The sequence below is a fragment of the Odontesthes bonariensis genome, chromosome 22 (genome assembly GCF_027942865.1).
Source record: "Odontesthes bonariensis isolate fOdoBon6 chromosome 22, fOdoBon6.hap1, whole genome shotgun sequence".
NCBI lineage: Eukaryota > Metazoa > Chordata > Actinopteri > Atheriniformes > Atherinopsidae > Odontesthes > Odontesthes bonariensis.
This window is the reverse complement of record NC_134527.1, coordinates 23,387,329-23,455,009: the sequence shown is the minus strand read 5'-3', so window position 1 is coordinate 23,455,009 and position 67,681 is coordinate 23,387,329. Positions and strand designations below refer to the sequence as shown.

General features: G+C 40.5%; 4 protein-coding genes across 4 annotated transcripts; 1 reads left to right on the top strand and 3 right to left on the bottom strand.

Moving 5' to 3' along the window:
• Positions 1–450: 450 nt before the first annotated feature.
• LOC142373360 (uncharacterized) lies at positions 451–12,760 on the bottom strand (the record flags this gene model as incomplete). The annotated part of the gene is made up of 6 exons (XM_075456565.1): positions 451–573; positions 1,844–2,100; positions 11,377–11,411; positions 11,994–12,167; positions 12,327–12,500; positions 12,618–12,760. Coding segments are annotated over 6 exons (906 nt in total), but the record flags the coding sequence as incomplete, so codon positions are not given.
• An 11,728-nt stretch (positions 12,761–24,488) lies between these two features.
• Positions 24,489–36,766, bottom strand: LOC142372623 (NACHT, LRR and PYD domains-containing protein 3-like). Its single transcript, XM_075455578.1, has 11 exons — positions 36,692–36,766; positions 35,136–35,187; positions 34,682–34,963; positions 31,704–33,426; positions 31,439–31,612; positions 30,704–30,877; positions 27,213–27,392; positions 26,890–27,063; positions 26,557–26,730; positions 25,237–25,283; positions 24,489–25,107 (listed from the first exon to the last, which is right to left on the bottom strand). Exons 2-11 carry the CDS (start codon positions 35,158–35,160, stop codon positions 24,545–24,547), a joined length of 3,516 nt encoding a protein of 1,171 aa, XP_075311693.1. The 5' UTR covers positions 35,161–35,187; positions 36,692–36,766; the 3' UTR covers positions 24,489–24,544.
• Positions 36,767–41,348: 4,582 nt separating this feature from the next.
• Positions 41,349–58,255, top strand: LOC142373359 (uncharacterized). Its single transcript, XM_075456564.1, has 3 exons — positions 41,349–41,464; positions 47,188–47,448; positions 57,398–58,255. The coding sequence occupies exons 1-3, from the start codon at positions 41,384–41,386 to the stop codon at positions 57,824–57,826; spliced, it is 771 nt and encodes a 256-aa protein (XP_075312679.1). The 5' UTR covers positions 41,349–41,383; the 3' UTR covers positions 57,827–58,255.
• Positions 58,256–61,643: 3,388 nt separating this feature from the next.
• LOC142373358 (neoverrucotoxin subunit beta-like) lies at positions 61,644–63,070 on the bottom strand. Its single transcript, XM_075456563.1, has 3 exons — positions 62,975–63,070; positions 62,357–62,403; positions 61,644–62,230 (listed from the first exon to the last, which is right to left on the bottom strand). Exons 1-3 carry the CDS (start codon positions 63,025–63,027, stop codon positions 61,644–61,646), a joined length of 687 nt encoding a protein of 228 aa, XP_075312678.1. The 5' UTR covers positions 63,028–63,070.
• Positions 63,071–67,681: the final 4,611 nt, after the last annotated feature.

The window sequence follows — 67,681 nt, the reverse complement described above, 5'->3', positions numbered from 1 at the left end:
CACATCACCCCTCTGCACAAAGGGGGTGATAAGACTGACCCTGATAACTATCGACCAATTTCTAAGCTATCATGTCTCTCAAAAATATTAGAGAAGCTGGTGAATGATCAGCTAAAAGAATTTTTAAATGCTTTTAATATCCTAAGCCCTCTCCAATCAGGCTTTAGGCCTAAGCATAGTACAGTCTCTGCTGTTACTAAAGTAATGGATGATATTGTCACTTCTCTTGACAAGAAAAAACATTGTGCTGCCATGTTCGTAGACTTGTCAAAAGCATTTGACACCGTGGACCATTCTCTGCTCCTGCAAATTTTGCCTGGTATTGGTTTTAGTGCAAGTGCTTGTAGATGGTTTCAGAGCTACCTATCCCACAGACATCATACTGTGAAATTGAGTAATACACAATCTGACCCCCTTTTAATAACTAAGGGGGTCCCGCAAGGCTCAGTTTTAGGCCCGGTACTCTTCACCATCTACATAAATAGCATAGTCCCTCTTCTCTCCAAATGCTCTGTGCATCTTTATGCAGATGATACAATTCTGTATTGTGTTGCAGATTCTGTTCACCTGGCCCTGGAACAATTACAGCAGTCTTTTAATATCCTGCAAAATGCCTTAATTGGTCTTAAGCTTCTGCTCAATGCAAGTAAGACTAAGTGCATGGTTTTTACTCGATCTAAGGATTGTAACAGAAATGATCTGAATATCTCCACTCTACATGGGTCTGTTATTGAAAGAGTTTCACATTATAAGTACCTAGGGATCTGGCTGGATGACAAATTCACATTTAAGAAGCACATTGACTGTCTTGTGACTAAGCTTAGACAAAAGCTATGTTATCTACACAGAAACAAATCTTGCTTTCCAGTTTTCTGTAGAAAAAAGATAATCGAAGCTACAATTTTGTCTTGCATTGATTATGGGGATGTGATCTATAGGCATGCACCACTCTCTAATCTTAAGGCACTCGATACTGTTTATCATTCAGCTCTTCGGTTCATTACTGGAGATCCCTACATTACTCATCATTGTTTGTTGTATGACAAAGTTGGGTGGGCTCCACTTTCTCAAAGAAGGGACATGCATTTATTTATGTTTATTTATAAGGCCCTTACTGACAAGCTTCCACTCTATATATCCTCTCTTTTAGTTAGGTATGCAAATCCATACCAAACCCGTAACAGCAATTTGCTGGAGGTACCGTATGCCCGCACTGAGCTGGGCAAAACTGCTTTTAGTATCTGTGGACCTTCAGCATGGAACACTATGCAACAAAGGGTGGGTCTTGATACTTTTATGTCTCAAGACCATTTTAAAGAAATGCTCAGAGGTTTTTTATCACATTCATGTACTTGTTTTAATTCATAGTTTGTTTATTTAATACTTTTTACATGATATATGTTGTGTATATGTTGCTTTATATATGTCTTATATATGTTTATTTTATATTTTTATATTGTTATATTTTATATGTTTGTTTTTTTACTCGACATCATTGTAAATGAGGGTCAGGCCCTCAATGATTTTTCGAGTTTAAATAAATAAATCAAATCAAATCAAATCATACAGCGTCATGTCAAAAGAGGCGAACTATCCCTTTAAGGAGAAGAGGAATTGGAGCTGTGGTTATGGTTTCTGAAAGATATCACCTACTTTCATGTTTTAAAGAATATTTGAGCACAAATAAATATAGTATGACTGAATAAAGGTATATGGGTCTGAATTCTGTCTCCAAATTTCTGTCTAGATTAAGATTAATTAAAAACTAAATATTTGAATAAAAATCCTGCTCTTCTCCATAAATGTCCAAACTGTCTTCAGCAACTGACTCTGCTAAGTTTACATAATCATTTTCATCTTCACTGGTGTCCTCTTCATCTTCATTTTCCTCAGTGTTGTCATCTACACAAACAGAGACCTTCATGGCCTTACTATAACCATCATCATCACACTCCCCATTCTCATAATCATTAGAATAAGAATCCTCCTCCACTCCTCCTGCTGGGTTCATCTGTCTTGTGTTGTCCATTTGTTCAATGTTCACATAGTCCCTCTCTTCCTCGTCCTCCTCATCCCCTTCATAAGAGTTTGTGACAGCCACTGAAACAACAATTGACCAAAATATTTGCCATAAATATCTGAACCTCAAAGTTAAAACGTACACAATTCCTTCCATATTATAAAAAGCCTGAAACATTTATCTGTAAATGTGTGTACTGGTGAGCACAGACTTTGAGTTTGGACCACGGTCTCAGGCAGTTTAAATTGTCGTCTTCTCCTGAGGACCAGATAAACCACCAAGAAGACGGCCACCAGTAGCAATAGGATTCCACTGCTTACAGAAGTGATGAGTACCATCAAAGGCACTAGAAGACAAAAGGGTTACAACCATATTTTAGTAAATTTGCACCATGCTGGGAGTCACCTCCTGTTTGCATTGTTACAGTGGATATACAAGCTGAAATCATTAGACAACAAATTAATTTATCATCCAATTAAAACATATTAAAACCAACCCTAGTCTTTCCATCATTTTTATGGAAAAAAAACCCAAACACTTTTATCTTGACAATCATTAATGCCACCAGCTAAACTGTTCTCACAATTTTTCCCTAATGTAGAAGAGCAGAGCTCATGTATTGTTAATGTTATTAACTTTTGTATCAACTGCATCAACAAACACTATATACTACATCAAGTTGCGTAACAGTTATCATAGTTTATTTTTTTGTTTAATAAGCATTCAGAACCACAAGCTGTGCCAAAATGTTGCCATACTATGGGCAAAATCGTTGATGGTAACCGATGCTGATGTTCATATTGTTAAAATTAATTAAGAAGTGCAGCTGCTTTTTTAGCATGAACTGTGCAAGCTAGCTTTAGCACGCCTACAAGCAGGTCATTTAGCATGCTAATCTGGAATAAAGCTGCTCATCCAGATTCTGTCCCACACTCTAAGCTTAACCCAATAGAGTTTAAGAATAGGGAAGGTTTAGGTTTTATTCACTTGGATATTCCTCATCCTCTTCAAACAGTGGTGTCTTTAACTAAGCAGGCGAGGTTGGTTTAAATCCAAGAGCTTTGTCCTCAGATAGGGGAAATGTAGCACTGCAATTTTTTCTTAAAGAGCAGTTGTCCTCAGGTCTTGATCCTAAGTCCACTACATCAATACAATTTCACATTATTTGCAGAAGTTATATTATTGTGTGTTTGGATGCTTGTCATGCACCTGAGGCAACCTGTAACTGTAATAACAAAATCCTGCAACAAGAAACAAATATTTAAATACAGCACCCAAAAGGTACTGACATTAAACACACTATGACACCTGAACAATGCTTTGCAAAGGAATATTTCAGCTAATATATATTTGTTTAACTGAAGCTTCTGGGCTACAAGCCTGAAGAAACCAAAATCTGAAATGGTTTAGTGTGTAAAGATAATCAAGGAAATAAATATGACTTTATCAAAAAATCTATAGTTTTAAACATTGTATGGGAGCCAAACCTGATATCTGTGGACAGAAATATGAACTTTCACCCCTCTGATATACCATCTACAGATGTCTTTCTTCCTGACTTCTGTTGTTGGTAAGGATCCCTCCCAGCCATATTGGAGGTATTAAGTCATTACAGAGTTAAGGCCCTGAATTAAGTTGTAACTACAAGTTAGTTAGAGCTTGAAATAAACTCAAATGTGGTCGAATCTTAATAAAGCGTTGCTGCAAAGAGCCTGTAAGAATTTTGCGCATGCAGCAGCTACTCCACTCTCACAACCACAGTTGGCACTGCAGACAGCATAATGTTTCTCAGCATTAAAAACACTGATTCTTGTGCAGCATCTATGCAGTTCTTTATTAGGGTTTGCATTGTCCCTGGCCATCGTAAAAAAGGCTTTTACTTTTGTAACATTTGCCAAAAAGGTTATGGTTTTCTCCCTTTTTCAGCACTGATGGCATAGTTTTGCTTCATTGTAGACGGTTTTATTGCAATGCATATATTTATCTTGCAAAAACAAAAATAACATGCCTGCATAAAGTTTATTGGGTGTTTTGTGGGGACCCTTTGTAGATTGAGCCCTGTTATAATTAGATGGCATTGTCATGGGAAAGCAAAGAAAGTGGACCCAAATGCAGACTAAGTGAGAGATGACCGAAGCTGGCAGATGATCCAAAAATATATTTAATCCAAAAAAAACATCGACAGCACGGAGAACACAAGTGGCAACTGCAAGGAAATTAAATGATTTCCCAACAGACAATAACTGAAACCAAGTGGTAGATTATACAGAAGGAGTAATGAGGGGATCTAAGACGAGTTCTAATCAGTGATAAAAACTATGTGCAACACAGGAAAGGAAGTAAAAATCAACATACTAAACACAGGAAACTCTGCAAAGTAAAACAGGAAGTTATCTAGTTTGGTGGCAACTGAAGACCAAAGGAATGCCAGATCACAGAAAAACCCAAAACACATGAAAACACCAAACATAAATACATGGATCCTGACAGGCATTCCTTCATGAATTTTCACACATTAGTGACATTTTCTGATAGTTTCTCTCAGCAATGAAGACAAAAAGAGGGTAACTCAACATAACAATGGTAAGAATAATCATTTGTAGGTGTGCAACGGATCAAAAATCTCACGGTTCGGATCGTTCTTCGGATCAGAGTCACGGATCGGATCATTTTTCGGATCAGCAAAAAAAAAAAAAAAAAAAATAGACAAGACAAATAAACATGTTTTGTCTTTTTGTTTATTAACACTTTTAAATTATTAAATTGAAATATATAAAATCAACTTAAAGTGCACAATTAACATCTTCTTTTCAACATAATCAAAGAAAAACAACTTAAAGTGCAACATAAAAACACACCGATAGCGTTTGTGATCGTGCTAGAGCCTTAAAGGCTCTAGCATGGTTGCCGCGTCCGCTCGCACGAGCGGTGTTGATGACGTCACGAGTTCGTGCCCGCCATAGGACCCTATATAGTGGCGCAAGTCGTTGCGCGCCAGTAGTTGCAATTTTCTCCGTCACAGAGGTGGCGCTGCTACGTGAAGGTTACCTCTACTCTACAACCACGAAAGTGGAGAAGAAAACAATGCCGCTGTCAAGAGCAAGAATACTGTAATTAATGATACTGCTGCAGTTTTCGAATCATTTTAATTTTTTAATTCAGTTAAAAGAGGTGAAGGTTTGAAGCCCCCGGCATCAACAGAGTCTCTGCCCTCTTCTTTGCCTTCACGTATCTGTCCCGTAGCTTCTTCCACACATTCTTACAGAACTCTCCCTCTTTCCCCAAAGTTCTGCCAATCTCTGTGCACCAGTTTTGGGAGTTTACGTGCTCCCTGTGCTGTTTCACTGCAGTTTCGTACAGCTGTCTGTACAAACGCACCTCCTCACTGAGCCTGGTCTCACAACAGTCCATCCGGTTCGTTGTGCTCGGCGCCGCCAAGTAACAAAAATCGACTGGTGCACGACAACGCGCTGCGCCGTCTTTTCAAGGGAAGCGCCAGGCCTGATACGTCATTTTGATGTCACGGTGCGACACCGCCGTGACAGACGCGGCAACCATGCTACTGCCTTTAGCCCGGTCGGATTGTGAAGGAAGGGGCTGCTTAAATGCCGCGGTGATGAGCCGCTTTCGGTTTCACTCCTGTCAGTGAAACACCGGGTTGATGTCGCTGCAAATGCGTGGCCATGCTCGATGTGTTTCCACTGTTGTGTGGCTTTCTTGTGCCACAGTGCCTACACACCGTCACGGTTTTATCCACCAACCTCTTTCCTTCTTCATTAAATTTGACAGGGAAGCCAAAATGCTCCCAAACAGGGGATTTAAATGACATGGGAAGTGAAGCTCTTCTGTTCCTCCGCTCGCCATGACCACGCTGTGTTGCAGGCTAGGGGTTTTCTTTATGTTAGCTATCGCTATGTCAGCTACGTGTTATGTCTGTGTGGTAACCTAGGCGACAGGTTTGTGTGGAAGCGCGAGTATATGGAAACAGACAGAGGCAGCAGTTATCGTTACAGTAGTCACCGAAGTCTAGCCTACTTTTATTTTCCATGCACACTGTTCTACATGTTGTACGCTGAGGACAATAAATCACAAACGAGCCATAGGACTGTTTGCTTATTGAAGAGGGAACTGTTGCAGACTTTTACCCAGAGCGTGGAAAGTCCCTGGAACTAGCAGGAATGGTAACGGCTGTGTGAGGACTGAGTGTTTGTTGTTGTGTATCGTCCACCTGGCCCTTATTCTGAGTTTCTGTCTGAATTCTCAGAGTTTTTATCCCAGTTAGTGCTGAGTACAGATAAAGTCATTGTAGTGGGTGACTTTAATATTCATGTAGATGTTGAAAATGACAGCCTGAATATGAACTTTAATTCTATATTGGACTCTATTGGATTTTCTCAGAGTGTTCACAGACCGACTCACTGCCTTAATCACACCCTTGATCTTGTGCTGACTTATGGCATTGAGAGTGAACAGTTAACAGTGTTCCCTCAGAACCCTGTCTTATCTGACCATTTTCTGATAACCTTTGAGTTTACATTACTTGACTATACAGTTTCTGAGAAGAAATTTACGTATAGAAGGTGTTTATCAGAGGATGCTGTAACCAGATTTAAAGAATTAATTCCATCATCCTTTTCTTCACTGCCATGTGCAGATATGACAGAGGACGACTACCTAAACTTTACTCCAGCAGCACTTGACTCTCTTGTTGACAGCACTATAGTTTCAATGCGTACAGCACTGGACAATGTTGCCCCTCTGAAAAGGAAGGTGATCAGTCAGAAGAGGTTGGCTCCTTGGTATAATTCACAGCTGCGTGCTTTAAAGCAGACTGCAAGAAAGCTGGAGAGACAGTGGCGTTCCTCTAATTTAGAAGAGTCTCAGTTAGTCTGGAAAGATAGTTTAACAATGTATAAGAAAGCCCTTCGTAAAGCTAGAACTGCTTATTATTCATCATTGATAGAAGAGAATAAGAATAATCCCAGGTTTCTTTTCAGCACTGTAGCCAGTCTGACTAAGAGTCCGAGCTCTGCTGAGCCAGTTATTCCTTTAACTCTGAGCAGTGATGATTTCATGAGCTTCTTTATTAATAAAATTGTTTCTATCAGAGAGAAGATTGATGGAGTCCTTCCCACTATTATCAGTGATGTATCATCAAGTACAGCAGCTTTAGAAGTATCTTTAGAACCTGATTTGTATTTAGACGGCTTCTGTCCAGTTGATCTCACTGAGCTAACAACAGCAATAGTCTCTTCTAAACCATCAACTTGTGTTTTAGACCCAATCCCAACCAGACTGTTCAAGGAGGTTTTCCCATTAATTGACACTTCCATATTGGATTTGATCAATCTGTCTTTGTTGACAGGATATGTACCTCAGACTTTTAAGGTTGCTGTAATTAAACCTTTACTTAAAAAACCTACTCTTGATTCAGAAGTGTTGGCTCATTATAGACCTATATCCAATCTTCCTTTTATGTCTAAAGTTCTTGAAAAAATAGTTGCAGCTCAGCTTTGTGATCACTTACACAGAAATAATCTGTTTGAAGAGTTTCAGTCAGGATTCAGAGTGCATCATAGCACAGAAACTGCACTGCTGAAAGTTACCAATGATCTCCTCTTAGCCTCTGATAGCGGACTTGTGTCTGTGCTTGTCCTGTTGGATCTCAGTGCTGCATTTGATACGGTCGATCACAGTATCTTATTACACAGACTTGAACATGTTATTGGGATTAAAGGAACTGCATTAGGCTGGTTTAAGTCATATTTATCTGATAGATTTCAGTTTGTTCTTGTAAATGAAGAATCTTCCTCACACACCAGAGTAAGTCATGGAGTTCCCCAGGGTTCTGTGCTTGGACCGATTCTTTTCACTTTATACATGCTTCCATTAGGTAACATTATTAGACAGCATGGCATAAATTTCCATTGCTATGCTGATGATACTCAGCTGTACTTATCTATAAAACCAGATGAACCCAATAGGTTGGTCAGACTACAAGCATGTCTTAAAGACATAAAGACCTGGATGACTCAGAACTGTCTGCTTCTAAATTCAGACAAAACTGAAGTCGTTATCTTTGGACCTGAGCGTTTCAGGGAGAAATTGTCTAGCTATATAGTTACTCTAGATGGTATTTCCTTGGCTTCTAGTTCTACAGTGAGGAACCTTGGAGATATTTTTGACCAGAACTTATCATTTGACTCGCATATAAAACAGGTTTCTAGGACTGCCTTCTTTCACCTTCGTAATATTATTAAAATCAGGAACATCTTGTCTCAGAGTAATGCAGAAAAACTAATTCATGCATTTGTTACTTCAAGATTGGACTACTGTAATTCTTTATTATTGGGCTGTCCCACATATTCTCTGAAAAGCCTTCAGTTGATCCAAAATGCTGCAGCCAGAGTTTTGATGAGAACTAACAGGAGAGATCATATTTCTCCAGTTTTAGCTTCTCTTCATTGGCTCCCTGTTAAATTCAGAATAGAATTTAAGATTCTTCTCCTTACATATAAAGCTCTTAATGACCGAGCTCCATCATATCTTAAAGATCTCATTGTAAGATATTTTCCTAACAGAGCACTTCGTTCCCAAACTGCAGGTTTACTTGAGGTTCCCAGAGTTTCTAAAAGTAGAATGGGAGGCAGAGCCTTCAGTTATCAGGCCCCTCTCTTGTGGAATAAGCTGCCAGTAAATGTCCGGGAAGCAGACACCCTTTCCACTTTTAAGACCAGGCTTAAAACTTTCCTTTTTTATAAAGCTTATAGTTAGGTCTGTTGAATCTGATAGTGTATCTGCTAGTGTGTCTTGTTCTGCCTCCACCTCTGGCACCCTCTATACTTTCATTACCCCCTACCCGAACCAGGGTTTGAATCCCATTCCCGCTTATCTTACCTCTTTTATTTCTCCCCCTACCCGAACCAGGGTTTCAATCCCATTCCCGCTTATCTTACCTCTTTTATTTCTCCCCCTACCCGAACCAGGGTTTGCATCCCCACCCTGCTGTGACTGGTGTGCAGTTGGTGAGAGGCTGAGGTAGCTTGTGGCTGTAAAAAGATGGTTGTTGTGGTGTGAGGAGCAGATCTATATAGGGAGTATAGGGAATTACTCACTGAGTCTGGTCCTTTATTTTATTATTTATTTTTTCGTTAGCACAAGTTTCTTGTGTTTACCTTGAATAGGGATGGCTCAGGTAATCCTGAAACATCCCATAGTTAAGCTGCTATAGGCCTAGACTGCTGGGGGGCCTCATCTGTCACACCTTTCCTCACTTTACTCTCTTTATGTATATGTGATATTATTGTGGTCATTAACTCGTGTTTCCCTGTTCCAACAGATATCCTTTGAATGGTGCTACAGTGCCGCCGCCGTTTTTATTACACAGCTTAGTTACAATCAGCATACGTAAAACAATCTTGTGAGCAAGATGCAACAAATGTTTCACTGGGACATCTAGTTCCTCACGTGTTGAGTTGTTGCACATTCTCCTGTATGGGAAGACCAGAGCACCCTGTTTCTCACAGTTCCCTTGAATTACTTTGTGTCACACTAAGCAAAGTTCACACACTACATGTCTGTCTGTAAAATGTTGTTTACTAAAAATGAAAATCTATATACAGTTTTCCAACATCCACATTACCACAGATATTTCACCAACCTTTCACAATTTTCATTCTCATTTTGATGCAAATGCATTTTTCGTTAGAAAAACTAAGATTTTTAAAAATGAGAAAAGTAAGTAATATAGATACTGTATACATATATATATAGATAAATCTCTACTTTCAGTTTATCTGTATGTACATGACAAAGTGAGGTTTAGGGCATCTCAGCCTACATCACACATGCCAACTGTTGCTGTAAATTTACACTGAGCAACAACTCTCCTCCATTGTCGGTCTACACAAACAAATCACATTTGTGTTTCGGTTTTGACATTGCATGAACTACTGTTTTGCGTCTAAAGTTTCCAACAAAGGAGAATCAGCTCGCCAGGCATGCTATTTTGATGTATCACTTATGTAGATGTTCTCATCACCTATTAGCCTGACATGCTAATTTCAAGTATTCAAATATCAAGCGACTTTTGATATTTGAATGCATGCAGGGAAGCCAGAGCAACATGGGAGCGCCTATTACTGATGAAAAGTGTTGGCATGCATCTCTGCTATGGTAGCTCTCCTTAAAGCCCCACAAAAGTTCAGTCAGAATTTTCGTCCCCATCAGCTGGACACAGGGCCACTGTGGACTCAGGCACTGATATCGTTACACTCCTACACCAAAGCCTAAAGCCAGAGTAGAGTGGTTCAGTGAATCTGGAGTAACTGGTGCAGAGATGAGTCAGTCTGCCATCGCAGACACTGTAGAAGGACAGTATGCCAGCAGGCCAGTCCAGATACACTGCTACTCTACCTGGGCTTTGGGAAGTCAAACCAAAATGTGTTTTTATGTTGTTATGACAAGCAAACTGCTCATTATAATGGAAACTCCAGGAATTGTCTGATTCCTATATGTTACTGCAATTTCTATCTGCCCATCAAACTCAATTTCCCAGTAGCAACGACCAGTGAGTCCATTTCTACAGAGTACCTGTTTGACAGAATGAAATCTCTCTTGGTTATACTGATATGGATGTCTCTTATCTGTGCCTGTCGCTTTTTTGTTGTCCTCAGACACATGAAGTGGTCTGTGTGCTGTGTTTGGGTCCAGAGTGAGTTCACATGCATCTGTTGGAGAGAACAAAACACACAAAAATAAAAATAATACCAAAACAAAATACAGTGGTACAATGGTGCATTAACTATTTGTCATGGTGTCATTTTTTTTTGTTGAGTTAAAAACAACAACAACAACAAATATACTTACACTTTAAAGGCCGGCGCACACCTTTACGATGTCATCGTTGCATCGTTTGTCGCGTGATCGGCATAACAATTCGGACCGTATTTGACACGCTCGCACGTCCACCGCACACACTTGCGAACCTATGAGTTTTTTGACCGAATGTTATCACATGACCGAAATAGGAAGCCACAAATCACGTGACTTTCAAACTGGAGGCAGCCATGTTTGTGTCGTAGTCGTCCAACGTGATTAAGTGCGCTATTCCCATTGGCTGTTTAAATAATCCTGCGCGATGACATCGGAACAGAGACCGCACACACATACGATTGTATTTGGCACAAGGAAAATCCGTACGGAAATATCAAACATGTTTGATTTGATCCGATGAAACGACAAACGACAAAATCGTTTGTCGGCTGCTACCGCACACCTTTACGATTCCCATGCGAAGTCATCGGGCCGACAAAATCGTACACGAATCGTAAAGGTGTGCGCCGGCCTTAACAGACCACATTTTAACCTCTCCACTCCACAATGGTCCACTCTGAAATAATAAAGAACATCAGGCAAGGGTATTATTTACTTTGGACCTGAGTTGCAGATAAACAATACATATAATACAATAAATCTTTAGAAAGTACAGGCCTGAACTGCTAAGAGGGATCTGTGGTGTAAGTGCACAGCCTACTGACCAGTTGTTTTTTCTTGGATAAAAGAGAAGATATTAGTGCCTGAATAGTGAAGGGGTTTCTTCTCTCTCCTCTAAACGCTTTAGCTTTCTCTAATTAGAACTGATATGAGACTTAAGAGGATTGTTCTGTTTATCTCACAGAGAGGCTCATATGAAGCAATGTTCATTGTTTAAGGATGAATATAAAATCATTCAATAAAAATATTTTCTTGCTGTATTTTTGCTCTTTTAACATCATCATCATCATCATCATCATCATCACACTGTCCTCACTAAAATGCTTTTTAATATATCTTTGAATGTTCATTATCTTTGGTGGTATTGACATGTACCTATCAACATGCCAATACCACTTCTTTTACATGAATGTGCACATAGATATAGTCAGAGAACCTGTGTTGATCTTGATATCTTATTTTACTCTGTGGCCCGTACTTTAGAGTTTCCAGCCTGTACTGGGGTTCATCCAGTAGAGTAGAGAGTAACATCACTCCAGTGTCTCCTGGATGGTTGTAGCTCAGGTCCAGCTCTTTGAGATGGGAGGGGTTGGAGCTCAGAGCCACAGCCAGAGAAGAACAGCCATCTTCTGTGACCAGGCAGCCTGACAGACTGTTGATATCAATGCACATTCATTTAGACGGTTAGTTAATTACTGTTGTGTTAAGTCTCTAGAACAGAGAAAAGAAATTATAAAACAGTACAAGCAGTCATGAGCTCACACACAGCGTAGGAACCTAAAGCTGAACTTGAAGTGGCATCCATTCTGACCTGAGAGTTTCCAGAAAACATTGTGGACTTTCAAGTCCAACAGAGAGTTGCTTCACTCCTGAGTCCCACAGGTCATTGTCACTTAAGTCCAATTCTTTCAGACGAGATGTCTTGGAGCTGAGCACTGAGGCCAGAGGTTTACAGCTTCTCTGTGACAGCTTACAGTTACTCAACCTGGAGAAAAGCAAGTGAAATTGATTGAGAGCCTGTACAATAGTCATGTACTATAAGTCGCTTATACTTTATTAGATTCTTAACAAAATGATTTTTTTCATTTTAAAGGTAAGTCACCCAAGTGTGTTCAGGTTACAGTGTGGACTCTCAAGTCCAGCAGAAAGAAGCATGACTCCAGAATCCTGCAGGTTGTTGTTAATCAGGTTCAGCTCTTTCAGTCTGGAGGGGGAGGTCTGAGAGGCCAGAACTGATGCCAGAATTTGACAGCAGTGTTGTTTTCGTCAACGATGACGATGACGAAATCATTTCGTTGACGCCACTTTTTTTCATGATGATAACGAGACGGTGACGAGATAAACATAGCTCTCTGATGACGAAAACATGACGAGACGTGTGTGAGTTTTCACGAGAATGGACGAAAATGTTAGTGGGTGATCTGTCAGATGTTTAAAATGCATGACATTTCTGCTTATTGTGTGTGTCAATTAAAACCTAAAAAGTATCTGCTGCGGCACCTTAAGGCTCGCCATAGGGATATTTTTTCGAATGTAAGTTACAAATGCTGTTAACATAATCGATAAATTTCATAGTAAGCTAATACATTAGTACGTTTTCCACATACTCCTGGCGCAAATGGGCTGCTAACTTCAGGCTAAAGTTAGCTTTTGTTACGCTAACGTCAATTCATTATGTGTGTGTTACTTTAGCAGCATGTTTCGCCATGTTTACATTCAGTGACGGTGTGGTTATCTCTTTGTGTGTACAGCACGTAACTTGATATGTTAAACAGGTCGAGTTACTGTTATACGTAGAGTCTGCTAGCTTTAGCCTAAAAGCCACAAGTGACGTTGTCCAGCCCTAACCAGGACCTGTGCGTTTAGTGCGCTTACAGTAAAGTTGGGACACACGCACAGTACACAGTCTGTATACAGAATGAAAAATCAGAAAGCTTTAGTACAGGGTCAGTTAATAAGCTATGTATTTTTGTTCTGCTTGTTTGATAGTTAAGACCATACTATTTTCTTAACACGGTAGACTATACTTATTTTTTCCTTTTTTTTTTTTTTACTAAAACTAGACTAAAACCCTTTTGAGTTTTCGTCGACTAAAACTGGACTAAAACTATCACATATAGAAGTGACTAAAATGTGACTAAAACTAATAAGCATTTTAGTCCAAAAGACTAAGACTAAGACTAAATCTAAGATGGTTGTCAAAAACAACACTGTTTGACAGCTCTTTTCTACGGTGGCCGAGAAGGGCAAAACAAAATTACAAACTCTGAAACACTTTTACATTTTGGAAAACAAAATAACATTTCCCAAAACAAATTAACATTTCAGAAAACAAATTAACATTTCAGAAAACAAAATTACAAACTCTGAAACACTTTTACATTTTGGAAAACAAAATAACATTTCCCAAAACAAATTAACATTTCAGAAAACAAAATTACAAACTCTGAAACACTTTTACATTTTGGAAAACAAAATAACATTTCCCAAAACAAATTAACATTTCAGAAAACACTTTTACAAAGTCGACAATATTACGGAAAGGGAGGTTCCAAACCTCCAAGCTCCAAGGTTGACCCGGAAGTGATCCAAGATGAACAGCGATATAGCAGCGTTTTGAACATAGAACACTAGACTGAGCAACGAACGTAACGCAGGGCCGCCATATTGGAGTGGTGATTCGCTCCATTCAGTATAACCGGGTTGATAGGAGCAATGAACAGTCAGCGCATTTAATTAATAATATATCGCTGAATAACACTCGTGTTTATGCGTTTTAAATGTCATCCGTGAAGCACTGATAAAAAAAAACATGGTTTGGCGGGATTTATTGTTCATACTTGGCATAACGTAACACAATATAGGCCTACATAATAGTTCATGGTTCACCTTTGAAAAACAAACAATGAGATAACGAGTCATTTTTTCATTTTATTTTTATTTTTAGTTCTTAAGTGAATCATACACGGACCTTCAACATTACATTTCAATATTGTTTTTTTTCACACTTCTTTTTTTCCCCACAATTATATATATATATGTGTATGTACATATATATATATATGTAGGGAAGATATCCACTGGCCATTAATATACAAAAAAGAGCACTACAATTTTGGATGCACCTCAAAACAAGTCCCTCAGACACACTGCACTTTATTGCAGCAAAAACAATGTGTATAATATAAATTAATCATTACATGTTCATTATATTTTATGCTTTGGCAATACATTTACTTTTTCATGCCAATAAAGCTCATTCAATTGAATTGAATTGAGAGAGAGGGAGAGACAGAGAGGACTAAAAGCCCTGAAAGAGAACTGCTTTGCATGAAATCTTGGCTGCATATTATGGAATGATCCGTTGCTGCGAACCCATCTCTCCTCAGCGCCACTTCCCACTTTTTTCTCAACTCTGTATCCTGTGGAAACCTTAAAAAGTGTCAGATGTAACTTTGGTCATTCCTTGTTGTTCATCATGTTCACATTCATGTTCTGGTTTTCATTTGTAATGTGCTACGTCTCCACCACCCATATCAACAGTGATACGACTCAGTAACCTTAGCATACGTTCGCCTAAAATGAAGTTCATAAAATGCTGTACAGTTTTTTATTGTTTATCTTTATTTTAAACTTTGTTGTTAAAGTATGTCATGTTTTCATTTCCTTAATTTCAAGCCATTTATATAATAGGATGCTATGGTTGATGCCGAGCTGTCAGCTCTCAGCTGTCATCTGTCAGCTGTTAGCTGATCGGTCATTCATTTACGATGTGGTCGCATAGTGTTAATACGCCAATATTACTCTGCCGTTGCCCTCCGCTATTACTTTGTTGTTCAAGTAGCCTATGTCATGTTTTCATTTTCATTAATTTCTTTATCATATAATCAAGCCATTCATATTCATTTTGTGAGCTAATCTAGCTAGCCACGGCCTCAGGAGCATCTATTTATACTACAACACTCTGGTAAAACAAATAGATTCAATAGTACGGTAATGTTAAATCTTACTTGTGAAAAGTAATCCCACGACTTCTGTTTTCCTTGGTTCGCTCGTTTGAGCAGTTGTATGCTGAACACCAGCCAGGCATCTTGACAAGTCTCTAGTTGCAAATTCAATGACAAACGTTATCGTGAGCTTGACGTTCACCACTCCAAGATGGCGGCCGTTTTTCTCGCGTTTCTCGCTGCTCGGGCACACGCGTTGCATTCTGGGATATGGTCGCCATATTGGAGGCACAATCTCGTAAACAAACCCTGAGGCAAGACAGAGATCAAGGACCAAACAGTGATAGAAAAGTGAGAGAAAAGCATGTTAAAATCGAAGAAAGGATGTGGGATATACCGGGATACATTACAGAAGGAAGCCAGAGATCGGTACCTCCAGAAGATTGGCGTTATAAACGGACTGGACCCTTATGAAATACCGAGCAAGGAATGGAGTGTCGACGAAGATTTACTGCCTAAGTTCACCCTTTTGGACATAATTGCGTATATAGTATGTGGTGTCAGTGCTTATACTTAGCAACAGTTTCAATTATAATGACACTTTACACTTTTGTCATGTTACTCTACTTGTAAATAAATAATGAAACACACACTTGGCTGTATCTCAAAGCATATTTATTTCAGACGACTTCAACTTTGCACAACACTCCTGCTCATGGTGGTCAGAGTACAACATACAGACACAATCTTGTCAAAGAATGTTTTGTCTTCACCTTCGCATGGCAAAACTATGTTGATAGGTACTTTTGCTGACAAAAAGGTGTATTGTTTCTGACAGTTCCAATCGCCCTTTCCATGTGAATTTGGAGATGGGCAATTTTCCACATTAAATTAAGATTAAGATCAGATTTATTGTCATGTATACATGCATACACACGAAATTTGTCCTCCGCTTTTAACCCATTGAGACATCCCTTGCTTCCAACTGACAGTGTCCTCTTGCGAAGGCGGGGATCTTTACCTCAGCACACAAAAGTCTGTAACTTACCAGAATGAAAATGCAGAGAACACACTCTCATCGACACCGAGATTGAGTGGAAAGTTATGCTTGGTCGTCTTACAGCAGCGATCCATGCTAGTTGACGACGCTTTGTTATCTCGGACACTTGGTCTCCGTGGGTGCGCCTCCAAGCAGGAAACCGGTAAAAAAAGATAAACCATTTACGATTCCCCCCCATTCCTGTCACGGCTTACGCTATTGCACCCCATGACACAGCAACGTGCGACCATAGTGGCAAAGACAATAAGTAAAATAGATAAACCAACGAAGAAAGTTCCGAGACCAGGCGGGAGTACGTCTGCGCGCAGTGGAAAACAATGTAAACAAAACAGTTCTGAGCCTCCAGTATGGTCGCCGCTCACGTAGTGACGTCACGTGCCCGAGCCCTATATCGCTGTTCATCTTGGATCACTATGAATTCAAATCGAAGGCTTCCGTTATAACTTCCGGGTCAACCTCGGAACTTGGAGGTTAGGAACCTCCCTTTCCGTAATATTGTCGACTTTGTAAAAGTGTTTCGCGAAATGTAAATTTGTTTTCTGAAATGTTAATTTGTTTTCTGAAATGTTAATTTGTTTTGGGAAATGTTATTTTGTTTTCCAAAATGTAAAAGTGTTTCAGAGTTTGTAATTTTGTTTTGCCCTTCTCGGCCACCGTACTTTTCTTCCAGGTTACAAAAACTTAGCCTGAGGACAAATGGTTCATAAAACAAAAAGTTTCAAATTAGCATTTAAACTGTAAATTAATTTACTTCGTCCACATTTAGATTGATTGTTTTAATTTTTCACCTTTTGTTACATTTTCAAAATGATTCCAGACGCATTGATTATTATCAGAGAGATAATGAACACCTTTCTGATCAAACTAATTTTGACCTTTGACATCTAAGAGGGTGTTATGAGGGGAGGGGTTAGGGGGGTTTACAGCTAAGGTCAAGAGGTTGTGAGAAATATATATGTTAAATGTATAAATAAAAGAATGGTTAGTAGGAAAGGTTAAGTTTTAGAAAAGAAGCTCGTATGAGTCGGAGACAGGGTTTCCAGAAAATCCTCCTTTGTTTCAACAGCTTCAAAGACTCTCTCTGTTAGGATTTGATGTTTTTGGGTGAGTGAGCGTTCTGGCTGCAGAGAGGATCTTCACTGGAGAGTGAGCCAGTTCTGAGTGGTTGCACACCTGAGGCCAATCCATCATCAAGCTGGCTGGTGCTTAAAAGAAGAAGGATGATCACCTCGCGTCGCCGGATGATTAACCCAGACGGTACTTCGAGCCAGAACCTGTATCGAGTTGTCTAAAAAAGATTTTTGCATTCTTGTGAATCCTGAACTTCTTGTGCACTTTCATGTGGAACCTGTTTTTTCCTCCAGAACAATCCGAGAGCCCAGTCTGTCCTCAACATTCCCGCAAAGACGCAACTAGCAAACAGCTGTCTCATACCTCCTTCCTCTGCCTGCCCACTCTCCAGCGCGACGCCTCCAGCAGACCTTATCCTCCCGGACCCCTCTCTCACCCCTCCTTGGACCACCAAGGGAACCTTCTGCAGACCCTCCACATCTATCTTCTACCCCGTCCACGTCTCCCCCCTTCAACAACCAAGTAAGCTTATCCTTCAGTCATCTGCTAAAGACCCATCTACAACCGCTAATCCGTCTGCTTCCCTTCCTCAGACTTCACCACCATTTAACATCCCTTGTCCTGTTTTCTGGATCCCTGTTGTCCCAGCAATAAAGCATTCAAATCTACTGGTTTCCGTGTTGATTCTGCATGTGGGTCCAAAAACTTAAAGGCAACATGGCACTCTCCCTGTAAGGTGACATGGATGTTGTATGATAAGACTGTCTAGTGGATCCTTTTTTTGTTCATATGTACAGCAATTCCTTTTAAAACACTTTTTTTTTTTTTTTTGTCTCTTTTCATCTCCATTAAATCAAGATAAAATTGAATGATACATTCCAACAAAAGAATCTTCATTTTTCACTTCTGCCATGAGTAAAGGGTACAAACAGGGTATGGATATATTTTATCTTGTACTGTTTTCTTTTATGGTGAAGCCCTTTTGTAAGAACTATGTTCAGCGGTGACACAAAACCCTGGCTTTGAGCCAACCAATGACTGGCTGTTGAAAGTAACCATAAGCCAATGGGGGGGAAGACGAGAAGCGGAGTAGAACGAGAGGGTGAGAAGATGGCGGCGACGGGAAGAGCACAGGTGTACAGACGTAGCCGACTTACAGTTGTCCAGAGGACGGTTTAATAACTTCAGTTCACTTCAAGTTAACGTGGGAGTTCAAGCCAGCTCGGCGTGGGTGCGCCACTCATGAAAGACAGTCAGAGCTTAAGAAGTGCGGCCGGGACGTCACGAGGACGAGTGGTCTGAGCGGCTGCACCCAGAACCAGAATTGAGGCCCCCGGCCACACCCAAGACTGCGCTACGGTGTAAGGTCCCGCGGATGTCCTGGCTGCTCATGCTCCCTCTCTCTCATCTGAGCTCATCGCTCATTTCATCAAGGGAACCGACGGTGGGCGGCGGGCCGTGAGTATTTCCCTGCCACATGAGATTCTCCAGTCGGCACAAAGTAGTTAGCCGATACGTTAGCCAACTAAAGACTCCATGGGATAATTACAACTCCTCGGACGAGTGAAAGGACTGCAGAGTTTAAACACAAAACTGAAGGACTGAAAAGCATGTTATGTGGTTGTATTGATGCAAATTCTTAAGGTTGTGAGTCTAAGACTGAACCAATTCCATCCTGAAGTTTGAGATCCAGTGTCATGTGGTATATAAAAAAAATATTGTTTTATTGGAGATTTTTGTTACTAACCCACAGTGAGTCACCGGTGAGCAGGAAGGTGTTTTATTTGTTGTGCTTAAGAGAGGTTCATGTTGTTAAAAGGGGTTTAACACTGGAATAAATGTTCTATGTTTGATGTAATAAATTTACTGTAACGTACTTGAGTCCTAGTAAGCGTTGTGGGTTTCATACGTGACACATGCATCTTGACCCCTTCTCCCATGTAGTTTGGAAGAATGATTCCATTCACCATCTTTGTGCGCCGTAGTGACTGTCTCTATCTCTGCCTGCTTTTCCTTCACAGAAACAATGCACACACCTAGACAGACCGTGCGAAGAGGGCGAGGATGGTGTCAGTGAATGTGTGCCGGATCAGCCAACCCGCACTGAGAGGAAGCCGTACCGCTGTGCCGAGTGTGGGAAGAGTTTCAAGAGACGGAGGGATTTGATAAAACATCAGCGCATCCACACTGGAGAAAAGCCTTATCTATGTGACCAGTGTGGGAGGCGTTTCAGTCAGTCAGGGCATTTGAAAAATCATCAGAAAACTCACATGACAGAATTGGTGTTATAACTTACTGTTATAAAACAAGCAATAAATAAATTCTTTGTGTACGGCCACGAAATGGTCTCCACAACATTTGTTTGCATGCAACTTAAATTGTCAAATGCTGTCTAATGTTTAGTAGCAAACACACACGGAACTATTCTTGGTTTCAGTGTTGCTTTTGGTAACATGTTAACATCAGCTTCTGTTATTACCCTGAGTAACAGTGTCTACATGCATATGCACTGTAGGCTACATATTACATTAATGTATGGCCACTAATCCTAGAACACCAATCAGATCTTCTGTGAGATTTTTGAGCTGGAATATTAAAGGCATGGGGAGTCCAATTAAGAGATCAAGGATATTTGCTCATTTGAAGAATCTTAAAGCTGACGTGGTATTTCTGCAGGAAACCCACATGTGCAACAAAGATCAGGTCAGACTTAAATGCCCCTGGGTTTCTGAGGTGTTCCACTCAAATTTTAACTCTAAAGCCAGGGGGGTTGCCATTTTAATCTAAAAAATTAAATCTGACCTCCAAAGATGGGGCAACCTCTAACTGTAATAACAAAATCCTGCAACAAGAAACAAATATTTAAACACAGCACCAAAAGGTACTGACATTAAACACACCATGACACATGAACAATGCTTTGCAAAGGAATATTTCAGCTAATATATATTTAACTGAAGCTTGGGGGCTACAAGCCTGAAGAACCCAATATCTGAAATGGTTTAGTGTGCAAAACAAATCAAGAAAATAAATATCATTGACTTTATCGAAAAATCTATAGTTTTAAACGTTGTATGAGAGCCAAACCTGATATCTGTGGACAGAAATATGAACCTTCACCCCTCTGATATACCATCTACAGATGTCTTTCTTCCTGACTTCTGTTGTTGGGAAGGATCCCTCCCAGCCATATTGGAGGTATTAAGTCATTACAGAGTTATTAAGGCCCTGAATTAAGTTGTAACTACAAGTTAGTTGGAGCTTGAAATAAACTCAAATGTGGTCATATCTTAATAAAACGTGGCTGCAAAGAGCCTGTGAGATGTTTGCGCATGCAGCAGCTACTCAACTTGCACAACCACAGTTGGCACTGCCGACAGCATAATGTTTCTCAGCATTAAAAACACTGATTCTTGTGCAGCATCTATGCAGTTCTTTATTAGGGTTTGCATTGTCCCTGGCCCCTGTAAAAAAGGCTTTTACTTTTGTAACATTTGCCAAAAAGGTTCTGTTTTTCTCCCATTTCTCCCTTTTTCAGCACTGATGGCATAGTTTTGCTTCATTGTAGACGGTTTTATTGCAATGCATATATTTATCTTGCAAAAACAAAAATAACATGCCTGCATAAAGTTTATTGGGTGTTTTGTGGGGACCCTTTGTAGATTGATTCCTGTTATAATTAGATGGCATTGTCATGGGAAAGCGAAGAAAGTGGACCCAAATGCAGACTAAGTGAGAGATGACCGAAGCTGGCAGATGATCCAAAAATGTATTTAATCCAAAAAGAAAATCGACAGCACGGAGAACACAAGTGGCAACTGCAAGGAAATTAAATGATTTCCCAACAGACAATAACTGAAACCAAGTGGTAGATTATACAGAAGGAGTAATGAGGGGATCTAAGACAGGTGAGTTCTAATCAGTGATAAAAGCTACGTGCAACTCAAGAAAGGAAGTAAAAGTCAACATACTAAACACGGGAAACTCTGCAAAGTAAAACAGGAAGTTATCTAGTTTGGTGACAACTGAAGACCAAAGGAATGCCAGATAACAGAAAAACCCAAAACACAAGAAAACACCAAACATAAATACATGGATCCTGACAGGCATTCCTTCATGAATTTTTACACATTAGTGACATTTTCTGATAGTTTCTCTCAGCAATGAAGACAAAAAGAGGGTAACTCGACATAACAATGGCAAGAATAATCATTTGAGCAGATATTAAGAGCAAAGTCCACATTACCACAGATATTTCACCAAACTTTCACAATTTTCATTCTCATTCTGATGCAAATGCATTTTTCGTTAGAAAAACTAAGATTTTTAAAAATGAGAAAAGTAAGTAAAATATAGATACTGTATACATATATATATATTAGTGGTGGGCATAGATTCATTTTTTTAATCTAGATTAATCTCACTGAAATCTTGAAATTAATCTAGATTAATCTAGATTAAAATGGCTCATTCAGGGGTCCGACAATCCACGGGGTTCGCGGAAACAGACGTGTAAACTTTAGTTCCTATCCAAACAATAGTCGTTTAATCCTGACACTGTTGCAACTGCCGTGTCGAGTGCTTCAATACAATAGTGTAGTAACCCCACGCATACCTTTCTCACTGCAATTAAGTTTTATTTCGGATTTTATTTCGAATTTAGTTTCTTTTTCACAGCTGCCTCTGCTATTCCTGCTCTTCTCAGGTGTACCCAGGGCTCTCACGCATTTCAACAAGTTCACACGCTCACACGCCACACATGCCATTTCTCACGCTGAGAAATGATCAACTTCGTCGCACAGAAATTATAATGGCCTATACTATAAACGAGTCAATGGCAGGTGCGCTCGTACAGCTCAGAAGCTGTCTTGATTTAGCAACCCATCGGAAAATCACAAAATAGAATTTCTCAGCCAATCACAAAACAGAATTTCTTGTTGCCGGGTGAGGTCTGAAATAGCTTTCAGCTGCAAGCACGCGTCCCATGAATGCACAGCGGACATAACCGTTATGCTCTGAATGCGTGCAGAAGTTGTAGACGAGCTGGAGGTGGAAGAGAACCTCAGGATCATCAGCAGGTCATATCTTCATTTATTTTAATCTTTTGTTAGTTACTATAGTTTTCCTACTCCTTGTAAAAGACCAATACCTGCCGATTAAAGTGTTCGTTGGAGTAGTAGACCTAAATATTCAGCACACACCCTTTGACATGAGCAACTTAATGAAAAATGAAAAATATGTAGGAGTGCAATTAGGCTTCCGTGGTTAATTTTTTTCATAGGTGACTGGTATGAACAGATTCCCAATAAGGCTATCTACAATTGCCAAACTGGTATTAGTTCTGCCACACTGAAATGCTGATGCAGAGAAGGTTTTTTCCATGGTGGGGCTCAATAAAACCAAGACCAGGAACACTTTGTTTCTGAATGGAAGTCTGTCATCCATCATGACTGTGAAAATGGCTGACATTGAGCCACAGTGCTTTAAATGGGAGCCCCAAATATCAGTCATCAAGCATCAAAATCTGCCACAAACACTTACAACACTCATAAAAAAATTTTGTTTGTTAAGACTTTGCATACCTAAAACAATTTATTTTAAAATATAGCAGAATTTAGTGTAAAAGTGAAGATTTGTGATTTTGGTATAAATAAAACAATTGTTCTTTAGCTAGTTTATGGCGATGGAATACTGCAAGGGACCAGCCCCCCCCCCCCAAAAAAAAAAAAAACGAAAGAAACCACCCCCCTGCGCACCCGGCCCCTGCCCCGCCTGAATCTCACTCCAAGCAAACTTGAAAACTTGAGAGCCCTGGGTGTACCTAATGTAGTTTTACATAATTTGTAACGTGATGTATATCTTGTATAACAAATTATAAATAACAAAACGTTTATTCGTGTCCCTGCCCTCACTTTCCTCATGTTTTTTTCCGCGGGGGTGCTGCACAGCCGCGGGGCCTTTGAACATTCTAAATGTGACGTCACGAGCTACCAAAGCTACCAAAGCAAATTCTCAAGCGAAGCTTCTCCAGCGAGGTCGCTCTTGGTGAACACGTAGCATTAGGGCAGACCAGCTTATTCACATGCATGGCTCCAGCAGTTTCTCTAGCTTCGCCAACTTCTCATATTCAGCACTTGTTGGGAGGGCCAGGTGGTGCTGCTGTTGAGATAGCGTTGTGTGCAGTGCGTCTCTGTTGCGCCACACGCGCAGTATCCTCCCTGCGGCCACCATATTAGGAGCGCTGTCTGTTCCAACAGAGCAGATTTTGTCAACTATCCCCCACAGATTAGCGACCTCCATAAACTGCCTAGCACAGGCTTCTGCAAAGTGGCGTTCTTCTGTTTTAATCACACCTAACAGCAGACAAAGTACATCGGCCTACACCCGAGCTAAAATATCAAGGTAAAAGTCATCACAGTTTGCTTAGGCTACCTATTTTGACCCAGTTCCCAACCCAACTTTGAGAATAGATTAACGGCGATATTTTTTATATCGCCCGATAAGACTCTCAAATTATCGCAGCACGTTAACGCCGATAACGGCCCACCACTAATATATATATATATATAAATCTCTACTTTCAGTTTATCTGTATGTACATGACAAAGTTAGGTTTAGGGCATCTCAGCCTACATCACGCATGCCAACTGTTGCTGTAACTTTACACTGAGCAACAACTCTCCTCCATTGTCGGTCTACACAAACAAATCACATTTGTGTTTCGGTTTTGACATTGCATGAACTACTGTTTCGGTTCTAAAGTTTTCACCAAAGGAGAATCAGCTTGCGAGGCATGCTAAAAATGCTCTTTTCTTGTATTTTGATGCAACACTTATGTAGACGTTGTCATCACCTATTAGCCTGACATGCTCATTTCAAGTATTCAAATATCAAGAGACAAAGTGGCATGCATCTCTGCTACGGTAACCCCCCTTAAAGCCCCACAAAAGGTCAGTCAGAATTTTCGTCCCCATCAGCTGAACACAGGGCCACTGTGGACTCAGGCACTGATATCGTTACACTCCCACCATAAAGCCTAAAGCCAGGGTAGAGTGGTTCAGTGAATCTGGAGTAACTGGTGCAGAGATGAGTCAGTCTGCCATCGCAGACACTGTAGAAGGACAGTGTGCCAGCAGGCCAGTCCAGATACACTGCTACTCTACCTGCGCGTGGGGGAGAAAAAACAAAATGTGTGTTTAGGTTGTTATGAAAAACAACATTCTGTTCATGATCGTATCTCCAGGACTTGTCATTGGTGCCAAAGTAACAGTCACCACCTCTCCTGCTGATTCCTTTATATGCTACTGCAATTTCTAACTCCCCAATAAACTCAATTTCCCAGTAGCAACGACCAGTGAGTCCATTTCTACAGAGTACTTGTGTGACGGAATCAAATCTCTCTGGGTTATACTGATAAGGTTGTTTCTCGGATTTGTATGTGACATTTTTGTTGTCCTCAGACAGATGAAGTTGTCTGTGTGCTGTGTTTGGGTCCAGAGTGAGTTCACATGCATCTGTTGGAGAGAACAAAACACACAAAAAATAAAAATTATAACAAAACAAAATACAGTGGTACAATGGTGCATTAACTAGTTTTTTTTTTTTTTTTTTGAGTTAAAAACAACAACAATAAATATACTTACACTTTAACAGACCACATTTTAACCTCTCCACTCCACCATTGTCCACTCTGAAATAATAAAGAACATCAGGCAAGGGTATAATTTACTTTGGTCCTGGGTTGCAGATAAACAATTCATATAATACAATAAATCTTTAGAAAGTACAGGCCTGAACTGCTAAGAAGGATCTGTGGTGTTGTGGTGTAAGTGCGCAGTCTACTGACCAGTTGTTTTTTCTTGGAAAAAAGAGAAGATATTAGTGCCTGGATAGTGAAGGGGTTTCTTCTCTTTCCACTAAACTTTTTAGCTTTCTCTAATTAGAACTGACATGAGACTTAAGAGGATTGTTCTGTTTATCTCACAGAGAGACTTATATAAAGCAAAGTTAATTTTTTTTTACAATGAATATAAAATCATTCAACAAAAATATTTTCTTGCTGTATTTTTGTTCTTTTGACATCATCACCACACTGTCCTCGCTAAAATGCTTTTTAATATATCTTTAAATGTTCATTATCTTTGGTGGTATTGAAATGTACCTATCAACATGCCAATACCACCTCTTTTACATGAATGTCCACAGTAGCCCCTTTCACACTGAGGAATAACCCGCGTTTAATCCGCGAATTTAGCGTGTCCGCTGTTGCGTTCACACTGCCGACCCGGGCTGCCGCGTCAACTCGACTCGCCTTTCGACCCGCGTCGGACCCTAGTCTTTTTGCCGAGCCGAGTTTGGTGTGAACGCAATTGACGCGGGTCGGACGTGGGCGTGGCGTGACGTGAGGAGTTTAAAAGACAGAATGGACAGCTGATTCAGAACAACAGCGACAGGTGAGGACAAGTTTTACTCTGTTTTAGCCTACATCAAGTTCGAGACATTTTTGAAGATGGCCAACTGGGGAGACAAGGAGGTCCGCGAGCTCCTCAGCCTCCGAGCAGAGGACGTTATTTACCGCCACATTTCGGGGACTATAGTGCTCTTGTATTCTCCGCATATGTTCTTCGGCGGCATCCCACGTTGTAACCATCCACACCCCGTAAAATAACGAGTCCTCAAGGTGTATTTAACCCTGGCTCCGACGCATGGCTTGTGCCTACGTCATTGTACACGCCCAGCATTTTATGTGTTTCGTGTGACGCTCTGCCACTAGGCAACGCCCCCTGAACTCGGCTTCAGGCGACACGGGTCACCTAATACGCCAAGCTTTCACATTGCTCGACGCGGGTCGAAGGTGCAATTTGGACCCGCTAAGGTAGCGGGTCGCAGTGTGAAAGGGGCTATAGATATAGTCAGAGAACCTGTGTTGACCTTGATATCTTATTTTACTCTGTGGCCCATACTTTAGAGTTTCCAGCCTGTACTGGGGTTCATCCAGTAGAGTAGAGAGTAACATCACTCCAGTGTCTCCTGGATGGTTGTAGCTCAGGTCCAGCTCTTTGAGATGGGAGGGGTTGGAGCTCAGAGCCACAGCCAGAGAAGAACAGCCCTCTTCTGTGACCAGGCAGCCTGACAGACTGTTGATATCAATGCACATTCATTTAGACGGTTAGTTAATTACTGTTGTGTTATGTCTCTAGAACAGAGAAAATAAATCATAAAACAGTACAAGCAGTCATGAGCTCACACACAGTGTAGGAGCCTAAAGCTGAACTTGAAGTGGCATCCATTCTGACCTGAGAGTTTCCAGAAAACATTGTGGACTTTCAAGTCCAACAGAGAGTTGCTTCACTCCTGAGTCCCACAGGTCATTGTCACTTAAATCCAACTCTTTCAGACGAGATGTCTTGGAGCTGAGCACTGAGGCCAGAGGTTTACAGCTTCTCTGTGACAGCTTACAGTTACTCAACCTGGAGAAAAGCAAGTGAAATTGATTGAGAGCCTGTACAATAGTCATGTACTATAAGTCGCTTATACTTTATTTTTAGATTCTTAACAAAAATAAATCTTTAGATAAATCTATTAATACTTGATTTTTTCAATTTTAAAGGTAAGTCACCCAAGTGTGTTCAGGTTACAGTGTAGACTCTCAAGTCCAGCAGAAAGAAGCATGACTCCAGAATCCTGCAGGTTGTTGTTGCTCAGGTTCAGCTCTTTCAGTCTGGAGGGGGAGGTCTGAGAGGCCAGAACTGAGGCCAGAAATTGACAGCTCTTTTCTTCCAGGTTACAAAAACTCAGCCTGAGGACAAAAGGTTCATAAAAGGTTCATAAAAGGTTGGATTTGTTTTACACAAATGTCAAGGATTCATACATTTCCAAATCAAGCCCTCCCCTGGGTAAATCAGATCACAACCTTGTTTTTCTCTGTTCAGCATATAAACCCCTTGTCCAGAGACTACCTGTCACAAAAAGGACTGTTAGAAAGTGGTCACATGAAGCTGAAGAAGCCTTACAGGGTTGTTTTGATGCAACCGATTGGATTTCTCTTTGTAAGCCACATGGAGAGGACATTAATGCCATGACTGAGTGTGTGACTGACTATATAAACTTCTGTGTGGACAACACCATCCCCACCAGAACAGTGAGATGCTTCCCTAATAAAAAACCCTGGATCACCAGTGAGCTAAAGGAACTATTGAACAAGAAAAAAAGAGCCTTTAGGGAACGAGACAGGGAGTTACTGAGGAGTATACAGAAGCAGCTCAAAGTCAAGATCAGAGAGAGCAAGGAGGTGTATAGAAAGAAGCTTGAGAGTAAACTGCAGAGGAACAATATCAGAGATGTGTGGTCAGGAATGAAGAAGATCACAGGCCTCAAGCAGAGGGAGGATCAGATGGATGGAAGTCTGGACAGAGCAAATGAGCTGAACACATTCTTCAACAGGTTCAGTTCAGGAACAAGCTCACCATCCTCCCCTCCTGTTCCCAGCCAAAGAGACATCCCACCCTCCTCTGACCCACAGCTTTCCTGTAACATCTCCACCTCCACCTCAGTCATGGATTCTTCTGCTTCCACTAGTTTGTCTTCAACCCAATCAGGAGATGCTGCTGTCCCCTTTGCCTCCCCCTCCCACTTTTCTGTTTCTAGAAGTCAGGTGAAGAGGCAGTTGGAGAGACTGAACCGGAACAAGGCTGCAGGTCCAGATGGTGTCAGCCCCCGAGTCCTGAAGGCCTGTGCAGAGCAGCTCTGTGGGATTCTGCAACACCTTTTCAACCTTAGCTTGACCCAAGAGAAGGTACCACTGTTGTGGAAGACATCCTGTCTGGTTCCGGTACCAAAGAAAACTCATCCTTCAGTCATCAATGACTACAGACCTGTTGCCCTGACATCCCACATCATGAAGGTCCTGGAGAGACTCCTGTTGACCCACCTGTGTAATCAAACCAGCACAAATCAGGACCCCCTGCAGTTTGCTTATCGCCATGGAGTTGGAGTTGAAGACGCTATCATACACCTGCTTCAACAAACCCACTGTCATCTGGACAAAGCAGGCAGCACTGTGAGGATCATGTTCTTTGATTTCTCCAGTGCATTTAACACAATCCAGCCTGATCTGCTTCGTCTGAAACTCCAGAAGACTCAGGTGGAGGCCTCAACAATCACCTGGATTAATGACTACCTGACAAACAGACCACAGCTGGTCAGACTGAAGAATTGTGTGTCTAACCAGGTGATCAGCAGCACAGGAGCACCACAGGGGACTGTACTCTCACCATTCCTTTTCACTCTGTACACTTCAGACCTCCAGTACAAGTCAGACTCCTGTCATCTACAGAAATATTCAGATGACTCTGCAGTTGTCGGGTGTATCAGAGATGGACAAGAAGCTGAGTACAGAGAGCTGGTGGACCGCTTTGTGGCATGGTGTGGGAACAATCATCTCATCTTGAATGTTAACAAAACAAAGGAGATGATTGTAGATTTCAGGAGAAACAGGGTCAGATCAAACCCCATTTCCATCATGGGAGAAGAAGTGGAGGTGGTTGAGGAATATAAATACCTTGGTGTTCATCTGGACAACAGACTGGACTGGAGACGCAACAGTGAAGCCATCTACAAGAAAGGACAGAGCAGACTGTACTTCTTGAGGAAGCTAAGGTCCTTCAAGGTTTGCAGCAAGATGTTGCAGATCTTCTACAAGTCTGTTGTCCTCTTGCGTCATCTGTTGGGGCAGCAGCATCAGAACCAGGGACCTAAAAAGACTCAACAACCTGATAAGGAAGGCTGGTTCTGTTCTGGGGACGACTGTGGAACCTCTGGAGACAATAATGCAAAGAAGGATTTTGCATAAAATCAAGAGAATTATGGACAACCCTGAACATCCTCTCCATGAGACTGTTATCGGAAAACAGAGTCTCTTCAGTCAAAGGCTTCTTCAGTTTGGATGCAAAACGGACCGCTACAGGAAATCTTTCCTGCCCACAGCCGTCAGCATCTATAATAACTCCTTGATTTAATTGAGTTACATCAACATTTAATTTCCCTCTGGGATAAATAAAGTAGTTTTGAATTGAATTGAAAACAAAAAGTTTCAAATTAGTATTTCAACTGTTTTAATTTTTCACCTTTTGTTACATTTTCAAGATGACTCAAGACTCATTTATTCAGTAAAGAGCAGAAATGATCTATTGGCATTTTCCCGTTAATATCAAGTCAACAGTAACAAAGTTTTTGGATAGGTACCTAAACCTAACCAAAGACAGACCGGAAAAGAAGTATAAACTTAAACCTGAACCTATACAAACAAGTAACTCTGAAGATTCCACTCAGGAATCAAATCCAGACTAAAAGTCTTACATTTGTGTTGCTTCATCACCATCCTGTCGGCATCCAAGAGTTGACTTTTGTGGATGTATATACTACTTCAGCAGAGCAAGATAATGTTTCAACGTATAACAACCTGAGAATTTTTGTTTCAGCCAGAAAGAAAAAGTTTTTACCAAGGACATATCTTTTTAGATTAGATTATTATCATTATCATTTTACATTGGCTGACAATTTGCTTTCACGCTTGGATGTCCTGTGCCTGAGGTTAGAAATATGACTTGCTAAGGCAAATGATCTTTTAACATTTATGTTGCCTACTGTCTATGTGTATTTAGATAAATAATGAATTCAAAGGTCTGATTAAAAAGGAAAATAAATCATAACATTCTCTTTCAAAGGTCTAAAAGGAACTTCAGGGTTCATCATTTGAATTAAGGTTGAACACTTTCATGCACTGTCAGTGGATCTTTGTTCTTCTTTTACCAAACTTCTGAAATACCTAAAGAGAATAACCATCCAACAAGATCAACCAAAAATCTCAATTTACACATACACCCTACAAAAAATGAAGAAAAAAAAAACAAAAAAAACAGCCAAATCAATTTAACTAGAGCAGTCTCCACAAGAAAAAAAATCAGAAGATCCCAGACAAGCCCCAGTTTATTTTGGAACACTCTTTTCAGTATGGGGGTGCAAAGACATTTAAGTGTATTCCCACACCAAAAACATCATTCCCTCCAGATGCTGTTCAGGAAACTGAAAAAGTAAGAAAGGCCACCTAACCTGAGTGTTTCCAGCTGACAGTTTGGACTCTCAAGACCGCTGCTGAAAACCAGCACTCCTGAATCCTGCAAGGTGTTCATACTCAGGTCCAAGTGTCTCACACTGGAGTTCTGGGAGCTGAGGAAGAAGGCCACATCATCACAGCAGAACCATGTCAGCCCACAGAAAATCAATCTGAAAAGAGCAAGAAAGACAAGCAAACATCAGTTTTGCCATGAATTGCTTTCTATATCACAATTTATGTGTTGGTCTTATGGGATGTAAACATGATTACCTGAGAGTTTCAAGTTTACTTTGTGGAGTCCCCAATGCCACAGAAAGCGGTTTTATGACTTCGTTACACAGCGTATTGTTGGAAAGATCCAACTCTCTAAGACTGGTAAACCCGCAGCTGAGGAGTGAGGACAGAGCTCTCACATGCGAAAGTCTCAGCTCAACTCTCTCTGGTTCACAGCCACACAGCCTGAAGAAGAAGAAAAGTTGATGCAAAAAGATAAATGGACTGTCTAATGGAACATTGCTCTGTAAATATTCCTCCTAAAACCCTTTTTTAAAATGATCTCTTTTCATCGTATTCTCCATTAAATCATTATAATTATAACACTGACAATGCTCTAAGAAGTGATAGAATTCACTTCTCAACATCTTTAGATAACTCACATTCACAAAATGAACTGAAAGGTATTTAACTGTGACAAAGTCACATTGAAGAATCATTAAATGTGGCAAACAGACCTGAGAGTTTTCAATCTACAGTCTGGATTCTTCAAGCCATCTACGAGATCCTGGATTTCTGCCTTCTCAAGACAGTTGTAACTCAAGTCCAGCTCTCTCAGATTAGAGCGTTGCGAGCTGAAAACTGATGCCAGATCTTTGCAGCTTGTCTCAGACAGCTTACAGCCACAAACACTGATAGTGGAGGGGGAGAAAGAAAAAAGAACAATAACCTAAAAGTATAATATTTACAATATGTAATACGCACAGTAAGTTGTGTACTCACACAGATAGACTGGAGGCTCGGACGAGTGGCAGCAACAGATGAAGTTTCTCCTCCGAAATAGAGAATTTCTTCATGTTAAACACATCCAGCTCATTGTTTGATGACAGTAAGACTAAGACTAGCGCTGACCACTGAGAAGGGGACAGGTCTTTTGAGGACAGACTTACTGAACTCAGGTACATTTGCATCTCGTCCACAAGAGAATGATCCTGAAGTTCATTCAAACAGTGGAATAGGTTGAAGCATCGCTCTGGAGAGGGGTTCTCCCTGATCTTTTCTTTGATGTATTGTATTGTCTCTTGACTGCACTGTAAGCTATTACCTGATAGTTTCAATAAGCTTTGAAGATGTACTTGATTAGTCTGCAATGATAAACCAAGGAGGAAGCGGATAAACAAGTCCAGCTGTCCAGTTGGGCTCTGTAAAGCCTCGTCTGTAGCAGTCTGGTACATTGGTTTTACTGAAGAGTGGTCTGGAGTGACTGCAGCTCTTTGACAGGCTGATTGTTCCTCAGAAAAGAGGTCGACACCAGAGCTGATGGATGACACGTTGACATGAACAGCTGCCAGAAATTCCTGAATGCTCAAATGAGCAAAACTGAAAAGTTTCTTCTGGTTCGGCCCAAACTCTACTTTAAAGATGTTTGAGAACACATCTGAGAACAGCGAAGCTGCTCTGATAGTTATGCCGCACTCTTTAAGATCTGTTTCACAGAATATCATGTTTCCTTTCTTTAGCTGCTCAAAAGCAAGTTTTCCTAGCGATAGAATACTCTTCTCTGTGTTCCAGAGAGTTGTCTCACCCTCCTCAATCGCCAATTTAGACTGAACCACAAGGAAGCGCAAATACATCTCAGTCAGAGTTTTGGGCAGCTCTCCTCTTTCGCTTGTTTTCAACATGTCCTCCAGAACTGTAGCAGTGAGCCGACAGACAACTGGAACGTGGCACATTGTGTGGAGGCTCCGTGATGCGCTAATATGAGAGATCATTTTTCTGGCCAGCTTTTTGTTGTGGAGTCTCCTCGTGAAGAACTCCTCCTTCTGTGGATCAGTGAAGCCTCTCACTTCTGTCACCATGTCAATGTACCCTGGAGGGATTCGATGGGCTGCCTCTGATGTTGTGGTTATCCAGATGCGAGAAGCAGGAAACAGTTTCCCCATGATGAGGTTTGTGAGCAAAACATCCACTGACGCTGAATCAGTTGCATCAGTCAAGATCTCATTGTTGTGGAAGTCTAAAGGGAGTCGGCACTCGTTAAGACCATCAAGGATAAACATAATCTGGAGTTTATCTAAGGTGCAGTTTTCAGCTTCTTTGATATCAGCAAAGAAGTGATGAAGAAGTTCCACCCAGCTGAATTCTCTGCCCTTCAGAAGATTCAGTTCTCGGAAAGTGAATGGAAACAGAAATACTACATTGTTTGCAACTTTGTCTTCAGACCAATCCAGAGCTAATTTTTGTGTCATTACTGTTTTCCCAATACCAGACACACCGCTTGTCATTGTTATTCTCAATACAGGTTCACTGAATATGGTTTTGAAGAGTTCTTCTGTACTTTTGTGAGATGCAGCACATTGAGGTGACTTTTCCACTATTATATCAGGTTCAATGTAGGACTCATTCATCAGAACTTGCTTCATGGACTTAGTGGGTCCCTCAAACAAATTTTGAAACCTTTTTTTCAGGCTGGATTTCAGTTTATCCTGGCAGATAGCAAGAGTTTCTGAAAGGATAAACAAAAGATCACAATAAGAAGAGTATGCCACTGGATTAAAACAAACAAACATTTCATGTACAAATTAAGGTATCGTGGTATGTATGTATGCACTCATCTATGTATGTATGTAAGCATGTTGTATGTTTTATGGATGTAATTTTGTACTCATCTATGTATGTATGTATGTATGTATATACATATTTATGTACAGGATGTACTTATACATGTACGTATGTACTCATATACTAGTGACAGTACTCATAAGCATTAGTAATTTTATGTATGTAAGTACTAATTTGTGTATGTATGTATTCATCCTAGTATGTATGTATGTACAGTATGTACTCATCTATGTGTGCATGAGTGTGCATGCGTGTGTGTGTGTGTGTGTGTGTGTGTGTGTGCGTTCTACTTTATACTCAAAACATATATTGCTGGGAACTGAAGGACATGTAGTGTTAACTTCATAATAACGTCAACTAAGTCATTTGGAGAAGATATTCTCATATTTTGGTGAAGGAAATGTTTTTCCAGAACAAACTTATTTTTTCCCAATTTACTGCCGACTCAGTAGAGCAGTTATCTTACAACTCACTCTGAATCACCTAATTTCTGACAATATTAGACACTTTATAGTTAGAAGTCATGTAGATGCAACTGGGATTTACCCAAGTAAAAGAGTGAACCACGGACCTTTTCCCAATAGCACGGCAATGGATAGATAAGAGAAGGCGACACTTCACCTGCAAGGACGTCATACTGCTCTCCATTGCAGTTAACCTACATTCAGGTTCTTTTGTCCACCTCCTTGTTTAGGACTTGTGAACTATAGACATTATCTCGGCAATTAGAATAAACTTAATGTTTGTACTGGCAATGGCATCAATTTGTTGAATTTGAAAACAATTCTTAAAGCTCTTTGCAGCACTTTGAGATGTGTTTATTTTCTTTCTTTGAACAATCTAAAACTACTACCTGCCTTAATTTGTTTATTCACCCCTGAAATCTGATATATTTCCCCTCATATGTCCCCCAGATTTCCAGAGGCATTTTCCAGAATTGCCAGATTGCCAGTTTGAGACGGGGTAGGACCTACAAATATTGTTTTACATGGTAGATGGATGGCTTAATGCATAGGACAGTAAGAGCAGCCAATCACATAGCAGCTGGTATATTTTTGCCTTGACAAGTATAGTTCATACATTAACTGTAGCAAATTCAGTACTTCCATTATTTTTCTATATGTATTTCCATAGCTTACCTTTTGATGCTGGGTTCATATTCAACAAACGCTGCACCAAATCATTCTTATTCATCAACTTCAAAACATTAATGGTCACTTCCACTGCATTTTTGCTGTACGTTTCTATGAGTTCTGACACTGTGTTCATCCTGTCTGCATTCTCCAGTTTGCATCTTGGGATCGCTGGAAACTCTTTCAAGTACACATTCTGCTGCAGGAGCCACTGGAACTTCTGAAACTCCTCCTCTGCTAAATCTTCCAATATTCCCAACAAGTCCAAACACTCTGCCATCTTTTCTTCTGCATGAGAAAATAAAGTTATACAGTTAAAGTTACCAACAAAATACCATACTATTTTCATGCAAAACACTTAAGGACACTCATAACATATAGACATGTATCATATTTGATACATGTACACAGCCTTTACACTTTTTTTTCCATACAAGGGAGCTCACAAATTGGCTCAAACCTGATTGAGAGTTTAAAGCTGTCATCCACTGTCAGCTTGTGTTGAAATCATTCTAGAAAATAAAAGAAAAAAGAGCAGAGAAAAGAAATTGATAAAATGGATGCCAAAAATTTTTTTTATGTTCGACATGAAATATGAATGTTCATGGAATATGTGACTTCTAGTGGTCATGCAAGACACTGCATGGGAAGGGTGAAAATGGCCTTCATGGCAGCATGAGTGCATTGTAAAAATGATGTTATTCAGCCCTAAGTATGATTATATTGTAACACTATCAAAGTAGTTTTGAATTCCAGCCCTAAGATCACAGGTCACCAGTCCATCACAGGACCAACAGTGAGATGCTCAAAATCAATGGAACAGTCAAATTAAAATCAAAAATTAACTTAATTTATGTCTTTGGACTGTGCGAGGAAGCTGAAGTACCCGGAGAGAAACAAAGTATGCAAACCATACCACCTGATGACCCCAATGACATGTTGGTCAGCACTTTTCACTGATCTATATAGGGATTATAGGGAATTATTCACTTATTCAGTGGAGTCTGATCCATTTTTTTTCTTGTGTTTACCTTGAATTACATGCAAACTCCACATAAAAAGGCCCCAGCTGAACTTTGAACCAGTAACCTTGCTGTGAGGAAGACGTGCAAATGGCACCAACTTGCAGTCCTCCCTCCATCCTGCCATTCTCAATTCATCCACCAGATGCGCTCAGATTCTAATTCAACTGTCACACACTTACTTGCCATTGATTTCCGTTGCAACAGAATGAATGCAGTTAATACAGTTTTTTTTTACAGTTGTTTAGATATTGATGCAAACCTCCTAAAGTTTAAACTGAGACATGGTGTTATGGCTCCCAGTGTCTAAGATCAGTGTAACAGGAACGTTCCCTGTTCGAGCAGGTGAAAGAGAGAAAGTGGAGACAGACGTTTTCCGTTTCTCTCCCAGATTGGCTCTAACCAAAGGTTGCTCCCAGTACAACCCGAGGTAAACAAAAGCACATTAACCCACAATTTGTAAAAATAAACCATGAATCAGTTTTCATCACATAAAAGTGGTAATCCTACTTTATCTGTTATTTTATCTCTAATTAGATGTGATGAAGCAGAGACCCTGAAGAAAAACAGTTTATCTGTCCAATATGCCGGATTAGGATTAAAGTCAATGTTTATTAAACAGAAATGTTTAGTTAGAATTCAGAATGGCTTATGAGTGTTGAGGAGGAACTTTGGAATGTTGACACAATACAGAAAGATGTAGCCTTCTGACATTTTATTAAAAATTTTTTTTTATGAAACTCTGAGTGATCACTGGCCCATGTCTCCTTTCTTTTCTGTTTCAGTTCCAGCTCTATAATTCTTTTAAAATTGCATTATTTGATTATATTTGTGACTCATTTGTCGCCTTCTTAAATGACATACTCTGTGAGACACAAACAAATCTTGCCCTACATTTTAGCTGGTTGAAGGAGCCACCTTATATATTAGTTATTTCAGTTTGCTGAATAAGAAGCTGCTCAGTTACACAGTGTTAAACAACATATAAACATACCTTCAAATGTCCCCAGGAACAATAAAATGCCACTGTACTTCTTCCCGTTGAGGTCCAAGAGCAGCAAATGGCAGCAGAGCAAGTTGGTTAACATTCAATATATATGTTTGTCATGACCACACCCAGGAATATTTTTGAGCGTTGGCAGTGCATACCTTTAAAACCTGAAATAAATACTTCACTGTAAATCTATCTGTAGACTTGAGTGGTGCCTCTTTGGAGTTTGTATCAGTTAGTAATTACTAACTAGTACGTAATTACTAACTAGTAATTACGAACTTAGAAATTACAGTATTCAAAGCAAGTTCCCTTAAAAAAGTTCCCTTTTTTAAGGGAACTTGCTTTGAATACTGGTATGAACTATGGCATCAGATAAAAATGAAATGTATAGTTGGTTCCGTAAAATTTCCTCCTCTGTTTAAGTGACTACAGTTTGTTCATATAGCACCAATCATAAAAAAGTAATCTCAAGTCACTTTATACATTAAGTAAAGAAGTTCATTTAACAGAACCCAACTGTCTTCATAAAAGGCTGATTCATGAAAATAAAAGAAGTAACCTAGATAAGGAAACTAACAGATTGCATCTAATCATTGATACGGTTAGACTAAAAGAAGAACTTGCCTTCAACTGGAAGGGACTTTCAGCGTAACCAGACATTTCATCTTTTCCTCTTCCTCCACCAGTTAGAGCTGTGAAAGAACAGTTCAGTGAGACAAACACAAACACACACAAAGTTAATGGAATATATATATATATATATATATAGTAAGTTCCTTCAACCAGCTAAAATGCAGGGCAAGATTAATTATATCTATAACTACCTATAATAAACTCTCTCAAACTCTTATGCCTTTATGACATGAACGCATTGCATTCTTCAGAACAAAACATTTCCCCATTACCCCCATTTGTCCAACATCCCTATATATATATATAAAGTCATGTAAAACAGAAAGTAAGAACTGAAAACAACATAGAGCTGAATCAGAGACTCAACGGGCCTCGGGTAAATGTTAAAACCCTGGCACCTCTGCTTCCGCCATGTTCTTTGTGCAAGATGCATTCACAAAAGCAATGTCCATGAAGTGGAACAAGAAAGTCTACTTCTGTGTTTTGTGCAAGACCTTCAAGTATCTTATCAGGCCATGTGATAGGTCAACTCCCCCCATGTACCTAAAAGGGCAGTTGGTTAACTTAAGCTATTAATTGATGAACAGCAAAATGTTTATAAATCAGACATCTATGTGTGAGAGAGAAATTCTGATCTTCTGGTCCGAAGTAAAGTGCTGTCTAACCTTGTCACTCAGATATGAATTAATGTCAGACCGTCGGATATTATTTTGGTGCTGCTCACTGCCAGTCACGTAACCTAGCCTAGCAATGTTGCCTGTGCAAATGGTGTGCATCATGGCAAGCTACCACGCTGTCGCCTCCAGGTTGTTTCTTTATTCTTTATTTTGTTTGTGTGACTGTCGTGCGTCGGCCTTACGAAGTGTGTGTACTGTTTTTCACAGTCTGTGGTGCGATGGGGTGGACGGTCCCATAATGTATTTTTTCACTCCTCACTTGACGCTGATTTGAAACACTTGTAGTGGATCAGATTAAATTAAACTCTGTCCTCGCACAAAGTACATTGCAAAGAAAACGTAAAGCAGTCTACCTTTAGTGCACATGAGACCTTATATTAGAATCACTGTAATTTAGAATTAAAACATATTAGATCTGAGCACGCATTTACTGTGTCACTGTCTTAGAACGTTTTTGTAGAGTAGAAACATCAGCATCTCTCTCACTTGTTGGTTTGTTTGTGTGTGTGTGTGTGTGTGTCTGTCTATCTCAGGGTCCATTTGAAAGCTCTCATTGGTCTGCATGCTGCATGTAAGTTACCAATTCCTTTTGCATTTTAATGTTTGTTTTATTGATATTCATATTCTTAATATATAATTGTGTATTTACTTTACTTTTTTCTATTTATTTTATTTTGTACAAAGTAATTATTGACTCATTATAAAGATAAATGTTGAACTTCTATTGTTATGTGTATCATCCCTTTTTATTTTGTATTCTAAATTAAATGGATGAAAAAAAATCCTATTCTTTCCAAGTCCTGGCATAATTTCCCATACCTAACATTTTATTTTGAATTGAGAGTCATTCTCTATGTTGATTAGCAAATCCTTGATGTTACTTGTAGGTTGTAGTGAGATAAACAACAGTCTCAATCTGGTGGCCTTTTTGTGTATTGCAATTTCAGAAGTTCAGCCTTTGTATCCAGTCATTGGTACAGTCATCCAGTCATTTCTTGCTTTATATAATGCATTGTATTTTTCATATTACCAACTTTGGCGAAATATTTGCGTCAGACAGCCTATCAGCGTTGAGATTCTGGACGACAGTGACGTGGAGACAGATGGACAGGCGCTCCGCAGCTGAAATGGAGTCGTGTCTGGGTCAGTGACATCACCGCCTTCTCCAGGATTTGCATCTGGATGACAGCCGCTTCCAGCTGTATTTCAGGCTCACCAGGACCCAGTTTGATGACCTGCTCGGGAGGATCGGTGCCGTGATCTCTCGGCAGGCGCTCAACTACAGGCGCTCCGCAGCTGAAATGGAGCTCAATACACAATCACAATCCTGGGGCTCAATAAAACCAAGACCAGGAACACGTTGGCTCTGAATGGAACTCTGTCACCCATCATGACTGTGAAAATGGCTGACATTATGCCACAGTGTTTTAAATGGGAGCCCCCAATATCAGTCATCAAGCATCAAAATCTGCCACAAACACTTACAGCACTCATAAACAAACACACACAGAAGCCCCTTTCACACTGCGACCCGCTACCTTAGCGGGTTCAAATTGCACCTTCGACCCGCGTCGAGCAATGTGAACGCTTGGCGTGTTGGTGACCCGTGTCGCCTGAAGCCGAGTTCAGGGGGCGTTGCCTCGTGGCAGAGCGTCACACGAAACACATAAAATGCTGGGCGTGTACAATGACGTAGGCACAAGCCATGCGTCGGAGGTAGGGTTAAATACACCTTGAGGACTCGTTTTTGCAATTGTATATGCAGTTCATGGAGATGTTATTTTACGGGGTGTGAATGGTTACAACGTGGGATGCCGCCGAAGAACATATGCGGAGAATACAAGAGCACTATAGTCCCCGAAATGTGGCGGTAAATAACGTCCTCTGGTCGGGGGCTGAGGAGCTCGCGGACCTCCTTGTCTCCCCAGTTGGCCATCTTCAAAAATGTCTCGAACTTGATGTAGGCTAAAACAGAGTAAAACTTGTCCTCACCTGTCGCTGTTGTTCTGAATCAGCTGTCCATTCTGTCTTTTAAACTCCTCACGTCACGCCACGCCCACGTCCGACCCGCGTCGATTGCGTTCACACCAAACTCGGCTCGGCAAAAAGACTAGGGTCCGACGCGGGTCGAAAGGCGAGTCGAGTTGACGTGGCAGCCCGGGTCGGCAGTGTGAACGCAACAGCGGACACGCTAAATTCGTGGATTAAATGCGGGTTATTCGGCAGTGTGAAAGGGGCTAGAGGGACAGAATAACCACCACTGCTCAAGGGGCCCATTTAGGGTTATGTTTGTTTTTCTTAATTTAATTTGTCTGTTTTTTTGTTTGTCAAGACTTTGCATAACTAAAACAATTTATTTTAAAATATAGCAGAATTTAGTGTAAAAGTGAAGATTTGTGATTTTGGTATAAATAAAACAATTTCTTTGTTCTTTAAGTAGCTAGTTTATGGCGATGGGTTACTGCAAGGGACCACCCCCCAAAAAACGAAAGAAACCCCCCCGGCCGCTTACACATACCCGGGTATTTTGAAAAACGCATATTTTCTAACCTTCGTTTGCAAAAAAAAAACTAGGTGCACACAGCCCCGTTTTTAAAAAAAACCACGTCTACATTGATCCGGAGAAATACGCTATCAGGAGCTGTTAAATTACGCCAAGCCTGACATTGGCAGTGTTAGAACAATGAGAATTCCACACAAGCCAATCAGAAGCCTAATAGAGAACCGCTGACAGGAAGAACTTCCGGATCCTTTTCAAGAAGAAAATATTGCGCCAGGCTCATGTGTGTGGACTGATAGCGAGACTGAGCTACTTTTACACGTTGCGCTGGACAATAAAACTGCTAAAGCCGTGAAAAATGTCTTTGTTGTTCAATACATTGTATGACTGTAATTTTCAAAATCACACAAGCGAGTATAGCTCTCAACAACAGAAATGCTGCTAGTACCTCCATGCTTGCTAGATAAACAATGGACGGAGAGAAAGGCGTTCTCACGCTAGCATTCTGCCAACATGGCGGATAGCCTGGGCGGGGCTCTGTACTATGACGACAACTCCGCATTCCATTCTGAAAACTCCGTTTTCGTCTCTTTCAACCAGTTTACACACAAACGCTAAACGGAGTTTTTAAAAAATCTCCACCTTTGCCGGAGTTTTTTTTTAGCTTCGTTTTCGGAGGAAAAAACTCCGTTTGTGTATAAACGAAAGGCACAAACGAAGGGAAAGGTCTTCGTTTTTCAAAATACCCGGGCGGACATGTTTGTAGTTCTCTTGCACCGGAAATGCTGCTGGGTGTATTGCATTTCCGGTGCGAGAGAACTACAAACATGTCCGCTATCGACGAACATCCAGTCTTCAACACAACTCAATGGGATTTACAAAATGTCAAATAAAACACGACAGAAGCAACTTTTCGCTACGAAATTTGATATGGATTACCAGTGCACACCAGTAACCACTCCGGTGAGTTGATTATTTTGAAAACGGACGTTTATTGTGCTTTTACGGACCTTTTAAGACATGCACATGACTAGCCGTTCTGAAGCAGGTTGAGAAGAATCAAAATTAGGCAAATACCGGAGACAGTAGTAAACATCAAAAAAGCGGTGAGGGGGGTTCTAAAACATTGCAGACGACTCAGAAAAGAGGCTTAATGTTGAAAATACAGGAATTACCCTTTAATACAGGGGGTGCATTAAACCAGGGGCTCATTTCCTGTTTCCAAAACCCATCACTGATTGCTTGAGAAAGCTGTTCTACTTTGATATTTGGTGAAGAAAAAAAAACATGCTCAATAAAATGTACTTGTGTTAAACGGTTTATTCAGTTAAACATGAAAATTAGCACGGTAAGCCTACAAGGTTTACATCAGTAGCTTTTTGTTAATCAGTCCAAGCGCTACTTTTCCTTCTTCCACCAGTCACTTAGGCAGACCAGCTTATTCACATGCATGGCTCCAGCAGTTTCTCTAGCTTCGCCAACTTCTCATATTCAGCACTTGTTGGGAGGGCCAGATGGTGCTGCTGTTGAGATAGCGTTGTGTGCAGTGCGTCTCTGTTGCGCCTCACGCGATTGATCATCTCAAGGGTGGAATTCCACCGTGTTGGAACATCTTGCACGAGCGGCTCCTGAACTTGCCCAAGGGAGGTTTGCTGGACTTTCAGCTCGTCTGCGTTGGCCGGACTGTGTTTGAAATGTCCCACCATTTTACGACACTTGGCAAGTGCAGCATCAAAACCCCCTTCTCGCAGTGACATTACAATCGCTCTCTGTACAACATGTGCAACACACGGCAGATGCTCGAAGGGCAGTATCCTCCCTGCGGCCACCATATTAGGAGCGCTGTCTCTTCCAACAGAGCAGATTTTGTCAACTATCCCCCACAGATTAGCGACCGCCATAAACTGCCTAGCACAGGCTTCTGCAAAGTGGCGTTCTTCTGTTTTCATCACACCTAACGGCAGACAAAGTACATCGGCCAACACCCAAGCAAAAATATCAAGGTAAAAGTCATCACAGTTTGCTTACCTATTTTGACCCAGTTCCCAACCCAACTTTGAGAATAGATTAACAGCGATATTTTTTATATCGCCCGATAAGACTCTCAAATTATCGCAGCACGTTAACGCCGATAACGGCCCACCACTACTGTAAAGCCAAACTGCAGGTATGCATCATCGTACCTTCAAAGCTTATTTGCAGCTGGTGGTGTGTCAGTTGCCTTTTCACGTGGGACGCAGCTAGTTTTGCACAGTGAAAAAGACAGAGGGGTAGTTAGCAGTGCACGCTGGAGTTTAAAAAAAGTGCTGGCTAGGGTTGAGAGATGGGGATAGGGATACTAGAAAATAATGTTGGGGGTGTTAGTCTTGAAAAAGAATGTTTGGGTTTGGAAGTTCACAGAATATGACAACTGATAACAAACAATAGAACTGGTACAAGTGAGAGACTAGAGTGAGTGGATCTATGACGCGAGTGCGGACATTTATATAGCACTCCCAGGGGGTCGCGCCCCAGTGGTTGAGAACCACTGTTCTAGTATACTGTTCAACAGAACATCAACAACTATGTCTACACTAGTCCCGTTATCAAAAAGCTCAGGTTTATTTACACTGTTTCTTGGTGGTCTGTCAAGATCAGTAAATCAACCCCATACACAGCCCCAGATACACAACAGCGGAGAAGTAAAAGAAATCATGAAGCTATCCTCAGTCTGTGAGGGTGGAGTCAGTTTGGAAAAGACATGTATAATTGTATAATTTTTTATTGATTTATTTACTATACCCAGTAAAACAGTCAGGAGACCATTTTCTGTAGGCTGCACTTAATATAGAGGAATTACAATGATATATTTAAAGAAAAAAAAAAAAAAAGAAAAAGATAATTCGCACATAATTCACAACATTGAGGACTGCTGCTATTTCAAACAACGTCATCCATGACATTTCCTGTCTCACCTGCTTTTTGCTGAACCAACTGACTATCTGGTCTTGTCTGTAAGGTTTGGGGTCCCAGTGGTGTAGTCTACGTTGAACGCAGGTATACGGCGTATACCCACCACTTTTTTTGGTGGATTTCCGTATACCCACCTAAAATGCTCAGTATACCCACCTAAAATTCGTTTTTCAATATTTAGAATAGCACAGCCACGTTTCATCAACTACCACTTCTCATGGAAGCCTTGTTATAATTTAACAATACAACGACAATACTTCAGAATAGCATTCATTCGGAAATTGTGGCAGTCAGTCAATCTCCCAGGGATTCACTATCAGTTGTTTGACAATAACGTCCCATAGAAATTCTTCTTCTTTGTATTAGTTGAATGCGGTGATTCTCTAATGCACAACAGCGCCCCCTATAGGAGTGGAAGGTGGAAAACTAAAATGGATGTGTGTGTATATATATATTTTTTTATGTATATTACATATATAAACGAATGTAATACACATATATATATATTACAATTGATTAATTCTGACAGCCCTTGTCTATATATATATATAAAACAACCTGTCTCAAGATGTGATGGTGTTCCGCTGCTTTAAAACAATCACTCTGTTAGGCCTCGCTCTATGAGGGATGAGTACAAAGATTAAGTGCCACAGGGAGTCCCATTGCCACTGAGATACACAGCACACAGTCCACACAATCAAAGTGAGTTTATGCTGTCCCTCATGCATGCAAGGGGCAGGTAAGTGCAAAGCTGCGACCCCACAAACATGTTTGTCCCTTAACACGTTAAGACAGAATTATAAATGTGCTGTTACCAGAATGGCAATGACCAAGTCGTAGTGCATTATTAAAAGCCCTGTGTTATGTCATAGTATTGTAGTACTATGGTACTTAACTTTTCAATGACTATTACAGCGCGCCACTGGAGGTACGGCGTGCATTAAGGGGCTACTATTGGTTCCGAGGGGTCCCGAGTCCCGACCCCTAGTTTGGTACCACGGGCCTATGATTGGCCAACTATACAGTATACCCACCTCAAAAAGGTAGACTACACCACTGTCCGCAACGCCTCAGATTGGAAATGTGTAGACAGAGTGGTGAGTTTTCAGTGCAATCTGTTGGTTTTCTTAGCTAGGGAAATTGTTTTTGAATTGGCTCTATATGAACGAATTGGATTATTTTATGAATTATGATTATTATTAATTCATTGAATTCCAATTGGCTTGAATTGGACTTACTATCTAAGTGCCTTGAGATGACATTTGTTGTATTTGGCGCTATATAAATAAAAATGAATTGAATTGAATTGAAATTGAGGACAGCGGAGAGAACCATCAGGACAGCATCCCCTCCATCCATGACACTGCTTGCAGGCGCTGCCTGACCAGGCCTCAGTCAAACATCAAAGAACCCTCACACCCCCATCATGGACTGTTTTCCCTGCTGCCCTTTGGTAAGCGGTTGAGCAGCACCAAAAAGCAGAAATGTACACATCTTCTTGGTCAACTGAAAGTAAGTAAATCTTTTAGCAGCAAAGTAACAAAGTATGAGGGGCAACAAAAGCCAACTTATTCTTGTCCGGTGCAGATGCAGATATACTGTTGGTGTGAGATTACATTAACAGTTTCCTGTGCATATGAACCTGATTCAGGGTTTTTTCTTGAATAATCTTTCTTGACATTTTTGCATAATTACCTTGACTTCTGTAAAAAACGGTGAAATTATCACACTGTTCTATCAGATCTGTGAGTTTTTTTTTAAACTTATATCTCATAGTTAGCTGGACGTTAAAAAATGAAAAAGAAAAGTAGGCGTACTCTCAGTGTCTTATTCAACTGAATTTTTCTATATTGTTTGGTATGTTTGGACGAGAATAACCATCCAACAAGATTTGGATCAACCAAAAAGCTCAATTTACACATACACCCTACAAAAAAATATGAATAAATAAAATAAAAAGAAACAGCCATATCCATTTAACTAGAGCAGCCTCTAGAAAAAAAAAACCAGAAGATCCCAGACAAGCCCCAGTTTATTTTGGAACACTCTTTTCAGTATGGGGGTGCAAAGACATTTAAGTGTATTCCCACGAAAGCATCATTCCATCCAGATGCTGTTCACTAAACTGAAAAAGTAAGAAAGGCCACCTGACCTGAGTGCTTCCAGCTGACAGTTTGGACTCTCAAGACCGGGGCTCAAAACCAGCACTCCTGAATCCTGCAAGGTGTTCATACTCAGGTCCAAGTGTCTCACACTGGAGTTCTGGGAGCTGAGGAAGAAGGCCACATCATCACAGCAGAACCATGTCAGCCCACAGCAAATCAATCTGAAAAGAGTACGCAAGAAAAGCAAACATCAGTTTTACCATGGATTGCTTTCTATATCACAATTTATGTGTTGGTGTTATGGGATGTAAACATGATTACCTGAGAGTTTCAAGTTTACTTTGTGGAGTCCCCAATGCCACAGAAAGCGGTTTTACTCCTAGATTACCCAGCCTATTGTTGGAAAGATCCAACTCTCTAAGACTGGTAAACCCATAGATGAGAAGTGAGGACAGAGCTCTGCAACTCCCATCTGCTAGTTCACAGCCACATAACCTGAAGAAGAATAAAAAAGGAAAGTGGACTGTCTAGTGGATCATTTTTTTGTTCATATGCAATTCCTTTTAAAACGCTTTTTTTTTAAAAATTATTTTTCACTTCTGCCATGAGTAAAGGGTACACACAGGGTATGGACATATTTTATCTTGTACTGTTTTCTTTTATGGTGAAGCCCTTTTGTAAGAACTATGTCCAGCGGTGACACAAAACCCTGGCTTCGAGCCAACCAATGACTGTCTGTTGAAAGTAACCATGAGCCAATTGGGGGGGCAAGACGAGAAGCGGAGTAGAACGAGAGGGTGAGAAGATGGCGGCGACGGGAGGAGCACAGGTGTACAGACGTAGCCGACTTACAGTTGTCCAGAAGACGGTTTAATAACTTCAGTTCACTTCAAGTTAACGTGGGAGTTCAAGCCAGCTCGGAGTGGGTGCGCCACTCATGAAAGAAAGACAGTCAGAGCTTAAGAAGTGCGGCCGGGACGTCACGAGGACGAGTGGTCTGAGCGGCTGCACCCAGAACCAGAATTGAGGCCCCCGGCCACACCCAAGACTGCGCTACGGTGTAAGGTCCCGCGGATGTCCTGACTGCTCATGCTCCCTCTCTCTCCCCTCATCGCTCATTTCATCAAGGGAACCGACGGTGGGCGGCGGGCCGTGAGTATTTCCCTGCCACATGAGATTCTCCAGTCGGCACAAAGTAGTTAGCCGATACGTTTGCCAACTAAAGACTCCATGGGATAATTACAACTCCTCGGACGAGTGAAAAGACTGCAGAGTTTAAACACAAAACTGAAGGACTGAAAAGCATGTTATGTGGTTGTATTTATGCAAATTCATAAGGTTGTGAGTCTAAGACTGAACCATCCTGAAGTTTGAGATCCAGTGTCATGTGGTATATAAAAAAATATTGTTTTATTGGAGATTTTTGCTACTAACCCACAGTGTTAACAATTCTATGTTTGATGTAATAAATTTACTGTAACGTACTTGAGTCCTAGTAAGCGTTGTGGGTTTCATACGTGACACATGCATCTTGACCCCTTCTCCCATGTAGTTTGGAAGAATGATTCCATTCACCATCTTTGTGCGCCGTAGTGACTGTCTCTATCTCTGCCTGCTTTTCCTTCACAGAAACAATGCACACACCTAGACAGACCGTGCGAAGAGGGCGAGGATGGTGTCAGTGAATGTGTGCCGGATCAGCCAACCCGCACTGAGAGGAAGCCGTACCGCTGTGCCGAGTGTGGGAAGAGTTTCAAGAGACGGGGGGATTTGATAAAACATCAGCGCATCCACACTGGAGAAAAGCCTTACGCCTGTGACCAGTGTGGGAGGCGTTTCAGTCAGTCAGGGAATTTGAAAAATCATGAGAAAACTCACATGACAGAATTGGTGTTATAACTTACTGTTATAAAACAAGCAATAAAGAAATTCTTTGTGTACGGCCATTAGTTGATTACAACATTGGCCATTTATATTTTACAGAGAATTATATCTATTAAAAATATTTTAATACCTAAAATAATTGCAAATCAAATGAAGAAAATCAGTTTTTACAAAAGAAATTAAAGCAGCACGAGGGAAGTTTCGAACCTTAAAACTATGTGCGTGTAACTTGTTTTGAAACATTTGTTCTGAAGCCTGAAACTGCCCTGTAGCGCCGGGAGGCTGAGATTCCAGAGTTCAGGATTTTGGTTTCCAGCCCCGCACCACAGCTTTGTGGCCTCTTCAACATGGCAACAAACTCATGTGTATGGCTGTACATGAGCAGGGTTCACAGGTATGGGCTTAAATGTATCTAAAAAATGATCTACAAATGTTATCTACAAATATGCCTCGAGTTGCGCACGTGTTTTGCTATCCACAAATTTCCTATTTGTAACTTGTGTGTTGGTTTTAACAAATATGTGTATTTGTAAATATATAATTTTCCATTTGTAAAACTGAAAATTCTGTTTGTGAAAAAAAAAGAAGCCATTTGTGAAACTCGTGATTCACAAAGCACACATCCATTTCCTTGGCTTCTAGTTCTACAGTGAGGAACCTTGGAGTTATTTTTGACCAGAACTTATCATTTGACTTGCATATAAAACAGGTTTCTAGGACTGCCTTCTTTCATCTTCGTAATATTGTTAAAATCAGGAACATCTTGTCTCAGAGTGATGCAGAAAAACTAATTCATGCATTTGTTACTTCAAGATTGGACTACTGTAATTCTTTATTATTGGGCTGTCCCACATATTCTCTGAAAAGCCTTCAGTTGATCCAAAATGCTGCAGCCAGAGTTCTGATGAGAACTAACAGGAGAGATCATATTTCTCCAGTTTTAGCTTCTCTTCATTGGCTCCCTGTTAATTTCAGAATAGAATTTAAGATTCTTCTCCTTACATATAAAGCTCTTAATGACCGAGCTCCATCATATCTTAAAGATCTCATTATAAGATATTTTCCTAACAGAGCACTTCGTTCCCAAACTGCAGGTTTACTTGAGGTTCCCAGAGTTTCTAAAAGTAGAATGGGAGGCAGAGCCTTCAGTTATCAGGCCCCTCTATTGTGGAATAAGCTGCCAGTAAATGTCCGGGAAGCAGACACCCTTTCCACTTTTAAGACCAGGCTTAAAACTTTCCTTTTTGATAAAGCTTATAGTTAGGGATGGCTCAGGTGATCCTGAAACATCCCATAATTAAGCTGCTATAGGCCTAGACTGCTGGGGGGCCTCATCTGACACACCTTTCCTCACTTTACTCTCTTTATGTATATGTGATATTATGCCACCCTTCCTGAGTCTGGTTCTGCCAGAGGTTTCTTCCTGTTAAAAGGGAGTCGTTTCTCTCCACAGTCGCCTCAGGCACGCTCAGGCCGGGAGATTGGACCGAAAAACAAAAAGTTTTCAGTGCAATCTGTTGGTTTTCTTAGCTAGGAAATTGTTTTTGAATTGGCTCTATATGAACGAATTGGATTATTTTATGAATTATGATTTTTATTAATTAATTGAATTCCAATTGGCTTGAATTGGACTTACTATCTAAGTGCCTTGAGATGACATTTGTTGTATTTGGCGCTATATAAATAAAAATGAATTGAATTGAATTGAATCCAGCCACAGAACTTGTATAAATACCGTACATACTGTACACCTAATGTAACAGTCTGACAGAAACTCACAAAAAGTGGTGAACCAAAACAAAAGTTAGATTTAACAGTAGATATCTTTAAAGGAGTGAAAAAGTGAGGTCTGCCAGCTCTCTCTGGTGGCTGTAATAGATGTTTTACACCTGTGTCATGTGCCATCAATAAGTATGTGTTGTGTTTAAGTATTTTATCTGAGGTTGTGGTTCCACACCAGATTCTGCCACACTGCTGCTGCTCTCATTTCTTACTTTCTTTTGGACGTCTGGCATGTTTTTTGGTGTCTGGACATTTTGAAGTTACATATTTTTCTACTTACTTTATGTTGGTGTGATGTGATGAGACTAAAGTGCTTGTCACTGGGCTAATATTCTTCCCCTGGTGGGTGAAGGTGATAAAAAAAAAAGTAGGCTATGTACTAAAAACACTTCAATTTTTTTTAAAATCCCAGTTTTATTTTGATGGTTAGTAATAGATTAGATCAATGCAGAGATGCGCATGTTTTATTTCAGATGGCCGTCCCAACTGTGGAGGGCCATCAATCTGGGCCGGTCCTCACAAATATAAGATAACAGTTGAGAAGTTATCAACAGAACAGAAATGCGCATGGTAGAACTCCATTCAAAAGAAGACAGGGAGTAAAGCTATTAAAACCTATGGCATTGAATCCAAATGGAATTCAAAATGTATTCATTTCGGGTCAATTTCGATAAATTGACCCGAAAATCGCAGCGAAATGTGCCTTCTAACAGTTGTTTTAGCATTTGGTGGACCTATTTTTCCGGACACCGTTGAATAGCAGTAGCAAGACATCCAGCCACTAGGTGGCGATAGTGCGTTGTTTGTGTACAATACAAATCAATGAAGACGGACAATAATGGTAATATAACTTCTCTGGAAGCGTATTTCGCGGTGATTTTCGAGCCAACGTATCGCTGTCCACCACAGACCAAACGGTGAGTTTCATGTCTCTGCAAACGAAAGTTTAATGCCGTTTTATGATTGTTTGCTTGAGTGGTCATTGACTCAATGCAAAGGTGGGGGGGCTGCAGCAGTGGATAGGGCTCGGGCACGTGACGTCACTACGTGAGCGGCGGCCATACTGGAGGCTCAGAACTGTTTTGTTTACATTGTTTTCCACTGCGCGCAGACGTACTCCCGCCTGGTCTCGGAACTTTCTTCGTTGGTTTATCTATTTTACTTATTGTCTTTGCCACTATGGTCGCACGTTGCTGTGTCGTGGGGTGCAATAGCGTAAGCCGTGACAGGAATGGGGGGGAAATCGTAAATGGTTTATCTTTTTACCGGTTTCCTGCTTGGAGGCGCACCCACGGAGACCAAGTGTCCGAGATAACAAAGCGTCGTCGACTAGCATGGATCGCTGCTGTAAGACGACCAAGCATAACTTTCCACTCAATCTCGGTGTCGATGAGAGTGTGTTCTCTGCATTTTCATTCTGGTAAGTTACAGACTTTTGTGTGCTGAGGTAAAGATCCCCGCCTTCACAAGAGGACACTGTCAGTTGGAAGCAAGGGATGTCTCAATGGGTTAAAAGCGGAGGACAAATTTCGTGTGTATGCATGTATACATGACAATAAATCTGATCTTAATCTTAATTTAATGTGGAAAATACAAGGAAAATTGCCCATCTCCAAATTCACATGGAAAGGGCGATTGGAACTGTCAGAAACAATACACCTTTTTGTCAGCAAAAGTACCTATCAACATAGTTTTGCCATGCGAAGGTGAAGACAAAACATTCTTTGACAAGATTGTGTCTGTATGTTGTACTCTGACCACCATGAGCAGGAGTGTTGTGCAAAGTTGAAGTCGTCTGAAATAAATATGCTTTGAGATAGTACAGCCAAGTGTGTGTGTTTCATTATTTATTTACAAGTAGAGTAACATGACAAAAGTGTAAAGTGTCATTATAATTGAAACTGTTGCAAAGTATAAGCACTGACACCACATACTATATACGCAATTATGTCCGAAAGGGTGAACTTTTAGGCAGTAAATCTTCGTCGACAATCCATTCCTTGCTCGGTATTTCATAAGGGTCCAGTCCGTTTATAACGCCAATCTTCTGTATGTACCGATCTCTGGCTTCCTTCTGTAATGTATCCCGGTATATCCCACATCCTTTCTTCGATTTTAACATGCTTTTCTCTCACTTTTCTCTCACTGTTTGGTCCTTGATCTCCGTCTCTCCTCAGGGTTTGTTTACGAGATTGTGCCTCCAATATGGCGACCATATCCCAGAATGCAACGCGTGTGCCCGAGCCCTATACCTAAATGCTCCGTTCAGCACCAAATATCCAAATTGTGATCAGAACATCTATAATTCACCCCAGACTACCTAAAAACAGGGCTTAATGTGCAAAATGGCGAACTTCCCCTTTAAGTGCAACTTTACTCAACCTCTCTGCTTACATGCAGCTGTGTGTCAAGTTGTTATGTTTTCAACTCCTCCCCATTCATATCTAGACTTGAGTTAAAATGAGAAAGGAAAATCACAAATATGTTTCAGGTTAAAAAGAATGGAGAAAGTTGACTTTGGTGAACTATTTCACAAATACAACATGCTGTCTACAAGAAGTATAGGTGCAAGAATAAGGATTATACAAATAATAACTAAACATCTGCTTGTGTCACTTCCTGGAGGAACAGGAAACAGAACACATTCACAGTGACAGAGGCTCTCCTACCAGCTACTCTATAGTGTTTTAATTACATAAAAAATACACTGTTTTTTAAATCTATGGTGTTAAGTTTTATGACATATTACAAACGATGAGGTCCTTACCAGCTTTATTTACAATTTAAAAACAACTCGTGACTTATTACACTGTGTCATTATCTATTTATTCAACCATTAATTCAAATGTCCAATGTGCTTTTTGATACACACGGTCATCATTCGAAGTAATGAAATGTGGAATTGTTTTGATTTGGCCTTATCAATTGGCTCAGGGACTTATTCTCACTGAGCTATGCTTGAGAGGTCAACCTGTGCAGGTTTAACGTCCGATTGGCTGCAGATCTCATATAACAGGTCCTGACCTGAGTCTTTCAACTCTGAAACATTTGATTGCTCTAAAAAAGTCGTCATTATTTCAACATGCAGTTGCTCCAAGAAACTTGTTGCTGGATCTGTTTCTGCGGAACTTGTCACAACAGCGGGCGCAGAAGTAGATGCCAAAGTAGTTCTACAGATAGACAGATAAACATGCAACACATACATGTTGTTACAAAGAACTATATGAAACAACACACTGTGTTTCTTTTTTTTTCAGTTTACAAGGATTACTCACTGTGAGGATTTAGCTCACGCAAAACCTTGTCACCCCGCATATCCCTTTCCACATCAGCGATAGAAAGCGCTAACATTGGTAAATAATTGTTTGAGTTAGGCTGCAAACATTCTTGTTTTTATTTTTTTGTTGTTTGAGATGCTAACGTTTTAAAACAGTACCCTTTTACAACATTTGGAGGTATGATTTCAAGACTGTATTAAGTATAAGCCAGTTTGAATGAGCTATCAACAATGTGGAGAAATTAGAAGAAAACATTTTTTTGAAATGTAATAATTCTTACTTTTGACTGGAAACATTCCTGGATAGTTTAAAAAGATGTTTGTACTCTAACAGCTAGAAAACAAAAACGAGAATAGCACAAAGAGCTTCATGACCACCAACCCCCTTACCTACCATGTCTATAGCGTAGCCTGGCTGTCTCGGGCCCCGACTATTTACAGGAAGTCGCTCTAAACAAGCGACAGATCCCACACAAAAGCTGACCACCACATCTTTTGAGAGAAAACAAAACCAATTCAAACAATTAAGTGATTCTGTGAATTAAAATATGGGTTGGAACAATGTCCTTTGGACAGACCTGACAAAAGTGGAGATGTTTGGTCATAATGTACAGCACGTTTGGAGAAAACCTGGACCTGGAGTATTCCAGAGTCAAATGTGAGGCCATCTGTCCGACAGCTAAAGCTTGGCTGAAACTGGGTCATCAACAGGACAATGGGCCTCATGCAAGAACCGTTCGTATTTTCATTCTAAATTTCTCTCACTTTTTTCGTAAGAAGGTCTCGTACGAACACGCCACGTCAGATTCAACAAACGCTCTTAACTTCGGAAAAAGTATGTAAACGACCTGCGTAAATGATGAATCCCACTCGTGCATATCTAAGTTCACGTGCACGAGGATAGTAGATTTGCATACTCCACGCCCTAAATTATACCATAAGGCTGTGCTAGGAAGTGTTGAGTGTTGAGTCATGAGAATGGCATCAAAGCGCAAAAAGAACAACTTTACGGGCTCTGAGACTGAAGTTCTGCTTTCAGAGATCCAAAAAGGAAAATCTGTCATTTTTAGCAGTGTCAGCAGTGGAATTACGGGACCTGCTAAAGCGAAGAAATGGGAAGCAATTAGGAGTGCTGTTAATACCATGTCACCGAAATAAAAAAAATAAATGGTTTGATATGAAAACGTCTCGCCATGGGCAGGCGATCGATGACTGCAACTTAAGCCGTGCAATCAGTTGTTGCCTCATCATGATGGCACTTTGATGGGTTGGTCCATGAGGGGGGTCTTCTGGCACCACACCTTCTTGTCTGCCTGGGCTGGTTCAGGTGGAGACCCTCGTTCATGGCAATATTGCGCCATGAACGAGGTATCGAGACACACCCACCTGGCCTTCAGCTCAGTGCGCTCCACGACAGCACGGGGGCTTTGATGCGTATATGTGTCTCGTGCTCCAATTATGATTGGCAGTCCAGCCACCGGATGAAAGTCCCTCTTAATTTGTACTTGTTGGACAGCGGTGTATGGGAATTTGATGTACCATGGGTGATAAACTGATGAGAGTTTTGATGACCAAGGGGAGCGCACGGCTCACAGAAGACTGGGACACACCCGATCTGCCTCCAGTCTCCCTCTGAAAGGTTCCAGTGGCCAAAAATCCAAGAGTGGTGAGGACCTTGACGTGTGGTGGAATTGGGTTTGATCGGCGTGTTTTTCTCTGGAGTTGTGGCTCTAGCAAGCTGCATATTTGTAGCAGCACAGTCCTTGGGAATCTTAATCGCGATGTCAGCCATTCGTCTGTCTACACACGGTCTCTTCAAGAGCCTGACGCACTAAGGCATCCAAAAGTAGCAAGACAGCCACTGGTTATGCTTCCCATTGACCTTGTTATATACAGATTCAAATGAACCTTCAATTAGTGCATCATTTAAGTCAAACAGAATAATGTCAGCATAATTATGGGGTATAATGTATATTTATTTATGTTTTCTTCAAAGTAATTAAATATACAATCCATTAGTCAAGCAAACTTGATTGGAATAACAGCGGACTATTTTACGAAACTCCTACGACAGCTCTGGATCACTTGTAAATTCTGTTCGTACCTGAAAGAAAACGTAAAATACGAAAAGATTGGTGAATGCGCAAATTCTCTTAAATCACTCGTACGGACGATTTAAGAACAAATCTGTGCGTACGAACGCTTCTTGCATGAGGCCCAATGATCCCAAACACAGCAGCAGATCTACGACAGAATGTCTGAAAAAGAGAAGAATCAAGGTGCTGCAATGGTCCGGTCAAAGTCCAGAACTCAACCTGACTGAAATGCTGTGGTGGGACCTTAAGAGAGCTGCTGATACAAGCTTTGCATTAGGTGTACTCAGTTTTTCCATACAGTGCCTCTGAATATTTAGCAGTTTTTATGCAATAAATAATGTGTTATATGTCTTGTGTTTTTGTTCATCTGAGGTCGTATTAACCCATTTTTAAGATCCAGTATGAACTGACAGTTTTTTTTATAATGTCCTAATACTTAAAACCTCAGAAGTGAAAGAAGTGTACTTTCTTTTTAACATGACAAGCGAGCAGGAAAAAACTTTTTTTTTTACCTTGAAACGCTTATATTTTCTTTTGTGTATTTCAGCATCTTCCACCTCTTCATGTGATCACACATTGAGTCCATAATGTTGTGAGCAGGGCTCCATCTCTAACAACACAAGACACTGTCACCACTTACTGAAGAATACAAGTCAAGTCGAATTTATTTGTATGGCACATTTCATGTACAAAACAATTCAAAGTGTAAATAAAAGCATTACAGGGAGTGGAAGAAGCATTAAAAATACATAAAAGAAAATAAAAGAATGTAAAGAGAAAGAGATAAAACAATTAAAATGAAATTTAAATTGTTAAAAACAAGCAACAGTCCAGATAAGTTAAAAGATATCGTGCAGATTTCATGCATAGACACAAGAGAAAATAAATGTTTTTAACCTGGATTTAAAAATGTCTACATTTGGTGAAAGTTTAATCTCCACTCCAATCTGGTTTGATGTGTTCAGATCTCTTAGTCCAGGTCAAACTCTAGCAGCAATAGCGTTCTGGATGAGCTGCAGATGTTTAATGCTCTTTTTGGGTGAGAAAACCTTTAATTCTGCTGAGAATTACGAGGGAAAGATCAAATGCAAGCTGATGGACCTGTAGAAGGATCAAAACATCTGCCCAAAACCTTCAAACGGTACCGTGAGTCCTAATGACTCTGCCAGGATGAATGTATATGTTTTGGACGGTAGCATTTTGTCTCAAATAGTTCTGCACGGAACAAGATTTGTCCAAGAATTTTATGTTTGTGTATGAGATTGCATCATGAGTGAAAAACATGAAGAGTGAAGACGTATCTAAACTGGCCATTGACATGTTAAGACCAAGTTTAGGTTGTGGAAACGGACTGCTTGCCCAAGAATATGCTAAAAAAAAAATTCTGTTTGATTTGATGCAAAGACAAATGTACAGATGTGTGTTTTACAGTGAAACCTTTGACATAATGCCGTCAGCCTGACAAGGCAACTCTGCTGATCAGAGCTTCTTGGACAGTGCATTTATTGAAAGAATCAAACGCTTTTTTTCAAAAACCCTTTTGGAATTGGAACTTTTTGAGCTGGACTCACTTTTGGTTACCGTGGAAATGAACAATGCACCTGTGAAGCCTGTGAGACTCTGATCTGTGTGAAGACGTCTATAAACCTGAAGAATCAGACATCACTCAATCATAAAGGGTGAGAAATCTTTTCCAGGCTCAAATGTAACCTGAATAATCATACCTGTTGTATTGTTGTCCATATCCTTTCATCTGAATATGGTTCAAACTGGGGGCATTTAAAGAACAAACTTAAGTGTGCCAAGATCGTCTATTTTAGCTAAACACAATTCCAAATAAGGTATGTTTATCTATCAATGTTTAGGGAGATAATCCCTACACTTATTATTGTTATTGATTTTTTTTTTCTCCATTTATATAGCCAAAGTTGATTCACAGATGGAGAAACTTCTCGTGGAAGAGAGAGACAATAGCAGCAAAATGACTTTGCTGGCAGAGGTGAGTTGTTTGTGTCTCTCTTTGATTTATTTGATTTACTGATACTTTTGCTCCTTCAGCGATAATAGTTGTGTTTAAAGTGCATTGCTAGGAAATATTTGAGGCATTTTCTGACCAAATACAATTAAAAACATATGCTTGGGGACATTTTTATAGTAGATAGAGAAAAATATTGCCATGGTCCATGTTTGAGAGGAGGACAAAAATGCAAACAGGCTGGAAACAGACTAATATTGAAACAATAATTTTATGTGCAAATTAAACAAAAACAAAGCAGCAAAATACAAATCGGTAACTAGGTAATGTTACCAGGTAACATGGTGATTGAGTGACAAGACAAAGGCAACTGAGGGCATCCAGGAACGATGGCTGGAAAACAGGCCAAACTGAACGGACGAGAGGGCAGTAATAAGAAACTGAACAGAACATACAAGAAATAAGGCTCCACAAAATAATACAAAAAACAAAGCAGAGACAAACAGGAGCCGAGCAAAGGCAAAGAACATAACAAGCACCCAATGATAGATTGTAAAGTAGAACAAGACCGAAACCATAAGACAAAGTCAAAACCTCCACCAATCCTATAAACCAGTCCCAAGAAGATAACAGCGATATTAACAGAAGATGGCAGGGATCCAAGAAACTGGAAGATAAAATTGAATTCCAACAAAAGAATCTTCATTTTTCACTTCTGCCATGCATCTTGACCCCTTCTCCCATGTAGTTAGGAAGAATGATTCCATTCACCATCTTTGTGCGCCGTAGTGACTGTCTCTATCTCTGCCTGCTTTTCCTTCACAGAAACAATGCACACACATAGACAGACCGTGCGAGGATGGTGTCAGTGAATGTGTGCCGGATCAGCCAACCCGCACTGAGAGGAAGCCATACCGCTGTGCCGAGTGTGGGAAGAGTTTCAAGCTGCGGAAGGATTTGATAAAACATCAGCGCATCCACACTGGAGAAAAGCCTTATGCCTGTGAGCAGTGTGGGAGGCGTTTCAGTCAGTCAGGGAATTTGAGAGTTCATCAGCGCATCCACACTGAAGACAAGCCTTACCTATGTGACCAGTGTGGGAAGCTTTTCAGGGAGTCAGGAAATTTGAAAATACATCAGCGTATCCACACTGGAGAAAAGCCTTATGCCTGTGAGCAGTGTGGGAGGCGTTTCAGTCAGTCAGGGCATTTGAAAAATCATCAGAAAACTCACATGACAGAATTGGTGTTATAACTTACTGTTATAAAACAAGCAATAAATAAATTCTTTGTGTACGGCCACGAAATGGTCTCCATAACATTTGTTTGCATGCAACTTAAATTGTCAAATGCTGTCTAATGTTTAGTAGCAAACACACACGGAACTATTCTTGGTTTCAGTGTTGCTTTTGGTAACATGTTAACATCAGCTTCTGTTATTACCCTGAGTAACAGTGTCTACATGCATATGCACTGTAGGCTACATATTACATTAATGTATGGCCACTAATCCTAGAACACCAATCAGATCTTCTGTGAGATTTTTGAGCTGGAATATTAAAGGCATGGGGAGTCCAATTAAGAGATCAAGGATATTTGCTCATTTGAAGAATCTTAAAGCTGACGTGGTATTTCTGCAGGAAACCCACATGTGCAACAAAGATCAGGTCAGACTTAAATGCCCCTGGGTTTCTGAGGTGTTCCACTCAAATTTTAACTCTAAAGCCAGGGGGGTTGCCATTTTAATCTAAAAAATTAAATCTGACCTCCAAAGATGGGGAAGTTTGCCTCTCTCGTTGATCGGCAGAATTAACGCAATTAAGATGAACATCTTACCCAAATTCCTATTTTTGTTCAATTGTCTCCCACTTTTCCTGCCGAAGCATTTTTTCAAAACAATTGATCAAATCATTTCTGTCTTTCTGTGGTGTGGAAAGGCACCCAGGATCCGCAAATCCACACTTCAGAGGTGCAAGTTCAAAGGTGGACTGTCTCTCCCTAATTTCCAATTGTATTATTGGGCAGCACATATCCACAAAATTTTGTTTTGGTCTAAACCGATGGATCTGCCATGGTGCAACTTAGAGGCGCAGTCATGTGTTACATCTTCATTAATGGCTTTACTTACTTCCTCCATTCCAACCAACCTCTCTGGCTTTACAAACAACCAAGTGGTCCGTTCTACACTTAAAATTTGGTATCAATTTAGGAAGCATTTCAGGTTTACGTCAGCGTCTATTTTAGCTCCTTTATTGAGGAATCACTTATTTCGACCCACGTTTACAGACTCAACCTTTTGTACATGGCACAATAAAGGCCTGAAATGTTTTAAAGACCTCTATAAAGATTGTATTTTTCGCAGTTTTACAGATCTTTAGGAGAATTTCATCTCTCACCCTCTCATCTTTTTCGATACTTTCAGATTAGACACTGCGCTAAAGTTTTATTTCCAGGCTTTCCCTCCTCTCCACCGAGCCTACTGTGGGAAGAGTTTTCAAGCCACAAGCCACATCAAAAGTCACTCATTTCTAAAATTTATAACGAACTCTTGTCTTTTGATAGCTCATCAGTTACTAAAGTTAAAACTGCTTGGGAACAAGAACTGGGTCTGAATTTGGAGGATGTCTGGTGGGACGCTGCTCTTCAAAATATCTACAAAAGCTCACCTTGCGCTCGTCTCACACTTATACAATTCAAGGTACTATTCAGAGTTCATCTTTCCAAAACTCGACTGTCACAATTTTATCCTAATATCGCCGACAACTGACAAATGTCAAGCTTCCCCTGCAATCTAACACACATGTTCTACTATTGTTCATTACTTTCTCGCTTCTGGCAGAACTATTTTCATACCATGTCGAAAATACTTTTGACGATCATAAAGGTTTCTCCCCATGTCGCTATATTTGGGCTCCCGGAAGACCACAACCGGTTTACTTCCAAGCAGCTAGATATCATAGCCTTCACTTCATTAATAGCTAGACGCCATCTTCTTCTTCACTGGAAGTCAACTAAAGCTCCCTCCAGCTCTCAGTGGCTCAACGATACTATGTATTTTCTAAAGCTGGAGAAGATCAGATATTCAGTGAAAGGTAACTCTGACAAATTCTACAACAAGTGGCATCCTTTTTTAACTTTTTTTCATTCTCTTCAATCTCTGCCCCCTGATTGATGGACCCCCACTCACTCCCTCCTTCTCTTTCCTCTCTTTTTCCTTTTCTGTCTTTTGTCCTCCTTTTTATTTATACTGAGCAGCTTACACACACATGTACATATTACACATATTATATTTATTCAATTGCTATATATAGATGTCCTTAACTGTTAGTTAAGTAGCCCCCCACAATTGTGTATTGTTCTGTAATTGTTGTAAAAAAAAAAAAAAAAACACTAGGAGGTAGACTGTATGCTTTTTTTTTTTAAAGATGCACATTATTTTGACTGTATCAATGTTTGCTCAAACTGACAGTGGTGATACAATTCTCAATGTAAATGTGACATTGATTTCTATTCCAATGTGCCTTACCTCCCAATAAAAATATTAAACAAACAAACAAAAAAAAGGTTGCTCTGTACCTGTACATATGTAATGACAATAAAGTTGAAAGTGATCTAATCTAATAACTTACATAAGTATTTCAAGTCTATATTGATGAGAGAAATGTGACAGTAACTTGAAATTACGTATGGATCTTTAAGGAGAAAAGGAATTGGAGCTGTGGTTATGGTTTCTGAAAGATATCAACTACTTTCATATTTTGAAGAATATTTGAGCACAAATAAATATAGTATGACTGAATAAAGGTATATGGGTCTGAATTCTGTCTCCAAATTCATGTCCAGATTAAAATGAATTAAAAACTAAATATTTAGATAAAAATCCTGCTCTTAAACGTCCAAACTTTCTTCAGCAACTGACTCTACTAAGTTTACATAATCATTTTCATCACCACTGGTGTCCTCTTCATCTTCATGTTCCTCACTGTTACACAAACAGAAACCTCCATCGCCTTACGATAACATGCAGTTCTTTATTAGGGTTGGCATTGTCCGTGGCCCCTGTAAAAAAGGCTTTTACTTTTGTAACATTTGCCAAAAAAGTTCTAATTTTTGCCCATTTCTCCTTTTTTCAGCTTTCATAGCTTTGCTTCATTATAGACAGTTTTATTGTAATGCATATATTTATGTAGCAAAAACAAAAATAACATGCCTGCATAAAGTTTATTGGGTGTTTTGTGGGGACCCTTTGTAGATTGAGCCCCCGCATAATTAGATGGCATTGTCACGGGAAAGCAAAGAAAGTGGACCCAAATGCAGACTAAGTGAGAGATGACCGAAGCTGGCAGATGATCCAAAAATGTATTTAATCCAAAAAGGAAGTTATCAAGTTTGGTGGCAACTGAAGACCAAAGGAATGCCAGATCACAGAAAAACCCAAAACACAAGAAAACACCCAACATAAATACATGGATCCTGACAGGCATTCCTTCATGAATTTTCAGACATTAGTGACATTTTCTGATAGTTTCTCTCAGCAATGAAGACAAAAAGAGGGTAACTCAATATAACAATGGTAAGAATAATCATTTGAGCAGATATTAAGAGCAAAGTCCACATTACCACAGATATTTCACCAAACTTTCACAATTTTCATTCTCATTCTGATGCAAATGCATTTTTAGTTAGAAAATGACAAAGTGAGGTTTAGGGCATCTCAGCCTACATCACGCATGCCAACTGTTGCTGTAACTTTACACTGAGCAACAACTCTTCTTCATTGTTGGTCTATACAAACAAATCACATTTGTGTTTCGGTTTTGACATTGCATGAACTACTGTTTCGGTTCTAAAGTTTTCACCAAAGGAGAATCAGCTCGCGAGGCATGCTAAAAATGCTCTTTTCTTGTATTTTGATGCAACACTTATGTAGACGTTCTCATCACCTATTAGCCTGACATGCTCATTTCAAGTATTCGAATATCAAGAGGCTTTTGATATTGTCAGGGAAGCCAGAGCAACATGGGAGCACCTATGAAAAGTGTTGGCATGCATCTCTGCTACGGTAACTCTCCTTAAAGCCCCACAAAAGTGCTGTCAGAATTTTTGTTCCCATCAACTGGACATAGGGCCACTGTGGACCCTGCACTGCTGTCCCCCCCATACCCAAACTTAAAGCCAAGGTAGAGTGGTTCAGTAAATCTAGAGTAACTGGTGTAGAGATGAGTAAGTCTGCCATCGCAGACACTGTAGAAGGACAGTATGCCAGCAGGCCAGTCCAGATACACTGCTACTCTACCTGTGCGTGGGAGAGAAAAACCAAAATTTGTTCCAACGTTGTTATGATAAGCAGAGCGCCTAACAAATTCATACCTCAAACTCCAGGACTTGTCACTGGCGCCAAAGTAACAGTCACAATCGAGTCCTCTCCTGCTGATTCCTTTATATGTTACTGCAATGTCTAAGTGCCCATCATATTCAATCTCCAAGTAACAACGACCAGTGAGTCCATTTCTACAGAGTACCTGTTTGACAGAATCAAATCTCTCTGGGTTATACTGATAAGGTTGTTTCTCGGATTTGTATGTGACATTTTTGTTGTCCTCAGACAGATGAAGTTGTCTGTGTGCTGTGTTTGGGTCCAGAGTGAGTTCACATGCATCTGTTGGAGAGAATAAAAACACACAAAAATAAAAATAATAACAAAACAAAAAACAGTGGTACAATGGTGCATTAACTAGTTTTCCTTTTTTGTTGAGTTAAAAACAACAACAACAAATATACTTACACTTTAACAGACCACATTTTAACCTCTCCACTCCACAATGGTCCACTCTGAAATAATAAAGAACATCAGGCAAGGGTATCATTTACTTTGGTCCTGGTTTGCAGATAGATAATACACACAATACAATAAATCTTTAGAAAGTACAGGCCTGAACTGCTAAGAAGGATTTGTGGTGTTATGGTGTAAGTGCACAGCCTACTGACCAGTTGTTTCTCTTGGAAAAAAGAGAAGATATTAGTGCCTGAATAGTGAAGGGGTTTCTTCTCTCTCCTCTAAACGCTTTAGCTTTCTCTAATTAGAACTGACATGAGACTTAAGATGATTGTTCTGTTTATCTCACAGAGAGGCTCATATGAAGCAAAGTTCATTTTTTTACGATGAATATAAAATCATTCAATAAAAAGATTTTCTTGCTGTATTTTTATTCTTTTGACATCATCATCACACTGTCCTCGCTAAAATGCTTTTTAATATATCTTTGAATGTTCATTATCTTTGGTGGTATTGACATGTACCTATCAACATGCCAATACCACCTCTTTTACATGAATGTGCACCTAGATATAGTCAGAGAACCTGTGTTGATCTTGATATCTTATTTTACTCTGTGGCCCATACTTTAGAGTTTCCAGCCTGTACTGGGGTTCATCCAGTAGAGTAGAGAGTAACATCACTCCAGTGTCTCCTGGATGGTTGTAGCTCAGGTCCAGCTCTTTGAGATGGGAGGGGTTGGAGCTCAGGGCCACAGCCAGAGAAGAACAGCCCTCTTCTGTGACCAGGCAGCCTGACAGACTGTTGATATCAATGCACATTCATTTAGACGGTTAGTTAATTTCTGTTGTGTTATGTCTCTAGAACAGAGAAAAGAAATGATAAAACAGTACAAGCAGTCATGAGCTCACACACAGCGTAGGAGCCTAAAGCTGAACTTGAAGTGGCATCCATTCTGACCTGAGAGTTTCCAGAAAACATTGTGGACTTTCAAGTCCAACAGAGAGTTGCTTCACTCCTGAGTCCCACAGGTCATTGTCACTTAAATCCAACTCTTTCAGACGAGATGTCTTGGAGCTGAGCACTGAGGCCAGAGGTTTACAGCTTCTCTGTGACAGCTTACAGTTACTCAACCTGGAGAAAAGCAAGTGAAATTGATTGAGAGCCTGTACAATAGTCATGTACTAGAAGTTGCTCATACTTTATTTTTAGATTCTTAACAAAATTAATCTTTAGATAAATCTATAAATACTTGATTTTTTTCAATTTTAAAGGTAAGTCACCCAAGTGTGTTCAGGTTACAGTGTGGACTCTCAAGTCCAGCAGAAAGAAGCATGACTCCAGAATCCTGCAGGTTGTTGTTGCTCAGGTTCAGCTCTTTCAGTCTGGAGGGGGAGGTCTGAGAGGCCAGAACTGAGGCCAGAATTTGACAGCTCTTTTCTTCCAGGTTACAAAAACTCAGCCTGAGGACAAAAGGTTCATAAAACAAAAAGTTTCAAATTAGTATTTCAACTGTAAATTAATTTACTTCATCCACATTTAGATTGATTGTTTTAATTTTTCACCTTTTGTTACATTTTCAAGATGATTCAAGACTCATTTATTCATTAAAGAGCAGAAATTATCTATTGGCATTTTCCAGTTAATATCAAGTCAACAGTAACAAAGTTTTTGGATAGGTACCTAAACCTAACCAAAGACAGACCGGAAAAGAAATATAAACTTAAACCTGAACCTATACAAACAAGTAACACTGAAGATTCCACTCGGGAATCAAATCCTGACTAAAAGTCTTACATTTGTGTTGCTTCATCACCATCCTGTCGGCATCCAAGAGTTGACTTTTGTGGATGTATATACTACTTCAGCAGAGCAAGATAATGTTTCAACATACAACAACCTGAGAATTTTTGTTTCAGCCAGAAAGAAAAAGTTTTTACCAAAGACATATCTTTTTAGCTTAGATTATTATCATTATCATTTTACATTGGCTGAAAATTTGCTTTAACGCTTGGATGTTGTGCCTGAGGTTAGAAATATGACTTGCTAAGGCAAATGATCTTTGAACATTTATGTTGCCTACTGCCTATGTGTATTTAGATAAAGAATTAATTAAAAGGTCTGATTAAAATTGAAAAGAAATCATAACATTCTCTTTCAAAGGTCTAAAAAGAACTTCAGGGTTCATCATTTGAATTAAGGTTGAACACTTTCATGCACTGTCAGTGGATCTTTGTTCTTCTTTTACCAAACTTCTGAAATACCTAAAGAGAATAACCATCCAACAAGATCAACCAAAAATCTCAATTTACACATACACCCTACAAAAAATGAAGAAATAAAAAAAAAAAAAACACATCAATTTAACTAGAGCAGTCTCCACAAGAAAAAAAAAATCAGAAGATCCCAGACAAGCCCCAGTTTATTTTGGAACACTCTTTTCAGTATGGGGGTGCAAAGACATTTAAGTGTATTCCCACACAAAAATCCCACCATCCAGATGCTGTTCAGTAAACTGAAAAAGTAAGAAAGGCCACCTAACCTGAGTGTTTCCAGCTGACAGTTTGGACTCTCAAGACCGCTGCTGAAAACCAGCACTCCTGAATCCTGCAAGTTGTTTATACTCAGGTCCAAGTGTCTCACACTGGAGTTCTGGGAGCTGAGGAAGAAGGCCACATCATCACAGCACTCCCATGTAAGCCCACAGCAAATTAATCTGAAAAGAGCAAGAAAGAAAAGCAAACATCAGCCTTACCATGGATTGCTTTCTATATCACAATTTATGTGTTGGTATTATGGGATGTAAACATGGTTACCTGAGAGTTTCAAGTTTACTTTGTGGAGTCTCCAATGCCACAGAAAGCGGTTTTATGACTTCGTTACACAGCGTATTGTTGGAAAGATCCAACTCTCTAAGACTGGTAAACCCGCAGCTGAGGAGTGAGGACAGAGCTCTCACATGCGAAACTCTCTGGTCAGTTCTCCCTAGTCCACAGCTACACAGCCTGAAGAAGAAGAAAAGTTGACTCAAAAAGATAAATGGACTGTCTAATGGAACATTGCTCTGTAAATATTCCTCCTAAAACCCCTTTTTAAAATTATGTCTCTTTTCATCGTATTCTCCATTAAATCATTAGAATTATAACACTAACAATGCTCTAAGAAGTGATAGAATTCACTTCTCAACATCTTTAGATAACTCACATTCACAAATTTAAAGATCCACTTGCATCGTTATTTCATTTACAAATATACATATTACTGTGGTCACCACTATGATTGAATGCATTGTGCATCGTTTCTGTCAAAAATATCATCCTTGTCTCCTTGTTTCAAGCTGTTTTGTGTGAGCTAGAATTGGCCTGTGTGGCAAACGACTGGCTTTTCCGGTTTTCCTGATGAATATCCGCGACGTGACAATAAGGCACCTCTGATTGGTTTCTAAAAAAAAAAACGTCACGGGGCACACCCCCTAGACCTCCAGCTGAGCTGTGCCACTGCCAGCCCGCAGCGCGCTATGTTTGAACTGTGCCCGGAGTTTCTTGCTGCACTGCAACGATTGGCAATCATTGCTGTGAATTTGTGAAAGTTGGCGGATAAAATCATGTCTTCATGTCTTCATGTATTCGCACCGCCTTACTCGCGCGAGTATTGCTGCGGGTGTAAATTGAATTTACTCGCGAGTAAAAAACGAGCGAATAGCTCAAGGGGCTATCCATTTCATTCTCTCATCAACCATGGCTGATATAAGCGTCCTTGTACCTGCTGTGGCAGTCCGAGATTCGTCTGAAACGCACACGCCGTTGTGTCTGGGTCAGTGACATCACCCGGAGGTGCACTCAGCTCGGAGAATTTCACCACCTTCTCCAGGATTTGCGTCTGGATGACGGCCGCTTTCAGCGGCATTTCAGGCTCACCAGGACCCAGTTTGATGACCTGCTCGGGAGGATCGGTGCCGTGATCTTTCGGCAGGACACCAACTACAGGCGCTCCATTTCAGCTGCCGGAGCGCCTGTAGTTGGTGTCCTGCCGAGAAATTGCAAATCCTGGAGAAGGTGGTTTCTCCGAGCTGAGTGCACCTCCGGATGATGTCACTGATCCAGACACGACTCTCAGCTGCGGAGCGCCTGTCCATCTGTCTCCACGTCACTGTCGTCCAGAATCTCAACGCTGATAGGCTGTCTGACGCGAATATTTCGCCAAAGTAGGATTTTCTGAACTCGCGACTTCGCGTCTTGTCATTCGCACGGCGGTATTCACCTCATTCGCCTCATTCGCGCCGCCTCAAATCCGTCATTCGCGCCGCCGGCTCAAAGTCTTTGCATTGACTTTGTATGTAATCATATCGCACGAAAAACTCCGGTCTGAACGCACCGTTAGGCTCTCGCATGGTTGCCGCGTCTGCTAGCACGAGCGGTGTTGATGACGTCACGATTTCATGCCCGCAATATATAGTGGCGCAAATCGATGCGCCAGTAGTTGCAATCTTCTCCGTCACAGAGGTGGCGCTGCTACGTGAAGGTTACCGCTACTCTACAACCACGAAAGTGGAAAAGAAAACAATGCCGCTGTCAAGAGCAAGAATACTGTAATTAATGATACTGCTGCAGTATTCGGATCATTTTAATTTTTTAATTCAGTTAATAGAGGTGAAGGTTTGAAGCCCCCGGCATCACCACTTTGAGTCTCTGCCCTCTTCTTTGCCTTCACGTATCTGTCCACACATTCTTACAGAAATCTTCCTCTTTCCCCACAGTTCTGCCAATCTCTGTCCACCAGTTTTGGGAGTTTTCGTGTTCCCTATGCTGTTTCACTGCAGTTTCGTACAGGTGCCTGTACAAACGCACCACCTCGCTGAGCTTGGCCTCAAAATGGTCCATCCGGTCTGTCGTTGTAGGCGCCGCCAAGTTACAAAAATCGAGTGGTGCATTACACCACGCTGCTCCGTTTTTTCAAGGGAAGCGCCAGGCCTGAAACGTCATTTTGACTTCACGGTCCGCCACCGCCGTGACAGACATCTGTAACTCCAGCTTTAATTTGTTTATTCACCTCTGAAATCTGATATATTTCCCCTCATATGTCCCCCAGATTTCCAGAGGCATTTTCCAGAATTGCCAGGTTGCCAGTCTGAGACAGGGTAGGACCTACAAATATTGTCTTGCATGGTAGATGGATGGCTTGATGCACAGAACAGTAAGAGCAGCCAGTCACATAGCAGCTGGTATATTTTTGCCTTGACAAGTATAATTCATACATTTACTGTAGCAAATTCAGTAATTCCATTATTTTTCTATATGTATTTCCATAGCTTACCTTTTGATGCTGGGTTTATAT

What these genes read in the sequence shown, in the direction of transcription:
- LOC142373359 (XM_075456564.1), top strand. Translation starts at nt 41,384, where the DNA reads ATGTCAAATAAAACACGACAGAAGCAACTTTTCGCTACGAAATTTGAT. An exon ending in GCACACCAGTAACCACTCCG is followed by an intron (nt 41,465 to 47,187) that starts GTGAGTTGATTA and finishes TTTCCTTCACAG; the next exon opens with AAACAATGCACACACCTAGA. An exon ending in AAACTCACATGACAGAATTG is followed by an intron (nt 47,449 to 57,397) that starts GTGTTATAACTT and finishes TTTCCTTCACAG; the next exon opens with AAACAATGCACACACATAGA.
- LOC142373358 (XM_075456563.1), bottom strand. Translation starts at nt 63,027, where the DNA reads ATGTTACTCTCTACTCTACTGGATGAACCCCAGTACAGGCTGGAAACT. An exon ending in TACAGGCTGGAAACTCTAAA is followed by an intron (nt 62,404 to 62,974) that starts GTATGGGCCACA and finishes TTATTATTTCAG; the next exon opens with AGTGGACCATTGTGGAGTGG. An exon ending in AAAATGTGGTCTGTTAAAGT is followed by an intron (nt 62,231 to 62,356) that starts GTAAGTATATTT and finishes TCTCTCCAACAG; the next exon opens with ATGCATGTGAACTCACTCTG.
- LOC142372623 (XM_075455578.1), bottom strand. Translation starts at nt 35,160, where the DNA reads ATGACAGCTTTAAACTCTCAATCAG. An exon ending in CGAGCCTCCAGTCTATCTGT is followed by an intron (nt 31,613 to 31,703) that starts GTGAGTACACAA and finishes CTCCACTATCAG; the next exon opens with TGTTTGTGGCTGTAAGCTGT. An exon ending in TGTCAGCTGGAAACACTCAG is followed by an intron (nt 27,393 to 30,703) that starts GTTAGGTGGCCT and finishes TTTTGTCCTCAG; the next exon opens with GCTGAGTTTTTGTAACCTGG.